General features: G+C 48.9%; 1 protein-coding gene and 1 non-coding gene across 5 annotated transcripts; both read right to left on the bottom strand.

The window, feature by feature from the left end:
• Positions 1–12636: 12636 nt before the first annotated feature.
• Axin2 (axin 2) lies at positions 12637–42224 on the bottom strand. 4 transcript variants are annotated; one of them, XM_074045291.1, is made up of 11 exons: positions 42081–42224; positions 38507–39436; positions 30773–30913; positions 23263–23365; positions 20956–21096; positions 20339–20838; positions 19896–20090; positions 19390–19608; positions 18726–18821; positions 17388–17555; positions 12637–14135 (listed from the first exon to the last, which is right to left on the bottom strand). In XM_074045291.1, exons 2-11 carry the CDS (start codon positions 39319–39321, stop codon positions 14009–14011), a joined length of 2505 nt encoding a protein of 834 aa, XP_073901392.1. In that variant the 5' UTR covers positions 39322–39436; positions 42081–42224; the 3' UTR covers positions 12637–14008. The 4 variants fall into 4 exon arrangements, with proteins under 4 accessions (XP_073901392.1, XP_073901393.1, XP_073901391.1 ...); XM_074045292.1 differs by lacking the exon at positions 42081–42224 and adding an exon at positions 41961–42071; XM_074045290.1 differs by lacking the exon at positions 42081–42224 and adding an exon at positions 41443–41868.
• Positions 42225–51143: 8919 nt separating this feature from the next.
• On the bottom strand, positions 51144–51217 carry Trnaa-agc (transfer RNA alanine (anticodon AGC)). Its single transcript has one exon. It is a non-coding gene; the product is annotated as a tRNA-Ala (tRNA).
• Between the last annotated feature and the right edge of the window lie 19622 nt (positions 51218–70839).

Raw genomic sequence — 70839 nt, forward strand, 5'->3', positions numbered from 1 at the left:
ATCAAGACAGTGTGATGTTGGCAGAAATACAGACAAATAGCCACACATGATATGGCAAGTAATCCCAGCACTCCAGAGGCTGTCAAGAGAATCAAGAGTTCAAGGCCAGCCTGAGCTACATAGCAAGACCAAGATAAATATATAAATGGAACAGACTTGAGAGTTCAGAAATAGATGCACACAGATAGAGTCAATTGATTTTTAATGAAAATGCTGAAATAATTCGACAGAGAAAGGATAACCTTTTCAGAAATGGTGCTGGAAAAATTGGATAGCCATACGGGAAAAAAATGAACCTTGAATTTTACCTCCCACCATAGACCAAAATAAATACAAAGTATTACACTGACCTTTGTAAAAGCTAAAACACACACACACACACAAATTTTGGAAGAAAAATAATAAAAAAATCTTTCCTACTTTGGTTTAGGCATATTTTATAAAAGACACAGAAGCACTATCAAAAAAGAAAAATGGATTAAGCTGGACTTCATAAAAATAAATATGCATGCTCTTGAAAACCACCATTAAGCAACTGAAAAAGAAAGCCACAAGTCTGTAGAAAACATCTGAAACATCAACATCTGACAAAGACTTGTAACCAGAATATATGAAGCGCTCTTAGAACTCAAAAATAAGGAAACAAATGACCCAACATCAAAAATGCCAAAAGATGTGGTCAGGTACTTCCCCAAAAAGAAGATATATTCATGACCAAAGATACATTCATGACACAAAAAGGTGATGCCATTAACCATCAGAAGAGTGCAAGGAGACACACCACTCAGGCACTGGAATGTTTTAAAGACTAAGCATGTCAAATGTTGGGGAGGGTTGACCGAGTTCAGTGGCAGAATGCTTGCCTAGCATGCTTGAGGCTCTGGGTTCAAGTCTCACAAAAAAATTTTAAAAGCTGTTAGAGAAGACATGGATCAGCTGAAACTCTTAAACATCTTCATACGTTGTAGTGAAAATATCAAATGATGCAACCACTTTGGAAACAGTTCGGCAGTTTCTGACAGTTTTAAGCATATACTTTACATACAAACCAGTGATTTCTTAAGTGGCTCACAGAAGCCAGTATCTCAATGGTTGAATAAGTCTGGATAGAAAGCAGGTTTGCTTGTGATACCCCAAATTGGAAACAGTTCGAATGTCTATCAGTAGGTGAGTGGTAGACAAATTGTGGTATATCCATACAATGGACTCAGCAATAAAAAGGAATAAACTATTCATATACACAACAACAGGGATAACGCCAAAAACCTATGTTAAGTAAAATAAGACAGACCCAAAACAGTATGTGCTATATGATTCATTTGTAGGAAATTCTATAATTCTCAACAGTGGATGACTTTGTCCCCCCAGGGAGAATATTTGGAAATATCTGGAAACATTTTTGGTTGACACAAATTGGGATGTGTTACTGGCATCTGCTGAGTAGAGGCCACCATGGATGTGCAGATCTACAGCAAAGAATTATTTGACCCAAAATATCAGCCGTGATGAGATTGAGAAATCCCGGGCTAAATTAATCTATAGGGACAGAATACAGATTGGTGATTACCTCTGGCTGGGGGTGGGAAGGTGAGGGTTGATTGCAACAGAGCACAAAAATGGAAGAAATGTTTTATGTCTCAACTGTGGCTAAAAGAAGCATTTTATTTCATGCGAATTACAGAGCCTCAATAAAATTGATTTTTAGAAAAACAGCTCTGAATGTTACCTCAAAATACATTTTTGTCATTCTCATTCAGCAGGTAACTAAAAGGTCATGGTTGTAACTATAAATTACACTGAGCAGAACTCTCAGTAGTAAAGACAGTTTTTGCACTGGGTGAGGCCTTAGGTGTAGCAAAGCTGCTCACAGCCCACAAAATTGCCTAATTAGAATTTGAGGAGGGTGGAACCAGAAAAGAAGCAAGAACCAAAAAGCCCCTGATCAACCAATAGTGTTATCGTATTCTGTTATTGGATACACACCCATCTGTGTATATGGACACCTAGAGCCCTGCGTACGATGCCTGATGCAAAGAAAGTATATGTGTTAATAACCGTTGCCTGAACCCTGTTCTTTATGCTTTTATCTCTACCTTCATTGGTGTTTTTGTTGTTTCTTTGTTTGTTTGTTTGTTTGGCAGTACTGGGATTTGAATTCAGGGCCTTACTAGGTAGGCCATTTGAGACACATTCCCACCCTTTTCGACTTGGTTAATTTTGAGATGGGGTCTTGTATTTATGCCTTGGCTGGACTGGACTGCAATCCTCCTATTTATGCTTTCCTGAGTAGCTGAGATGACAGGCGCACAATAGCCAGCTTATATTATTTAGATGAGATCTCAGAAAATTTTTGCCCCAGCTGAGCTTCAACTGCGATCCTCCTAATCTCCTCCTGTGGAGCAGCTAAGATTACAGCCAAGCCGTTGCACAGGGCCTCAGTAGTGTTTTAATAAAGCCCAGAGACTCTTCACCCTTGTGGCCAAATGTGCAGTCATCTATAACAGAAGTACTGTACAGAAAAAGCAGTTCTCAGAAACAACAGTTTTGGAGTCCTATTCAGATGAGTGCTTGAACAAGCTCCCCACGGCTGGAGAGAGCTGCTGTGAGCATCTCTTTCAAGTTTGAAAGTGACAGTGGTGGCAGCATTTACACCATGGAAATGGGCAGATGCTTCAGATCAGGGCTTGGTCCTCTGGAGAGCCGGTTGTTCAGTGTTTGCCAGCACATCACTGCCCTGACTCAGGAAGAAATGAAATTCCAAAGAGAACGCACAAGTGTGTGGTCTGGAATTTATAATTTTTTCCTCTTATGTCATAAAGGCAGTTTCAATTGCCCTGAAAGTCCATCTTCCTATTAAAAAAAAAAAAAAAAGGCAGGGGAGGGGGCTGGCTATGTTCCATACAGTGATTTAAAAGAAAATATCAATTGAAACATGGGGGCTTCTGGTTAAACAAAACAAAATGTTTAGTTTAAAAACCTGTTCTCTATATAGGAATAAAACCAAGAGGAAGTATAGAATTGGGTGAGCACTTAAGTCATGTTGGACGAGATCTTTAATTCATGTCCTAACTTAAAGAAAGCCCAGCAGCCCAGGGGAAAACAATCACAAGACCCCATCTCAACAGAAAAGGCTGGGTATGATGGTGTACACCTGTCATCACAGCTACTATAGGATCAAGGTCCAGGCCAGCCTGGACAATAAATGAGTGTATCTCCAAAGTAACCAGAGCAAAAAGGACTGAAGTATGGCTCAAGTGGTAGCACAGCTGCATCACAAGCATAAAGCCCTGAGTTCAAATTCCAGTACCACCAAAATAAATAAAGAGAGTCTTGTCACAGCCTCTGTGTAGTATATTTTCAGATAGCTTCCAACCCTGTCACAAGTCAAGAAGTCAGAGGCGTTTTGCTCAACAGTCCACAGTGAACCCAGGTAAGCCTGATCCTGGCTTCTTGGTCACCAGGCCAAGGCCAGGGCAGATGGAAGAAGTCCTTCCCCAGGGACCAATTGCCTATCTGTGGTACTATTAATTTTGAACGATTACTCATAAACAATCATGTTCTTGTTTATAGCACACATGTACTACCAAATTAAGTATATCTCAAATTTATGACAGGATATAAAACAGCACTGTATAAATAGAAAATGGGTTTGTGATGGACTTAGATACTATATTGGTATGTCACACAATACTTTTTAATTTATTATTCAGCTGGACATTTAAAAAGTCTATCATTAATGGATGGAATTGGAGAACATCATTCTGAGTGAGGTTAGCCTGGCCCAAAAGACCAAAAATCGTATGTTCTCCCTCATATGAGGACATTAGATCAAGGGCAAACACAACAAGGGGATTGGACTTTGAGCACATGATAAAAGCTTTAGCACATAAGGGAGGGGTGAGGATAGGTAAGACACCTAAAAAATTAGCTAGCATTTGTTGCCCTTAATGCAGAGAAACTAAAGCAGATACCTTAAAAGCAACTGAAGCCAATAGGAAAAGGGGACCAGGAACTAGAGAAAAGGTTAGATCAAAAAGAATTAACCTAGAAGGTAACACCCACGCACAATGTGAGTCAACTCCCTGTATAGCTATCCTTATCTCAACCAGCAAAAACCCTTGTTCCTTTCTATTATGGCTTATACTCTCTCTACAACAAAATTAGAAATAAGGGCAAAATAGTTTCTGCTGGGTATTGAGAGGGTGGGGGGGAGAGGGAGGGGGCGGAGTGGGTGGTAAGGGAGGGGGTGGGGCAGGGGGGAGAAATGACCCAAGCCTTGTATGCACATATGAATAATAAAAGAAAAAAAAAGTCTATCATTGAGTTATAGAGAAATTGGATAAGGAAATGAAGTACTGGCTCTGTCCCGAGCTGTCTCCTGCTTCCTGAGGACCAGCTTAGCCTGTAAGATAAAGTTCACTTCTTCCTGACCTGGGAACAATGAGATTGACCAGATATCACAAATGGCTTGGTCATTATCAGCAAAACGAGGCCTTCAAGGTCTAGAGCATTCCATGGCTTAAGGGCTCTCCTAGAATTATTTAACTCCTCTTTAAAATGTGGTCCTTTTTTTAATTCTCTCTCTCATCAAAGCATTGTTGGGCAACTACAGGAGACTGGCCTATGTCCCTAGGTTTGGAAAGCAGGCATGGAAGACCTTTTCTGAGTCCTACCTGAGAGCAGATATGGTGACAGGTCCTGGAAAGGAAGAGGAGCAGAGAAAGGGGGAAAACCCCCTTTGAGCCCTCTGAGCAAGCCAGAGCAGGACCTGGAATCCAGAACTCAGGCCTTAGCCCTCCCCTCCGAAAGAACTCGGTCCCCTAGGGCTCCCATGGGACCTGGAGATGGGAGCACCATCAAACCCCAGCTCCCCCCGCCCTGCCCCCCAGAAGATGGGGCAGGTGGCCTGCCCTGTAGTACAGATAGAGGAAGATCTCTCTCTCTCTCTGTCTCTCTGTCTCTCTCTCTCTCTCTCTCTCTCTCTCTGCTGCCAGCTCCCTCTGATAGTGGGATTTTAAAAACCTGATCCAAGAAAAAAATAAATAAATATGAAAAGAAAGAGAGAAGACACAAAAGAACAGGCGAGGCGAACCCTAGGTAGAAATCAATGAAGCTTTTAAATCTTCCACGCTGAAAAAGTCTGCATTTCTCTGTTGTCTTTAGGAACCCGCTGAATGGCTGGGAAACTGTTTTCAATAAACAAGAGTTCAAACGCTGAGTCTCCCGTAGCCAACAGTCACGCCTTAAACTCTAAACTTTACATGAAAACTCTCCCAGTCCCTTTGAACTCTCCTTCCCTCTCCGGCAAGCATTCCAGTGTTTATGCATTTTTCGAGATTGCTGGCAGGATCTCAGGCGCTCTGAATACTTTCCCCCTCTTTTGCAGCCTCCTCCTTCAGAACCTATTAATGCCCCACTCAGCAACATCAAGGTATTGCTTTGAAGTCCCTTCTGGCTACAGGCCTCTCACACTCTTTGGTTACTGTGCAATCAAATAATTAAATGGATTCTCAGGGAAGAAAAAAAAATCATTCTTTTCCTTGGTAATTAAACACTCCGGGTTGGACAGGAGCACAGGGTTGCCAAGGGAGTGAGAATCTATAAAGACTCCAAGCCCAGAAGTCTTTGCCTGTGGCCCCCAGGGGAGAAAAATAATAACAAGAAAGTCAGCTCCGTCCTCACTTCCCTTCTTGCCAGGCGGCTTCCCTGCACCCTTCTTTAGTCTCAGGACCTCCTTCCTAGAGCTGGTTGTGGGAGAATCCCTGCCAGGAGGGCCCTTTTTTGGGGGGCGAGGGGGGATGACTGGGGCTTTGGGGTGGAGCATCTCTTGGCCCAAATAAGCTTGTTGGGATGATGGCTGCTGAATGGCAGGAGCCAGGCTCCACCAGCTCCCAGTGTATTGGTCTCTAGAAAGGAGAGGGAGAAAAGCAGGAAGAGGACAGGAGGGGGAAGAAGGGGAGGGGAGAGGAGTAGGAGGCAGGATTAAAAAAGGGAAAGAGGAGGAAAAGACTGAGAATAAAGGAGGTGGGAAAGCAGAATTAAGGAGAGAAAGAAGAAGGAAAGGGAGAAGAAGGAGGGGAAAGAGTGGGAGAATGGGTAAAAGAGAGGTGGGGGTGAAGGGGGAACAGTAGAGGAGGAGGGGGAGAAATGGGGAGGGAGATAGTGAAATGGTGGAGGAAGAAAGAAGTGGGGAGGAAGGAAAAGATGGCGGAAGAAGAGGAGGAAGAGAAGTGGAAATGGGAAAGAAGGACTGTTTAGTAGCAGCTGCAGCTCTCTCACTTCCTCAGTCTCTCTCTCCTCCATCCTTCCAGGCCTTCAGGGCTCAGCTCCTCCAGAACAAAGCTGACTTCCCTTAGTGGAGTTCAGCCTGAAAGAGCTCAGGCTCGCTTACCCCCCTGCCCTACCTTTATAGCGACCCCTCTTCCCTACCTTCTTGTCTTCAGCCAGCTCTTCTGTCTCCTGGAATTATCTGTCCACACCTCTCCTAATGGTTCCTAGGACCTTAAAGTCTCAACTCAGAAGTACCTTTTATGAGGAGCCCAATTAGAAGGCCTCCCTGGGCTTAGGTCACAGGAATCCTTACATCAAAGCCATGGGTAGGCTAAGCTTTGGTTGCCAGAATCTGAGCATGGCATCCTCTGTGACTTGAACTTGAGGCATCTCTGTATCACTCTCATCTTGTGTTTTTAAAGTGGCCAGTTTCCCCTCTTCATTGTCTCTTCTTTGGCCATGTGATGTGCATACCTGAGCTCTCCCACCCCTAGGAACTTGGGTACTGTGACATCCAAATTGGCCCTGAGAATAGATTTTCCACCCCTCCCCCCGCCCCTGGGGGACTGGGACCATATTATATAGAATTACTTTGGTCAGGCCTAACAAAAATCTATCAAATTGACTTAGGGATAAATTGATGATGATAGGATTTATTAGCTCACAAGGCTGGGCTCTCAGTTGAATCTAAGGATCCAAGTGATGTCATTGGATCCTCTGTCCCCTATCTCCTCTGTCCCCACCCCACACTCTTGTGACTCTGATTTCTTCCTTGTTAGTTTCAACTCCAGGTGGGAGCTCTTCATAGCAAGACTCCTAGCAGCTCCAGCTTTTATTCTATCATTTTATAAGCCCCAGTAGAAAGAGACCACTTCATTCTCTGAATTCCTGACACAAATCCCAGGGCTGACTCTCATTGGACCAGCTTAAGTCACATGTCCAACACTGAATCAATCATGGTAGCCAAAGTGATGGAATATACTAATCGATCAGATCATTTGTTCATCTTTGTAGCTGAGAGGTATTCCCCAAAGGAGAACCATATTATCAGATTGAGAACATGGGATTTTGTGCAGCTGAGATTCCAGATGGCGTTGCAAGAGTGTCATTTATGGATTCTCAAAGGGAGATGGCTGAAAAGACAGTGAGTCAGATTGAAAGGGTAGAGATACTAGGACCAGAAACAAGACCTCATCAGATCTTGTACAAAGGTGGAAGGCATGGAGCAATGGAACCAGGCAAGTAGCAGACAAATCAGTCCAGAGTCTTATTACACAGTTCCTGGGAAGTCCAGAACCCACTCTGGGCTTAGCCCACCTTCTGCTGCCAAGTAAGAGAGGCTGTGCTCTGCCTCTTGCTAGAAAAGGAAGAGGAATCCAACAGTTCTGAACCATGGTGAAGGTTGTCTACAGAAATGGCCACAACATCCAGTTGAAACAATGAAAATCTTCACACAGACAGATTCTTCCTGAAAAATTATGAGATACTAAGAACACTTTCTGGAGCAATAGAGCACATCATATATTGGAAAGAAATACAAAAAATCAGTATCTCAGAGATTTCTTTTTTTTATAATTCTGTGTGGTTTCTTTCCTTTTTTTTTGGATTTTGAACTCAAGTCCTCACACTTGCCAGCTGCCTAGTTCTCCACCACTTGAGCCATGTCACCAGTCCTATAATTCTGTGTGTTTTTCAAATTTTCTACCATGGCTATTTATTTTTAAGGCCGGGAAAAGTAAAACTTAAGGGGAAAATTCCCTTAAGTTCCTGTCAGCTTAGGTCAAACTTTCACTCTCACAATCCAGTTTTCTGTTTATTCAGTTTCTCACCATTTCTCTGTCCCTCAGCCTGGACAATGGTCTCTGGCTGACTGGAAGCAGGTGGCTAAATCTGTCCTGCCCCCTAAAGAGAGATTGGGAGGGGCTGAGGCTGGGTCTGGCAGCCCAGGCCTCCCATCCCACCAAGCCTGGCCTATGCCCAGGAATAGGGCTCAGATGTGCAGCAGCTGTGACCCTCCCCCAGCGTGGTTTCCCTCCCTCCATCGCCTCCTGGGCTTCTTCAGGCTGGATGAATGAACAAAGGCCTTGTGGCCATCTTAGCCATGCCAAGAACTGGGTGTCATCTGGTGGATGTGTCAGCCAAAATCTTTCATGTTGACAAACCATGTTGATCAGAAGACTAATTGCTTCTTGCTGTCCTCTTCCCCCCGCCCAAATGCTCAACAACAATTCACAAATCATTTCTGAAACCGACTATCACAAGTGACTTTACCCTGGTGGAAATAGATACCACACAAGCCATTGCCTGTTGGGGATGGAAGCTGAGACTTCATTGACAACTGAAGTTCCCAACCAGCACAGAAATCTTCCCCAAAAGTCAGAAAGACTCTCCCTCCCAAAACACACACACACACACACACACACACACACACACACACACACACACCCCACAATCAGGTAGCTAATCCCTTCCCTTGAAAGAATCTGGTGGAGTTATACTCCCAGAGTGCACCAAACTCAGAATCCTAAAAGGAAGAAACATGGGTGCCCAGCAGGGAAGAATGGCCCCTGAACCAGGAGAGGAATAAAGGCAAGGAAAGCTTGTCATGTTCTGTTCTCTACCTGGAAATCTTCAGCAACCAAGATTCCATAATTTCTTCCAGTGACCTATTTCAGGGTTTTCTATCCTGGTCACTGAGATGGTTTGTGGAGGGGCAGTTGTGTCCCCTGCTTTTCATCCTGTCTTGCCTCCCATGGACAATAAGAGAAAGGGTCCAATTCTAGTTTCATCTTCAGTTGGCAAAGACTTAGTTCACTTGGATTTTCCAGTTGGACCCAGGCTGGATAGAAATGAAGAGAGGAGCTAGCTGAGTGTAGTGATCAGGAGAGAATGCACCTGACCCAAAGCTGGCTTTGTGGGCTTAGGTGGGTAAAGGAGGACTGAAAGGATGGGCTGGGAAGGAAGTCTTGCATGCAGCAATACTAAGTTTCTCCCAGAGGTGATACTTAAAGGTTTTATGAAAGATTTGTGATTTTCTTTTTCTGTGAGGACAAAAATGTACTTGTGACAATTTTATCAGAGGACAAACACACTCTAGAATATGGGCAACAGTAAAATTGTATCTTCCCAAAGAGACAGAGTGAAGTCTTAACTCCCACTCTTCAGAATGTGGACTTATTTGGAAATAGGGTCATGGTGACATAGGTTAAGATGAAGTCATTAGAGGGCTTAGTGGTAGAGAAAGCACGTACCTAGCATGCATGAGGCCCTGGGTTTGATCCCAGGGGTAGAAATTCCACCCTCGCACCCTTCTTGCTGCACACTGTGGTCTGGCTCCTGGTCCTCCTTCCCCTGGCCCAGAACCAAGAAGGCAGTGGGCAAATGGCTTTGCACACTCCTTAATTTGGAAACAGACTTGGGGCTGGAGCCAACCTTGGGTCTCAAAGCTGGATATGGTATTTTACTCCTGTAATCCCTGCACTCAGGAGGCTGAGACAGGAAGATCCAGAGTTTATGGCCAGCTGAGCTACATAGTGAGTTTCTACTCCAAGTGCAAATGATAACAGTGGTGAGGCCCTGCATGGGATTCCCACCCACACCAGCACCACACACCTCTGGAAAGATGACACATTTATTGTACTCACTGAACACATGAGAAAACTGTGTCTGCCCAGCATGACACAACTAACTCCAAGTGAATTCCAGCTCTGGTTAGCCCGACCCAGTCTGCTCTTGATACGACTAGGTAGAACCATCGGAATACCAAGAAAGCAAAGACAAAAGTACATGAACCTGCACTGGAGCTGGAGGAGGCAGAGAGGGCAAGGGCAAGGTAACCCTATTGTGCACATGAATCACCTGCGGAAGAACACAGACACCCGCCATCTGGTGAGCTGGGAGGTGGGTATCTGCATCTCTCACGAGCTCACACATGACTCAGATGTTGTGACTGAAGGAGGGATGGAAAGGTTTTTTTAAGTGATTTGGGGCCAGAAGAGACTGACAGCCCAAGCCATGGGTTGTTTGGTGTTTTCTTTCGAGGCATGGATCCCTTTAAGAATCTGTTGAGCTCGCTGTAGAGAAAGGCATGCACAGGTGGTTTTGCAAGCAAGTTCAAGGTCTCAAAACCCTGGAAGCACATCCTCAGAGTTAAGAGCCCGATTGTTACATTTTTTTTTGTTTTGTTTTGGTGGTGTTGGGGCTTGAATTCAGGGCGTCACACTTGGTAGGCAGGCACTCTACACCTGAGCCATTCCATCAGCAAGAGCTCCTGATTGTGAAAATGAGAAAGCAGAGAAATCAGGCCCCTCTAAGAACTAGAAGTACACAGTTCAAGAATATATTAGGAACTTCTCCAACTCTGTAGCAAAACAAATTTAACCCAATTCACAAATGGGCTAAAAGCTTCTTTCTCCAAAGACATAAATGATCTACAGGTATATGAAAATATGGTCGACATCACCAAACACCAGGGAAATAAAAATTAAAACTACAATAAGCTATCATTTCATGCCTGCTAGGATGGCTGCTACAAAAACAAGTGTTGGTGAGGATGTGAAGTTGGAATGCTTGTGTCAGTTCATGGGAATGCAAAATGGTGCAACTGCCTTAGAAAACTCTGCAGGGATTCCTCAGAAAGTTAAAAATAGGATCAGCGTATGACCCAGCAATCCCACTCTGGGTGTTAATTAAAACAAATTGACATCAGAATCTTGCCAAATTATCTGTACTGCCATATTCATTTTAGCACCATTCACAATCACCAAGAAGTGGAAACAACCTCAATGTCCCTTATTGGGTGGATAGCTAAAGAAAATGTGGTCTATACATACAACAGAATACCATTCCGCCTTTAAAAAGGAAATCCTACAATGTGACATGGATAAACCCTAAAGAACACCATGCTAAATGAGCCACAGCACAAATAGTGCCGGATTCAAGGTATTTAAAATAGTCACTCAGAGAACCAGAGTAAAATGGTGGTCATCAGGGTCAAGGGGGAGGGGGTAATGATTTGCCAATCAATCAGCATGAAGTCTCAATTATGCATAATGAGTAAGTTCAATATTTCTACACACATAATACTGTATTGTATTCTTAAATGTGTTAAGGGTGTATCATATTAAGTGTTCTTAGCATCATAAAAAACTTAAGAAGTAGGAGCATGAATGGTCATTAGTCCAATGATGTCACAAATACAGCTAACATACCAAGCACTAGCCCATAGTCCCCCAGAGAGCAGTAGTGCTGGGAACTGAGCCCAGGTTTGTAAAAGCCCCAAGCCCTCACCTCATTATTCTCCTCCTTGGATGAGTCAAGAAGCCCAAAGACAACAATAAACCCCGTCCGCACCATGCACAACAGAACAACTCACTTAGCTATACCCAGCCTAGACTCAGATCACTGCTGTGCTGCCAAGACTGCTCAAAGCAAGTCCCTCTGCCTGAATGTGGCCAGGGCCCTGGTTTTATCCTGTCAGCCTGATATCAGTTGGTAGCAGTAACAAAAACCAAACCAGATTCACTGCAAACCCCAACTTCATGAAAACCCAGCACACAAGAAGTCTAAGTATACCATCACATCTTTTTCAGTGCTAGGGATCAAACCCACGGTCTCCCGCATGTTAAGCAAGTGCTCTACCAACTGGACTACATACAGACCCTGCCCACCATCACCGAATGCTTAAAAAAGGCTTCACTGTGGAACCCCTTAGGCAGAGTTGCTCTCCAAACCCTAGCCTGGCTGTCCCGTGCATGGGGAAGGACACATGCTTGGGAACGGCTCACCAACTTCCATGAAATGGAACAGAAACTCCATCTGCTGCCTCCTAGACTATCTGATCTTTGCTCCCGACCGGCCCAGAACCCAGATGAAGGCTGGAAATAAAGCCATTTGATGTGGTCAGTAGTCATCTGATCATTCAGGTCAGATCCCAGAACAGGCAGGGTAGTTGGACAGCATTGACCTCAAAGCCCACTGGTGTCACCTGCCATTCCAGGGCCACAAATCTATTTTCAGAAGGGCTTTCTGCACTTCAGACATGAAATGAAATGTAAGTCCCTTGGGAGGCCGACTCAGCCCCTATCACCTGCACCTACCTGGCTAGATGGGAGACATACACCTGGGGGGAAGCAGCTGAATGTAGAGGTAGAGAGAAAGATGCTATAGCTCCTTCATGGCAAGAAGCCTCAGCCAGGAACCAGGTGATTTGAGGAAAGAGTTTTACCAAACTTCAGGGAAGACTCAGGCCAGCTAAGTCCATTACAGCCCAGGTCATGCAAGGTGAGAAACCAAGCACTGACTCTCACATACAAAATAGTCCCTTGGTCCTGCTCCCACCCTGGAGACTCAAAGACGAGGCCAGTGTTTTGAAAAATATAAAATTTTAATAAAGGCTACATCTCTTAATTACAATAATTATTGTACCAAGTAATTTTCCTTAAATGAACTCTTTATAATGCATAATTTACAGTATAAGTAGAACAAAATGCCATGACAAAAGTCATTGACTACAAGACTTGTAATAAAAAGGCATAAAATATATTTATACATAAACCCCTTTCAAAAAACAAGGGAAAGCTTGAGCCCTCAATATAGGGCGACGCACGGAGCGACACCCCGTGCCGGTACAGGTACTGTACTGATTCAAAGTCAAGCACTAGAGATAGTGGATTAATACTCTTTGCCGTACACTATATACAGACGTATAGTACAGGTAAGAATGGCAAACAGAAGGTACAGATTCACTTGACACAACCCGAACATCCAGGTGAAGGGGTCAGAAGGAGAGGTGCTGCTAGGTCTCCCCACATCCTTGCAGGGGGACCAGGGGTGGCTGGACAGTGGGGAGTTTCCTGAATGGCGGTGGTCCAAAGACTGATAAAAAAAAAAAAAGAGAACAAAAACAAGGAACTTTTCACTTCACTAAAAGCGCAAACTTGAACCACAAGGCCGGCTCAGCCCCTGGACCTTGGGACTGGGTGAGGCGGCTACAGATGTACAGCCTCAGTTACAGGGTGAAGGCTCCCCCTCTCCACGATGGACCACCCCACCCAATATGACACCACCAAAGTAGCGATGATGTTGCAACGCAGCCAACCCTCAAGAGTTTTTTGACAAACAGAGCAGCACGGGGGGGGGGGGGGGATGCACCAATTTCTGCAAGTGTCAATAGTAGCACGCCATTTTTTTTTTAAAAGTCTGTCTTCACTTGGAGAAAAAGTACAAAGCCTATTCCTCTGTTAACGAAGGAATCGTGAATGCACTGCTAGCTCAGCTCCTAAGTTCAGACAGAACAAATTTCCTCCCTCCCCCTTCTGTGTTTAAAGCAGCATATCCATAAACTGGGGACAGGGGAATCAATTGTTCAATAAATATCAGTAAGGACTCTGTTCAGGTAAGCTATACACAGTTTCTCTTAGTTTATGGATTTCAGATCCCTAGGAAGTCATATATTATGTATGGCAGTCTCTCAAACACAGTCAGCATCCTCAATAGCCAAGAGTGGTCATGTTTTTAATAAATAGTTCAGGCTTTTCTTGTCTCAGTACCCAGCTCATGAATAATGAAAACAACCTCCCCCACCCTCCCCAAGGCCCAATGGCCAACGCTTCCCTAGACTTTGTCTTTCTTCATTGGTTTAATTTTCCTTCAGAATGGTTTGTGGCTGTCGCTTAGGTCCAAGACAGGTCTGGTGAGCTTCAGGCTCCACAGTGCACCAAAGCCAGACCCCCAGGGCTCAATCGATCCTCTCCACTTTGCCCAGAATCCGGCCTTCATACATCGGCAGCTCTGTCTCATCGTCCCAGATCTCCTCAAAAACCGCGCCGCAGGCAAACTCGTCACTAGCTTTTTTGAAGTAATACCTTAAAAGGCAAAAGGGCAAAAGCTGTTGAAATGGCGTCATCTTACACTGTTTTAAAGAAGGCCTGCCAACATGGAGAACAAGGTGACAGCAGGTGCGTCAGTGAACTGCTGTCCACTTGAGCCGGGGCTCACGGGGAGGAAGGTCAGGCAGCAGCCAGCGCCCAGAACTGCTGCTGCCGGATACACGCACAACACAAAAGGCGTGTTGGAGGCGGGAGGTGGGGGAGCAGAGGCCTGGGGTTCATTTGCTGCAGCAATTGGTAGAAGATGGAGGAGTCCTTCAAAGAGACCCAGGACTCAGCTCCAGGTTTGGCCAGCCTAACTTGCAGAGCCCGAGTCTGCAAAACCGTACAGAAGCATCAGTTTGGAGGCCACCTGTCCTTCCCACTCTCCTGGGCCCAAGGGCCAACACTTCCTCATGGTCCCCAGTCAGCCTCAGGCTCACTCCAGCATTGAGCAGACAGCACTGGCCCCATGACACCCAGCTTTCTTGCCCCTGCATCCCTGCCTTCTCTCCAGTGTCAAACACTGAAAGCCCTCCTCCTGTGTCTTTGATTAAAGCTTTCTCTTATCCCTCCCCAGTATTCTCTCTTCTAAGGTTGTTTAACTGTACAGACCAATGGCCCCTCTCAGGACAGTCACATTTGGAACAACCGCTGTCTTTGGCCAGGTCCAACCAGGAGAAAACTAAGCAAGGCCTTTTCCCACCAAAGGAGACCCCTCTCAAAGGGATTAAACTCAACCCTGCCAACTGTCACTTCCAGCCTATAAAGGCCACTCATAGAGGGAAGGTCACAGTCCCCTGGGATCAGGGGATCCTCTAAAACAGTTCATTGTATCTCAGGATTAGAGTTACATTTTGTTTTTATTCTCTTAGAAAAAGAAAATTCCCCTGTTAAGAACTAAATTTTTTCCTCTTTAATGAAGGTGAATCACAGCTGCTTGAAATGAGGAACAGTTTGGGTCTGGGTCTCATCAGAGCCTTTGTCTTCAGTGTTTTGGGTTGGGCTGGGCTAGGCTGAAGGGGGCAGGGAGGGGAAGCTTCACACCTGGGGGTGGGGGTGGGGTCAAAATTCTTAGGGGCGCGTGAGAGAAGACAGTGAGAAAAACAGAGGGGGCCCCAGTGCCCAGGGGTTCTGGGACAGTGGAAAAAAGTAATTTTTCCAAGTAAGAGACTTGAAGCCCAATGCGCCACCCTGTCACCCCTCAAGCCCCAGCTTCCACTCCTATGGTCTTTCAGAGCAAACACAAAATGACCTTTTACATAATCGCAACCCCTTCCAGCCAGGGGAGAGGCAACATTCCCGTGGTCCCACCCCCAGGACTTCAAACACACCGCCTTGCCCTCTTTTTCTCCACTGCAACATGCTTTCTTTATGTGGCAAACTCTGCTTTCTTCTGACATCTGGCACCAATAGCGTCTGGCATGTCTGGAGGGACTGTTTGCTTTTTGAACCCCTGCCACGCTAAGATTACTCAACACAGCCCAGGTCCCCACTCCAAAGCCCCAACCTCACTCAGCTTTTTTATTGGGGTGGGGGCCAGGGGTGCAAACTGAGATGTTAGGTCTCGAGCCCTGCTGGAGGGGGCAAGGCATGGCACTCTGTGTCCCCACCACTACCCCCAGCAGGATACTGAGTCCTGCAGGCCCCGCACAGATAAGGTGGCTGGGAGGACCTTCCCACAGCCTGATCCAATCAGCAAAGAATTTGAAAGTGGACCATTTGTGCGAGTCTTTATGCATTAAAGGGGAAGCCAGGGCTTCAAAGCCAGGCTTATTAAATGTGCCTTAGGAAAAAAAATCAGAGCCAGATGTGGCCGAAGTGGCTAAGTGAGGCACCTTCCCCCCAAGCCTCTGCTTGTCACTCTGTGGCTCTTCTCCCCTGAAGGTCACCTGTAGTTCCCCTCACAGTCCAGCCAAGTCAAAGCCAAGATCAAAATGAATCCCTGGAAAGGCACACTAGTGTAATTAGTTTCACCTGTGTCTTTTCAAGATTAAAAGCAGCAGCAGCAGCCAAGCCTGTCCCTAGTCCCTTTGATAACTTTTCAGAACTGTCTCTTCCCAGGTATATAAGGGAAAAACCCAGGCCCAGTTACATGCCCTGCTGGTCAGTCACCTGCAGGGTCTGGGCCCAGTCATCAGTTCTCCTCCCATGCAAGGTAGCACTGCTGGTCCTGCCCAGCCCAACTGACCTCCTGCCAGGGTCACCGATGAAGCCACACAGGGCTCTGCAGGTGGGCTTAACTGTACCCATGAGCCAGCCGCCCACCTGGCAGGTGAGGCCCCTTAGGTTTTCCCCTCACATCCCCTGGCTCTGGAGACAGAAATACCCACTGGCCATGGGCTATAACCCCGAACAGGGCCCAGGGCACTTCGATGAGGAGCAGGCACTTCCTGGGTGCAGGAGCTGAGTAGTAGACACCGCCTCAGGGTGTCCTTGACGTCCTGCTCTTCTCATTTTTGCCCCAGCTGTGCTCTGCACCCAAGGCAGAACCCATATAATATTCCCTTGGGACAAACACCACAGAGAAGGGGAAGGTAGAGCTTTGGATAAACTGAGGTAGTCATCGCCTGTCCCTCACTAGGAGGGAAGTGACCAAGAAATGGTTCAGGGTTGACCCTCACCCTCCTCGGCTCTCAGCATCCTCTCAATGACCTGCCAAGGTCAGCGTGGGCCTCCTCAAGGGCACCTCTACTCTGCAGATGAGGAAAGTAGGCTGGAGGTTATGTTCCCTCCCTAAGGCCCCAGCAGGGAAAAAAAAGGCAGTGAGACCCAATCCCAGGCAGAAGAGTGGCCAGCCCTATTCACCCTGAGCCCTCCCCCAGGTTCAGCCTCTTCTTTGTTGTGGACAAAAAAAACATCTCTACTTCAGATGACCCATCAAACCCAGGGAGGAAATTCTCAGGCAGAAGGGCTGGGAAAGGAACACGATGGTGATTTTTCCTAGCCATGGTCTATGCCCATATCTGAGCCTCCAAGATGAAAGTATTCCCTTGATCCAAGTCAGTAGGAAAGTGGTGCTTTCACTTTCTCCCTCTTCATCAGTCTGCCTTCTCCCTGCTGCACGCCCCCGCCCACCCTAAGTCCCTTAATTTCAGGCAGTCTCCGTGACACAGCCAAGCCCAACAGTCCAATTGGACAACCTCACCGTATACTTCGTAAGTCCCTTCCCCCAAGGCCTGCTCAGGACAGGAGGCTCTGGCTCCTGAGCAAACAAACTAGAGCTGAAAAAAGCCCCAAGACTCTTACCTGTAATTTCCCTTTTTGCTGAGCTGCTCTTTAAAGTGGCCCAGGGTCAAGCTCTGGGCCTTCAGCATCCTCCTGTATGGAATTTCTTCTCCACAGAAAAAGTAAGTGACAACCAACTCACTAGCCTGGAGTGCATGGACCCCTGCCAGTTTCTTTGGCTCTTTGTGACTGAAAATAAGACAGAATACACAAGTTCAGCATCTTAAAGCAGACATACATTTAAATGTGTGCGCGCACGCGCACACACACACATACACGCGCGCGCGCATTCGAGGCATGGTCTCCTAACGCTGAGCCTGAGCTGGGAATTTAAGGGAGGCTTGGGGCAGGAAGGGCCCTTATTTTACTAAGTTGGCCACTGGTGGGCACACAGTCCCGTCCCACATGATCTGCACAGAGCATGCAGGAAGGGATGATTTCCTTTGGTTATATAAATTGACATCGTTTTCTTCATTGTCACCAAACAAGGTGCTCATCAATGAAGAGGGAGAGGACAAAGTCTAGGACCCTCAGAGGCTCCCCTAATCAGGGACGCTGTAGAGGCAAATGCAGAGCAGGGTACACCTTCCTGGATGGCATGAACTCAAAATGCTTGAAAGCCCACCCAACAGAACGAACCCAACTAAAAGAGGGTGGCCCACAGTCATTTCAAGTGTTCTGTTTATTGAGTTTCTGTGGAGTGGTTTTAAAAAATGTCTAATGCAGATAGCTGGTAGACTTAAGGTCAATCAGTTAAAACACGGAATGGGCCTAGAAGGGTGGCTTAATCAATCTTCAAATATGGCTTACTGAGCAGGATGAAAAAGCTAAGAAAGAAAACTTTATTTAGACTATTTTACATTTCTGTAACAGGCTTCTAATCGCCATACTGTAAATAAACTGTTGCCGGGCTTTTCAGTCCCTTTTCCAAATGTAAACTTACGAAAAGAACCATGGCCCAATTTGGGGAAAGATACTCTGTTTTCCCTAAGCAAGACACAATGATGGTCTTCTCAATCAGTGGAGATCACCTTCCCGCTCAGGGGTGACACAAACATTTCCAGTACCACTAACTTGCAAGTTCAAGGAGGGAAAATTTCCCACCCAGATACAGAGTCCTTTTTACCCATCTGCTAATGGTTTCAGGTACCAGAAATGCTGGGTTAGGATGTTTTATTTCTCAGTAGACAGGTTTCCCATGATCAATGCAACATCTAACTTACTGTTGCCCATCATTGGTGTTAAAATCAAGGTCACTTCATGTACTAAAGAGTTTCACAAAACCCAATGCCAGATAATGAATGACGTGAAATGTAAACCACTCAGTGCATCCCAGTAACGGCATGCAAGGACACTCACTCTTCTGGAGCCAGGCTTGAGTTGGAGAAAGGCAGGGTTCCCACCTGACCAGTGGCCAAGTGGTTCCTATCCCTCTGCTGACTGGCCATGCAACACCTGAGGACACAACCAAGGCAAAGGACTTAGCGATGTACTGTTGACCCCAAGACAACTGGGGAGCAAACAGAAAACTACTCTCTTTGGCCCTCTGAAGAGACATGGACCCAACTTCTATCCCTGTGGAGACCCAACCAAGGCCTTGTGTTAACAGATGTCTTAGAGCAGTCATCCTGACCCCACAGGAGCCCAGGACAGAACACCCCTAGTCCTGGCAAAGGGTACAAGGTTCTTGATTCTTTGACAGTTAAGACTGCTCACTTCCTCATCAAACCAGTCTTCGATGATGAAGGAATGGGATTTGTAAAGAATGACTAAAATTCACCCTCTTGCTTCTAGGCATGATTTGCCTAACAGACCCTGGTTGAACTCTGGCAGAAATGAGCCTAACTAAAGAGACCAATTTCCACAGGCTGCAAAGGAGACTCTTACTTGGCCAAAAGCAATTCCTCCTCTCTGAGGAGGGTCTGACACCCAGGGAGAAAAAAAAACCCCTCCCGGGAGGCTCAGTATCCACCTCCAAACCCAACCTCTGCTTTAGCCTCTGTGGGCCCCCCCTTCTACTCACCGCTGCTTTGGGGGTTTCGATACCTCCGCCAGCCTGCGGCAGGCCTCCTCCAGCTGCGCCAGAGTATTGGGTGGGGTCAGAGGAGGCATTGCAGGGTCCTGGGTAAATGGATGGGTGCGGGGGTGCCCACTGCCCCCCCACAGGTGGTGCCGGCTGACTCGTTCACCTGAGGACACACGGGCAGACTCCAAAGGGTAAGCCTTTTTAGTGCTTTGGGCACTGAACAAGGAATGAGGAGAGAGAAAGCAGAAAGAAAAGAAAATGGGTTAGAAAAACTGGAAAATGTGACTTCAATAGAAACTTGTCTATTCTGCTCTGAGAGAGAGAAGAAAATAACTCTACTATAACATGAATAGGGGTCACTGCCAAAACATGACATTTTTGTGGTCTGCTCAGTCCAACATCCAATATTAAGATGGAAGGAGCAAACAGTCACATTTGTGTCAGCCGACTACAGAAATAGCCATCCCACAGTGTCTCTGTGCTGAGGCCCGGGTGGTGTTTACCTGTGGGGCTTGGGCTTGCTCTGCCGCTCGCTCTCCATCATCCACTGCCAGACATCCTGCGACCGGTCTCCTTCCTCTCCAGGAAGCTGCAGGGCTCCAGTTCCACCAGGGGCCCCTCCTTCCCTGGCGGGCAGGGCCAGGCCAGCCTCGGTGCCTTTCCCATTTCGTTTGGGCAAGGTACTGCCTCTGGGTGCACTGTAGAACAAAGAAAACCACCCAACCCAGACACCCTATTAATTTTCCAGGACTCCTTCAATGGGACAACCTGAGAGGGGGTCATGCCAAAAGACCCATGCACCTGCTACTCCTCACCCTGCATGCAGCAGTCTCTGCACCCCCTCCTGGAAGCTAAATGCCCATGACTTCCACCCGTCTCACACCTGCCCAGAGCTTGCACTGGGAGAAACGCTCCACCCCGTACACCACATTTCCCCAACACTCACCTGAACTGATCCCCTGCCGTGCCTTCTGGAACCTTGGGATGGCTCTTGCATTTTGAGTAGCTGTAATACTCAGTGACCCCAGGGCAGAAGCAGCGTACCCTCTGCGTGGCTTCAGCCTCGATCTCCTCCTTGGTCTTGGGACCGGCATGGTGGTGGATGTAGTGGTGGTGGACGTGCTTCGTCATCTGCTTGGTCACGAAGCCCTTGCCCCCAAGGAACGGGCAGGCAGCGGCGGGAGGCAGCTTGCCTCCGGGTGGGAGAAGGGAGTGGTACTGCTGATGGTGGTGGTAGTGGTGGTCGGGAGAGCGGGAGCGTGGGCTGTAGTGGCCCACACCAGGCGACTGGCAGCCAGGGGTCTTGAGGACTCTAGACAAGTGGTCGTCCAAGATGGTCTGTGGGTCCTCCTCATAGCTGCCAGAGGGCAGGAGGGACAGGGGTTGCTGGGTCGGCATCCCTTCTCGTGAGCTCAAAGCCTGCTCTGACCCTTCTTTCTCTTCATCCTGGAAGTGGAAGCAGCAGAGGGAAAGTGACCCAGGAAGCGGAGAGGACCCGATGCCCAGGATTTGTGCACATGCATGCATGCACGCAGGGTGGCAGCAGGGATGGGGCAGCACTACCTCGCGGATCTGCTGCAGTCGCTCCTCCAGGCTGTGGCGACTCTCCAGCTCCAGCTTCAGCTTCTCCAGCCTTGAGATGAGCTCGGCCGCAAAGGCGGCAGGCTCCACGGGGGTCATCTCCTTGGGCAGGCGGTGGGTTCTCTAGGGACACAGGAGGAAAGGGATGAGGCACAGTCAGCAGGTTGGGCGGGCACTGGCGGTCGCAGCTTGGCCAGAGCTCCCAGGGCCCAGCAACGCGTGTCTCGTCCCCATGTTTGTAGCGGATGGCAAGGCGGCCTAGACTGCTCAGGATTTTTATGTGCCAGCGCCACGGCCTCATGGAGAGCCATGGTCCCCACCAGCGTTTGCCTTGGGCAGGAGCAGTTGGTCGCACTCCGAGAGGCCCTGCTTGTTCTCTCTGTAGTACAACCAGCCCATCAGTAGCTACTCTGAAGTAGAAAATCTTCAAAGACTGTTGTCAAACATCAAAAAAAAAAAGCCAGCTCTCTGAGGTAGGGAGGGGAAAGAAACCAACTCAAGGAATAAAAAGTAGAGTCTAAACAGAAAGGGAGTTGAAAATTTTTAAAAAATAAGATTGGAAAGGAGGCAGGGGGGAGGGAGAGGAAAAAAAGAGTCAACCGGCCCAGGATCAGAGAAGAAGTGGTAATTTATTTCCTGGCCGCACACTGCGCACCTTTGAGGTGGTGTTGTCTCAACACTGTCCTCCATCTCCCTCGTTTTCTCCTCCCCTCCTCCCTCTCTCTTTGTACAGAAAATGAGGAAAGCTGCTGCAGGCCAGTAGCAGAACACTGCTGAGCGTGGCTGCCTGAAGCCGATCTATCAAGGGAAAAGGGAACATCTCCAAATCAAGTGCAGAATATAAAAAGGCACCAAGAACGCCTGCCAAAAGCAGCAAACAGAACCCCCACAGCCCAGCTTTCTGTACTGCTTCTGTCATCTCGCTTCCCCTACCCCACCCCCCTACTTGTTCCCCTCCTTCTTCCACATCTCCCTCTTGTTTTGCCCTTTTCTTTGCAGGGAGGGAGAGTAGCAGAAAGCCAACTCGTGATGGCCAGCATCTCCCCCCACCAAAGAGCCGGCCTCGCCACAGCAACCACTTAGCTACAGGAACGTGAGAGAGGAAGAGAAGGGCCACTGTGTAGATGGCATTTGCCCACAGGCTTGCTTGGTGCACCCTCCCCCTGCTCCACTCCCCCAGCACTGCCAATAGAGAAAGTCCATTTGCATACCCAGACAGTACCACCTCTCTATTAACACACATAATCATCCCCACCATGTTATATGAGGGGAGGAGGGCTCAAGAGATTCCCCCAAAAAGCAATATGCAGATTTTAAGACAAGCTTGAGTCTGCCATTGTCTTTCAGAGAAGAGCTACAATCTGCACTAATGCTACGTGGGATTAGCAGGCAGAGATTGGACCCTCAGGACCTGACAGGAAGGACTCCTCAACAGGGACCTGCTAAAAGCTGGGTGCTCCCTACTCCCTGAGGAGGCATGGCCTGGCACCCCACATCTCAAACAGTTGTAAGAAGCATAGCCCTCAAATGGGAGTGGTGACAGGGTGGCCCACATGCTGGCTGCTTTCAGGGACATTATAAATAAAAGGGAAGGTCCCAGAGAAGCCCTTCACCCACCAGCTCCATCCTAAGATTCTCATGGGATCCTTGCTTCCAAACACTATTCATTCAGCATTTGTTAGGCATGTGCTAAGCCAAGTTCTGGGGTTTGAAAAAGAGTGAGCAGCTACCCTTCAGGGCTTTCAGAAGTTACTAGAAATGGCCAAAAAAACAGATCAATGGAAAACTGAAATGACTGAGCCATGCAGAAAGTCCCTGGAATGTGACTTTCTCTCCAAAGGGGGAAGAGAGTCCTCTAACTTCATATATTCGCTCAAGAGTTTAATGAGCATCTATTGTGTGCCAGGAACTGGTTTTAGTCTGGATACAAAAGCTAACAGACAAAACTCCCTCCCCTTCAGGAGCTTCCATTCTAGTGGGAGTGCAGTGAGCCCATCATGGGAGCCTCTCCTAGCATTGCTTGGTTTCTGGAAAGGATTTAGTTGGGTGTCTTTCACTCTTCAATTCAGAAAATGTAAAGATTCAAAAAATATCTCACTTCGAGCCTTATAACTACATCACTCTGCTCCACATCACATTTCAAAGGACAACATAATGTTCTCATTCAGTTCTTCCTTTCTCTCCCCTTCCCCTAGGGGACCCCTACCTCCCCATCCCACCTCCCATCTCTTTTCTTCAGCACGCAACCCTTCAGAAAACAGATGATTCCCCTATCCAATCTATACTCACCGGGAAATGAGGTAGAGACACTTGGCCATTGGCCTTCACACTGCGATGCATTTCTCTCTGGAGCTGTTTCTTACTCCCCACACGGTAAGGAGGGATCCCATCTCTAAGAGAGAGAAAAAGACAAAACCCGCAGGCTCACAAGCATGCTTTCAGCATGTGACTGGCTCAAACATGCCATCCTGAGATTATGCCAGTGACCAGGACCACACGCTTCAATGGGAATGAGCTATACATCTCCAAGAGGCAGTTACTGTCCCCGTGGGGAAGGATCCATCCAAGATCAAACTGCCAAATCGACTTCCAATCCTGACCATCCATCAGAGTCACCTCTGGAAAGAAACTTGGTTCCCTCCTGGAGAAAGGAGCATCAATTTGGAAAGAGCATGTAAGCTCATCTCTCTGGCTATTGTCTGAGAACTGGACTGCACTCCAGAGTCCAATGCAGAGTCAACTGTCCCATTTTCAAGTATCCAAGCAAAAGAGTCTTTGACCCCTTCAGTCCTCCCAGCAGTCTGTTATCACTGCAATGTACTACTACAAGTCAGGAAAACAGTACCAGGCAAAAGGCTGTGTGGACAGGGTAGGAACCAAACCCACAGGCTAGCCCAAACATCAGCAAAGTTCATCTCCAATACCTAACCTCTCAGTCATATGAAGATTTCGCTAGGCTCCAAATCCCACCACCTCCAATCAATGAATTCTCTAAAATCAGAGGACCAAGGCAAGCGGAAGAGAAAAGCCTGTCCTGTGTGTCATTTTGTGCAATTCATGAAAATGTCTGAGTGCCTGTTACATGTCAGGCCTTATTCTAGACTCTGGGCAAGAGAGGACAAAAGGGATGAGAAATTCAACCGTTCCTAGGGAGGATGGCACAGGCAATGAGCAAAAATGAAGCAGCAAAAAATGCCAAGAGGTGGAAAAGTACTCTGATTAAATACACAGCAGGAATGAAGGAGGAGTTACTGGAGAGGGGAGTCGTAATCTTAAATTGGCATGGGGGTATGTCAATGAAGTCCTTGAGAGATGACCTTCGGAAAAAGATGGAAAGGAAGTATAGCCCACATGTCCTTCATCATTCTATTTCAAAAGACAAAGCAAAAGCAAAATATTAACAAGTAGAAGAGTTTTAAAAAAAGAAAGCCTCACTCCTGCTAGCAGTCACTAACACCACAACCTGGAATTACTACATGTATGTATATATATATATATATATATATATATATATATATATATACACACACACACACTTTTTTTTTTTTTTTTAAAGAACTTCATTCATGAAAGGAATAGAATGGTCAAGGTGTGGCTCTCCCAGTGATGTCACTTCCAGAAGTCACTACTTACAAAGCCTCAGGGCTCACAGATTTCCATAATGAATCATACTTTGAGCCTATAAATATTAATATAGGTATTCTGTTCATCATAGGACGACAGGAAGACCACCTCTGGCTCATCAGCAGTGGGTAACAATCAACAAGGGAACAGCCAGGAGTAACTGGTTGACCTGGGACTCCTTATCTAGGATGCCCCAGAAACCTAACTAGCTGAAATTTCTAGAAGTTTGCTGATCTAGGCCACAAAACAAGGTTACTGAGGGGGACAATGAAGATTCCACTAGAGCAACAAACCAATCTATGTAAGTCGAACCTTGACTACAGGGTGCAGGAAGAATAATCACCTTGAAGGGTAAGAGGAGTGGGGAGAAGAGAGATCAGTGTCCACAACAAGAACCTTCAGTGTGAGCCCCTTCCCAGAGTTGAGAAGGGAGTAGAACCAATACCATAGGAAGGGCAAAGCTGGATGATCAGTAAGAAATAAAGTCTCCCAGTCAGCCTCACTGAGGCCTGCACTTGACTGGGCCTTTGAAGGTGGTTCTAAGTGACCTAAAGCTGATTTTATCAAGACTCAGTGTTGTCATCTTGGGAAAGTTTTCTGGGCAGAGGAGAAAACTGGGCTCTCCTGAGCACACCTGGCTTGCCCAGCAACCAAACCCCATGCAAGGCAACTGATTCCAATCTGAAGCCACAGCTCCCACACAAACTGAGTTTCTACTGCAGGTCAGATGCCTGCTGGCTTATCTCCGACATGTCATCAACTTCACTCTCCCATGAATCACATTTTACAGAAACACCATGCCTAGAGTCACAGGCAGTAGTAATTAGATCCAGGATTCCAATCCAAGGCACTGCCGGACTCCAGAATATGTGTCCTGAACTCAGCAACCTACCCTCAAGGTCCTCATTTCCATCAGCCCCAACTGCTGGGCTGAGCTTCCTGATGGTCTAAACACAGGGTGGCATGTGCTACGCACCAGGGAGCCACCTGACATTCTGGAAGGACAAATGGGAAATTTGGAGACTGTTCTGGAAATCATCCTCCACCACTTGGTACTCACTGGCTATGGGAATGCCTAGTGGGGAATCCCACAGAATGGGTCTCATGCCAACCTAATCAACTTCTGCTGCCCCAGGGCTGGACAAACGCCCACACCCATCTCTTGACCAGCCCCTCTCCCAGGGACAGAAGAATGGAGGTCTGTGTTCAGTTCTCTTCCTGAGGATGGAGTTGGGGGTGGCACAAGAGTCAAGCAGCCCTGGCACAAGAGTTCCAGGAGCCGCTCTCCCCACTCCCTAATCCATCCCTTTCAGGATACTGCCCTTCAATTTCCACTCTGTTCTCCTTTCTTTCCTCTTGGATGGCTTTTATAGCTTGTCTGCTCTCTCCATATAAGGTAGAAAAAAAGAAAAGAGAACAGGAGTCAGGGTGGAGGGGGTGGGGAAGCAGGTGCCATTCAGATCGAAGGCAGGAGAAACAAAAGATTTCCAACCCCCATGACCCCCAGGGCAGGTGTAGGACCCATCTGCAGGAAAGCAACTTGTGACCAGAGTAAAAACAGGAGATTTTAGCTTGGAGAGGCTCAAAGAGGCTTACAGAGCCTTCCAGGAAATGTGGCTTTAATTCCCTCCAGCCAAGAATCTTCTTCCAAAATAGCCCCTTATTCCAAAAGGGGCCTCTCTTCTTTCTTTTATCCCGGCTCTAGAAGTCTATGATCAGTTTCCTGGCTGCTCAAAACCGTAGGCTGAGGAGCGCCAGTTCTGGTCCCTCTACAGTCTCCTTTAATTATAAACATTTTAGCTAACGAGCCCTCTGCCAGACCCAGCTGTTTCTGGGGAGCACTGATTTTGAAGTGTGGACTCCACTTAGCTGCCATTTTAGCTGAGCCAATTAGCTTAGCCTTTTGACTCCGCTGTGCCCCACCTAACCCGAATGTCGCTTTCAGGCAGCTCTGAAAGTACAGGCTCCTGCGCATGTCACCCATGCACATCTGCATTTGGCAGCCACTCTGAAGCAATCTCAGATCACAGCCAGCATCAAAAGCCTGGTTTGTAAGATAAGGTAATATTTGAAGTTCACTTGGATGCATTCCCTGATGTCCAGAGCAAACCTCTATCAATAACATATAAGAAAATAAAAAGAAGTAACTCGTGCCACTTCCTGCATGGAACGGCAAGAAATCACCTTGCACTGATTTGGAGACACTCAGAGCAAAAGTAAGGTACAAATGTAGCCAGTCCTGAACACAGGAGCAGCTCCCTGCAAACACAAGGCCTCATCCCTTCAACTAGACTTTCCTGAACTTGGGCAGTGGCCTTGTGTTCCATCCTTCAGCCTGATGCCCTGGAATGGCCCCACACTCCTCCTGCCCCCAACACTCCAAGGAATGGGGTTTAGAATCTTGCTGCAAGTCTGGCAGCTAACTTAAAAAAAAAAAAAAAAAAGCCTAAAAAGCCATTTCAAGAATGCAGGTTTCAGAGTAACGGACTCATAAAACAGCCTTCTCTGAGGCCTATAATGGAGACGCAAATCCCCAGTCATCTTTAACAGGCTCTTTACTTAGCAGGGAAAACAGAAGCCAGCAGCCGGCTCTGGGAGAAGGCAAAGGTTCTTTAAAGCCCCAGCCTGCTCTGCACAGCAAGGCCCTGGCGGGAGGCTCCCTGCAAAACCCAAGTAACAGGCCAGCCCTGCCCCACCTTCTACCCAGGCCTCTTGCAAAGGCCCCCGGGACTTAATTGGTTCTGTCGCAAATGAGACGATGGCTTCCCTGGACTTGTGTCTAATGAACTCCAACCTTCTGGAGTCTATTGAAGACTGCCCGTGACCCCCTCTCCTCCCTCGCCAGCCTTGTCCCCTCCCACCTCACAGCAGGGCAGCCAGTCCCACTCCCCAGCCCCTCGCAGCCCACAGCCCATGCTGGCCATTGTGACTGTGACGAGGAGAAACAGCCAGGGCGCTTTTCATGCTTTATGGGGCGCTCCTATTCACTTGTTCACGGAAATTTCAAAGGGGCCCTGCTACCCTCTCATCCCCTCTAAGCTTCCCGATGAACAATGGGCTGAAAGCGATTCAGCCCAGCTTTCCATCCCCCACACACTTTATTTCTCTCTTGGCGCGCTCATCTGCACGAGGCCCACAATTGGCAGAGCTCTGAAGAGGGGTCTAATCCCAGCCCTGGGAATCCCAGGTGACTGCCCAACACAGAGCAGATCACACACACCCAGACCCAGGGCCAGTGGCCAGAAAGAGCCTCATATCGCCCCAAGCTTTCAGTACCTGCCAAGTCTGTTCTGTTCCGCAGAGAGTGGGGAGGCCCCCAAGGAGCCCCATGTCTGGCAGTGGATGGCCACTGGAGATCCACAGGAGCCTCTAAGTGTGAGCAAGCCATCATCCAGGGGCCTCTTGGTTCTGGAGACCCTTGTCCCCCACCACAAGCAGCATGAGACAAACATCTCCCAAGAGCAGGTAATCTGCCACTGAGACCAACTGCACCTCCAGTTGGTCTAAATACACCCAGGTAAGTACAGCTGTGACAGTGAAGCTGACAGCCTGCCCACTTTGTTGCAAGGGCTCTAAGTCATCCAATGCTGCCAGGAAGATCAGAGCTGACACCACAGCCCCCAGGTTTCTGAGCCTCCCAGCTACTTTCTCTTGGCTTCCTGGTCTACTCTTTATCGATCCATGGCAGCTACGCCATGGTACAACAACCAGAAGTTCCATCACCAGGGATGCGGTGGTATCTGCTGTGCGCCAGAAAGTTGCTATGGGAGGGACTTGCCCTTTTCCGTCTCTGTATCTAAGTGCCCCTTACTGGCCTTACTAACCATCCCAGGATCGTGTCTGAGCCTGAAAGTGGCCTCCTCACACGTGAAGTCCACAAAGTGCTTTAGCTAAAGGGGGAAGGGAGTGAGAGCTTTAAAGTCACTTGTAAAGGAAACTTAAAATGTTTTCTGGGAAGAGGTAAGAGGGTAAAAGTAGTAGGAACACACAGGGACAATGCATCTACTCCTCCCTGAAAGGGTAAAAAAGGAACGCATTCTGGTCACTAATAAATAAAAAGAAAAGACACCCAAAGTGGCTCACAGGTCTCATGAGCAACTGATCCCATCAACAGGCCTTCTGGTGAACACGTTTGTGCTGGAAGAGGACATGCCAAGGACAGCGGCCCACATGTGGCCTGAATCTGAGCTGTGCCTTTGCAGTGAATGGCACGGACACACGAGGCTTTCATTTCAGGCCTGTCAGAGTCACCAGCAACTGCCTACCTTTCTGATTGGTCCTGTGAAGATCAAACAGAAGCAAGTTTGGGACCACACCCAAGTTATCTCATCATGAACCCCAGAATAACACCTCAGTGATGGGGACTGAAATACAGCCAAGGACCAGGATGAAAGCCAAAAACAGTCTCTAAGAAATCTAAACAGAAGCCTCACAGTCTTAAGCAAACGACATTGAACTTGGGAGAGTCTCTCAATGCTTTCATTCAACTTCAACTTACTCTTACTTTATACATCGTACTAAGACTCCCACACAAGCCACGACTTTAACAAGATGTTGAAATGATGCTTGCTAGAAGCAGGAACAGAGACCGCAGCAAAAATGACAGCAGGTAGAATGACAAAGAGAAAAAAGAAAAACTATGTAAAGGAGAGGGTGATAGATACAGAAGCAGAAAGCCCTGCACAAGCTCATAGCCTGAGATAATACAACAACACAGTATGAGAACAGATCTTGACATTAATTTTTTGAATGATCAAGAAATAAACTCACTTTAAAAAAGGAAAAACTATGCCTGGCCTAATACCATTCACTAAAGACAGAGCAAAATATATTTTAAGAATATATCACAATATGTCCAAATTTTCCAGTATGGATCTCTAAAGAGCTCAGTTAATATGGAAAACCCACTTCTCTAAGACCTTTCATTCCTCCATAAAAGACATGTACCCTTGCTCTACTTCCATTAATGCCAAAATGCTTTTGTTTCATTAAAATGGAACTTTTTTTGCCTTAAGGATCTCTTGCCTTTTGCTAACAAGGGAATTTGAAGTAACACAATAAAAGCCACCAGGAAAATCAATAGAATCCCAAACTAACTTCATCAACTGTCCTTCCAACTGGTCCCATGCCACAGGTCCAGCAACAGGGCAGTGGCCAATAGAAACCAGATAGTTGCAAACAAACGGGAAGAATGGACGGTCCAATTTTAGGAAGCTCAAAGGGACAAAGTCTAAGTAAGTGTGTCAGAACTTACACCACTCAATGGGTTTGCCTTTCAATATTTTCCCTTAGCAAGCACAATCCTGACTCCGAAGCATTTGTTGAAAAGTCTTCAAAGGCCGCTTCTGGAACAGTGATTCTAAACTGGGTGCTGGATGAGAAACCTTTGGGGAATTTCACCCAAACTCTACCCTGGGCCCCCTGAATCAAAACCCCAAAGGACAGCTATTCATGTCCACACCCCCGCACATACTCCTATGAGGCTCATGCAGAGTTGCTCTCTATCAAGATCACCACAACTTAATTTCAAATGACCTACAACTCAAGCATGGCCTCGCCTGATGGTCTGGTGACCTCATCAGACCCCTTCAATGACTTGGATTCCTTTCAAAAATCAAAGTCATCCACCTGCAAAAGATCCAAGATCAGGCACTACTTTGGAGAGCCCCTACTTAAGGTCTCCAGCATCTGACACAAAGTCGGCACTCCAACATCCACTGAACAATGCCCACTGAAACATTTCCATGTGAGCACAATGCACACAAAACAGTGAATTCACAAACCTATCTAATACCACCCTGTGTCCCCCTTGTTGGTTCTGCAGACATGACACCTGGGTTTCAAGACTAGCCAAGCAATTATTCCCATAATGACAACTAGAAGATGTCTTTTTAAACTCCAGGAATATATAGACCCTAAACTTACCCTTCTACAGTACATAGTTTTCTTCTGTTAAGGCACCCCTCTAGCTCTCCCTCCAAGGTCCTCAATTAACCCCACCCAGGCTACCATCCCACTCTCCTTGACCAGCACTTGACCATGGCCACTGTCATATTCTCCTTCTACCAAACTAATGTCCACACTCACACACACAGGACCTGCAAATCCAGGTGAGGCTAAGAGACCACATACCCTGGTGAGTCATACCCCCAGCCACATACACACAGATACTTACACACTACTGTCCGTCATGGACATGGAATCATCAGTCAGTGCGTCGCTGGATATCTCACTGTCATTGGCGCTAGTGGCTGGCGCAAAGACGTAGCCAGAACCTACATGATATGGGTTCACAGGATCGCTCCTCTTGAATGATCTATGGAAAAAGTACAATAAAAATGTGGTCACTGATCCTCCCCAGAAACCCAGGTCATAGGTGACCCCAGGCCAACTGAGCCCATGATCCTGATCCCAGGCCAACTTGTTGCCTAGGTTAAGCTGCAAGCCTGGGCAGAAAGCAGGGACCTGCTAGCCACTAACTAGCCCTGGGGAGAAGGAAGAGGGAACTGCAAGGGCAAAGTATTTCACAGGCAGTCCAGGAAATCCTACTGAGGTCTAAATTCATGCTTACAGAGAGGAAGGAATAGACTCTGCTCTAGGAGAGAAGACTATGGATAAGAGAGGGATGTCAGTGGAGCCACGGGTCTTTCTCCTCCCAGCATCCATATCCAAAAGAATCCAATTTTGGGGCCCCAAAACATCCTACACATCCTAGCGAACACATTGGGTCTGTTAGCCTAGTTCAGAGAAGCAAACAAATGGAGGCCTGGTGTGCCATTCCTACTTTGACCGAGGTTCCCAGTGAGCCGGACAGATGGAAAAGACAAGCTCAAGACAATGTTTGGGCTCCCATCCCAGCCATGCACTGGGCCTCTGCCATGCCCCTTCTCCCAGCACAGCCTCCCTTCCCCCCAGGCTGGCCCAGGGCCCCAGGCCTGAAATGAGCAGCACAGCTGTGTCAAAGGAAGGCCCAGGCCCCTCCTCCAGGGGTCTCCATCCCTTTTGTCTCAGTGGCCTCTGGGTCCCCATTTTGCTCTCTTGATCTCCTCCCAGAACAACCAGTGTGCTTGTCTCCTGCTGGGCTGCATTCCTCTGTGTCACCAGCCAGGGACTTTAGTAGGGGGAGGGGAGACAGGTTGGCAGGCTGCAGGAAAGAAACCCTTTTGGGGTTGTTCAGCCTGAAGTTACAAAGCCCCTGGCCTATTCCACTGGGCCCACCACAGCTAAGCCAGCAGCCCAGCCATCACCTAGAAGAGAATGGAAAGGCTTAGAACAGGAAAACTTACTCTGACAGGAACCTACGAAACATCATGGTCAGCTGCCTGGACATGCTCGATGATCTCCTGCTCCCTCAGTGTATACAGCACTATGCTGGGCTCTGGGTATTTACGGCCCCAGGCTCCAGTCTCCTGGCATCGGGGCCTGTTAGAGGCATGTCGCCATATGTGGGATAGGAGTGTCATAAGGGAGGTACTTAGGACCCTAGGGTGGGCTCCTAGAAGGAGTGTTGTGCTGTGCCCATTTTACAGATGAGACCCTTGGAAGACCCAGGTATACAGAAGCTTGCCCTGGTAGTAGAATGGTAGTGGAACCATAATCATAGCACTAATTCACCTGGCTCTCATGCAACCTCTCTTCCTGCCTCCTAACACACAAGGCTTCTATCAGGGATAGGTGGGGACAGCTCTCTGGGACAGATGGGGACAAGGTGCATCACAATGGCTGAACAGGTATTTGAGGCTAGTAAACCCAGGACTAGGCAGGCAGGAAAAGCAGTGAAAAGCTCTCCCCAGCCTAGGAAGAGTGGGGGTCTAACTAACTGAGATAAGACTAGGTAGACTATTAAGACTGGAGCAGGAGAGAAGGAAGTAGGGCTGTAGTGCAAGGCCAGAGTCTGTCAATGGGACAAGGAGGGCATGGAAGGCTGGGGAACAGCAGGAGTGGGAGATGGAGAATGAGTTCACAGTAGCCCATGGGGCCTAAGGGTGTTACCAGGTTGGACTGGAGGAAGGGGTGAGTGCAAGCAGGAATTCCAGTGGGACACTGCTTGACCCCATTTGCTGTGAAGAGCTCAAGAGAAGACAGTGAAAGTGGAAGGGACAACCCCATGTGTAAGGAGCCTGTGTTCTAGCTGGAGTCCCAGAGCCAACCTTAGAAATATCTAACTCAATTTCCACCCCCCCCAATACTTAGAGATTGTTAATACAAATCAAACCCACTGATTCCAAGTCCCAAGTGTGCCAAATGCCTTGTCAAGACCACCTGACTGGAGACTTGGCCATTGCATCTGAACATAGCTGCGATCTTCATTCTATTCTACTGCATTAGGCTAAAGCAGAAAGCCAGGCCTTAGAATGTTATATCAACACAGAGTTTTCCAGAAGGTGCAAACCAGAAGTGTTGCACTTGAAACCGCTGTATACTTTTGCCCAAGTGACTCTGAGCTGTCCTTAGGACACTGGCCCTATCCTCCTATCTTGCCATGTCCTAGGAGTTTTTGTGAAAATTCAATGAGAATGGTAAAATCTTCCATGCTTACTAAATGCAGCTCTGTATCCTCAATGTGGGGTTCTCAGACACCAGGATGGAGGGAAGGAAAGAAGGCTGAGGGATGATCTGGAAAAAAGCCTTCTAGTCAATGGGGTACCCAAAAGGAATGACTGCTCACCAGCACTACTGGAGGCAGAACAAGTAAACCGGCCTCAAGTCAGAAAGACAGGACTTCTAAGTGGTCAAGGGAGATCATGGAGTGGCAGGAGATGGGCACAGGCCAAGGAACTACCCAAGTCTTTACTCAACTTAAAACAGCCCTAGCCGGGTGCCAATGACTCACACCTGTTATCCTAGCTACTCAGGAGGCAGAGATCAGGAAGATTATGGTTCAAAGCCAGTCTCAATGAATAGTTCTCCAGACCCTATCTAGAAAAGGCCCATCACAAAAAAACAGCTGGTGGAGTGGCTCAAGGTGTAGGCCCTGAGTTCAAACCCTAGTATCACAAAAAGAAAAAACAAAACAAAAAACCTAAGTACCCAGCTCTAGGGCTTGGATGGAGCTATTGTCTCAAAGCAGGTGGACATTTCCATGGTCCCCAACTATGGTCAGAAGTCAGTGATGACTTGATTCCATACACTCTGGGCAAGGACCACAAGTCAGAAGCCAACTGCTGGTGGTGGCTTGGCTGCCAAGCCTTGCTGGGTGCGCAACACCCACCTGAAGTTAGTAAGCATTTCAAACATGGCCACCGCTCTGTTTTCACACCCTCTGAAGCGCCAGGAAGGGCACTGTAATTGGGGGAATCACAGTCATACTCCAAAGTCCCCACCACCAAAAAAAGTGGAGAGCTCCATTTTCTCGAATATGCTGCCAAAATTCTGCAGTATTTATCATGATTTATCCTGCTGAATGCCTGTCCTGAGCCCCAGGCTGTATGGGGGCTCAGCCCTGATTACACACATGTATACATCTCCCAATACCAAAAGTAATAGGTGGCACATGGCAGAAGCTCAAAACCTGGTTGAACTTTCTTCAAAGACCTAGATCCATCAAATGGGTTGCTGAAAAGTCTTAAAAGAAGCATAGTGCAAGATCAAAAAGAGCCAAAGCAGCCTTAAATAGCATTCAAACACTCTTTCCATCCCCTCAGCCTTGCTATCTTGGTGGTATTAACACATCAACAATGTCTCAGATGTAAGACTTATACTCAGCCTCTTCAGGGAGAAAATGACTCAATAGAAATTCCTTCCTCCCCAGCAAAAAAAGACTCCTAATTCAGACCCCATGTGTGCCCAGCCTCACACTCCTTCTTTCACACTGGATCCAAAAATAAACTCGTCTCCCTGTACTTCCAAAATAGTGGGCTACTGTGTGACCAGTAATTAAAAATGGAATATACTTCTCTTAACTCCGTTGACTGCAATAAAGTACTTGGATTTTCCTACAATCATAACAGGACAAGCAAAGGAAGGAGGAAGGGCTGTGGAGAGATAGAAACTCAATTTTTAAGCACCCAGAAGTTTCTCCAAAGCGCCACATAATTTTAAGAAAGCAGATTAGAGCTGTTTTCTTGTGATTACTTAAGGGGGATAAAAATGGAAAGAAACTGGAGCATGCTGCAGTAATTGTACCCAGATGCTTTGAAGATTTCTTCAGGACTGTGCTGCTCCCAGTTGCTGCAAGAATTTTGCATTCCTGCAGGGCACAGGCCTGTGGCCCACACTCTGCATCTGCATCCACAGGTCAACTCTGCCACTTAGAGAGCTATCAGCGGCAGGTAGCAGAGGCTACTGTGAAGGAGGTGTCTGCAGCCATCACTGCCCCTCCCCAGATCCCAGAAGCAAAGACCTCCCTATATTGATCCAAAGGGAACCCACCAGAAGACCTCCTTCTGAGGCCTATCCCATAGAAGTACAATATAAAAAGGACTTCCTTCTAACCCTGGGCTCAGGGCTTTCTAAGAGCTTCTGACAATTTCCTCACAAGGTCACTGGCCAAAAGGCAACACCCTCTTCCACAAGCATTTTCAAAGGCAAGATCAAGGGGTGTACAGCAAGGGGTCAGTGCCTTTTGGAACCAGGCAAGTTTGCCAAGTGTAACTTAGCCAGCTGCCTCCATCGGAGCCTCGTCCTCTAATTGCCGACTACTGCTTCCAGCATATCTTTCCTCTGGCATCATTTTCTTTGATAATTGAAGCCAAGCTTGAATCCAATGGCTTCACACAAAAACGGGCCTCATCAGCGAGTTCTTTCAGAGAACAGGAAGCCCTTGGAGCCAGAAGAGGGCCATCTGCTGGGCCCATGGGATTTTAAGGGAGGCCAGAGCAAAGGACCCAATGGGAGACAGATGAGCCCTGTCCAGGGCCAGGGCTGAAAGGAAGGACACAGGGAGCTCTCTGTGCACCCAACACTGTATTCTCCTTCCCAAAATAAGTGCTGGGCTGAATGCCTGGGCCCACAGGCCCCCCTGAGAACACACCTCAACACTGTGGATGTGTTTGTGTGCTGGGGTTTTTACACGTGCTCCCACCAACAGGTCATTTTTGCCCTTTGGTTATTTATAGAGACCATCAAAAGCCCAGGCATCCCACTCAGCCACTCGCCAACCAGAGCCCTTCCCTCCAAGGATAATTCCTGCTCTTCTGTCCCAACTATTTATATTAAACCTGACACCAAATCAGTAAGGACACAAACAAGTCGTTAAAAATGAGGCTTCTTTGAGTGCCCAAGGTAAACACAGGGCTGGGAAGAGGAAGCCAGCCAGGGCCGTTGGCATCCAGCTGCCAAGGTGACTGTCAACAGCTAAGGAAGACAGACCCTCAGCAAGCTGTTTCCTGTTTCATTCATTTTTTTTCTAACGTAACTTATTACACTACATGCATCCTGTCTGCCAGGTACTCTACACAAGGAGTGAGTGGAGAGGGACAGAAGGGGTGGACTTAAGAGTTAGATGGGAACTGGCCAGAAAGGCAGACCTGAGTAAGTTCAAGAGCAGAGATTGCTGAGACCTGGGAAAGTGGGTACTCCAAAAACTTTACAATAAAACATGAGCTAACCCCCAAGAATGGTTCTTTAAAAGTGACATGCTAACCTGGTTGCCCTTTTCACACACTCCATTATTACCATTAATTATACTAATTATGACACTTTACATCTTTTCAAAACATTTCCCTTTACAAAAGGCTCTCGTGTTCATTATTTTGATCCTAAGGACAACCCTGCAAGAAAAACAGAAGGGATGGTATGATAGCCACCCATTTTCCAAAGGGTACCTAGTGTTCAAGAAAGACTTCAACCCAGGTAGTAAGGTGAACCAGGGTGGAACCCAGGCCTTTCAGTAACTCGGATACCTTTCAGATACACTGTACGGCCGAATGCCTTGCAAGTTAAAATGAAATTCTATCATTTGGGTATGTCTTAAATTCTCTTTGAAGATACCCAGTTAATGCCCCTACATATGGGCTATGGACACCCAAGATCTAGTACAGAAACCCAAGAGGTCAATGAAAAGCTGTCATCCACCCATCAATGAAGTCCACTGTTTCCAGCGAAGGTGGCCCTGGAAAACAGGATCTTCTGCCGCTGGCTCCAGTATCTCAAATGCTTCACAAGTTTAATGCTGGTAAAATCCCAGATAAAGACTTTGGGATGGGAAGGAGACAAGCCAAGGCCGGGGCTCCACTGCCCACCCACAAGGAGAGGAGTCACAGTTGAGTTCTGCCCAGGGAGAACTTTCTTACTTTCAGCATCCAAAACCACACACGGTGCTATTTACAAAGGTGACACTCTGGAGCTAACACTGGAGACACAGAAGCCCCACTGTCAGAAGGCCTCTGGAAAAGCAGCCTTACCACAGGCCTTAAGGAGTCTCAGCTTGGCTGCCAAGCTGAAAGGCAAGGAGGCCAGCCAGCACTGAGGTTTACCCAAATATCCTCACAGTGCAGCAGAACAGGGGCAGGTGCCCAGACTGCCCCGCAGCAGAGGCTAGCCCCAGAAGCTTTCTACAAAACAGCCTGACTTCATAAGCTTAAAGGCACTGAAACAACTCCCTCATGTGATCCTACACTTCCTTGCAAAAGCCAAGCCAGTTCCATTTAGGTGTAGACCAGATGTCTGAGCATTGGGAAACTGGTTCCCAAGGTTGTAATAGTGCCCCCTGGTGGCTGGAGAACACCACCTTCTTCCTACTACCAATGGAGCTCTTGGTCACCCCTAAATAAAAAGTAGCCTGCTCAGACCTAGCTATTCCAACCTGAGTCTACGGATCAGCTATCCAGGGCCTATCCTCCTGCTGCCAGACACTGGAGGCCACGCCCTGCAAAGCGGGTGAGATCTCCAGATCCATTCAGAGTCCCTCACACAGAGAAATCCAGAGATGGAAAGATTAGCCTCGAAGATAGCAAGGCCAGCATGCCCCCTCCCCCCCGCATGTCCCAAGCAACCACCTAGAATTAAGCAGCGCATTCTCTTTTCAGATATTTGGAAGTAGGGAGGGGCAAAGAAACAGAAAAACTCTTAACAGGAGGTCTGAAGTTGCCTGAAAAGGCCACGAAGCTTAAGACTTGGCCATTCTGTAAAAGGCTGTTTGTCTTTGAAGCCTCAAAAAAAGAGAAAGTACTCCAGGACCCAGCCTTTCCTGAGCCAAGAGCTCTCTCTTCTTCATCAGTACTAAGCAACAAAATAATCAACTGAGGTCTGACCCTCGGGCTTCCAGGCACTTAAAAGCTAGATTAATAGCTCAGCAGACTCTAAGGCTAAGGCTCCTTCATTCAGGAAAGTCACAAGGTCTTCCCCCCAAGTCAGAAGCGTTTCTTGTTGGGTAACTATCTAATTTGACAAAGGGAACCACAAACTCAGCTGTTAGGCCAATTGCTGGCTCTTATCTTAACATAAAAGTTCAAAAGATCCCACTTACCACCCCCCCATGGATGCATTATTTCCTGTGCCTCCACCACAACCCAGCTGCCTCCCCAGCCACATTAATTCCACTTTGCTGATTAGTGGTGAAATGACCCCTTCCTAAACCGGTGCTTAATGGGACTGGTGACTCAGAGGCATCAAAAGCTGTTCTCTTTCTCTCTCTTCCCCAATCTCCCCGCCCCCCGCCGCCCCCACTCAGACTCTTGCCCGGGATAATAAGTAACCCACATTAATGAATGCTGCTTGCCACTGTTTGAAGTTAGCACTGGAAGACTACAGGTATTCAGCTGTGTGCATCACTTCTACCACCACCCCCTTAAACAACAAAAAGCAAGATCAAAGGGTTCCTGGCCAGCAGTCCTAGCTCTCAACAGACTTTTTGTCAGCCTCTACAGCACATCCTTCCATCCCTCCCCATCCTACTTAACTCAAAACATCTGTAAAGTGCAGCGCATCCTCCAAGCCCCACCCCCACTGGCCTCTGCCGAAGTCTTACCTGTATCCGTTTTCAACAGTCTCTGTGGACCTCACACTTGCTGTGGCTCTCAGAGTTTTGCTGGACAAGCCAACCACAGTGGGCGAAAGTTTGCACTTGAAGTCAGCACAAGTCCACTCCTCTTCTTCATTCAAGGTGGGGAGGTAGCCACACAAGACTTTTAGACTCCCCAGTCCCCCGTTACTCATGTAAGCTGTGTTTTCTCCCCCACTCCTCACATATTCGAGGTATATATCAGAAGTCAAAAACATCTGGTAGGCATTTTCCTCCATCACTGCCTGGATCTCAGTTTGCGCCTGGTCAAACATGATGGAGTCAATCTGCTGCTTCTTGATGCCATCTCTTATGTAGGTCTTGGTGGCAGGTTTTAGCTGCTTGGAGACAATGCTGTTGTTCTCAATGTACCTCTTGTAGATCGCTTTGGCTACTCGCAAAGTTTTGGTATCCTTCAGGTTCATCTGCCTGAATCCATTGCAGGCAAACCAGAAGTCCAGCGTATCCACACATTTCTCCCTCTCCAGGAAAGTCCGGAAGAGGTATGCACCGTCTTGGTCGCCCAACAAGGAGTGCAAGGACTTAGTCCACCTGGTCATAGGGGAATCAGGGGATGCCCGGCCCTCAGGCTCCCCCAGCCCATCTTCATTTCTCCTGGCATTGGTGGAGACAGGCATGGGTTTGGCGGTCTGGCCCTTGCCCACCCCTGACTGGCACGTTGGGGTCTCCCCTTCTTCCCCTGGAACAGGAGGCCGAGGGGCATCCTCGTGGAAGCTGCTGCTGGGATCCGGGAGACGAGTCACCAACACAGCGCTACTCATGGTGAAGGGGTGCTTCCGAGTTTGGAGGCTGTTTGTTTTTTTCCCTCTTCTTCCAGTTCTTCTCAGCAATCGCTGGGTCTCTCTCAAGTCAGCAGGGGCTCATCTGAGCCCCTCTCTGGAAAGAAAAGGAAGGAGGGGAGGGGGGGAGAGAAAAAAGGGTATTGATCTAATCAAAACCAGATCTACCCAACATCAAAGCAAGAAAGTAAACAGGCTTTTCAACTCCTCAAATTCAAATCAAGCAACCCAGCTATCCACGAGGTGCTCATCTAAAGTATCCAACGCTGCTTTTTCAAAGGCGAAATCTGAGCTGCCCGCACACTTTTCGGGGGCGGAGGGGTGGGGAAAGGGAGGGGAAGGTGAGATGGAAGCAAAAGCCGGGCGGCGGAGACGGACGTGGAGGTGTTAAGACACAGCCTCCCAAAAACTGGCTGGGCCCGGGGACACGCAGGGCAGCCCAGTCCATCCCCTCCTTCCGCGACAGCATCAACTCTAAAGCGCACCCCAGCCGCCCGGCAGTGTGCAGGTGAAACCAATTTCGGTAAATTTCCCCACTCCGCTCGGCACAGATAACTCGATCTCTAAACGTGCCCTTCCCAGGCATCTGGTTCCCATTCCCCCCCCAACACACCCGCCCCCTCCCTTCCCACTTCTTAAAAATCTAGAAGACCCTTCCCCGAAAGAAGCCCGCCCAACATGAGCGGAACGGGCTCTCGGACTCTCAGATTCAACATGCACCCACCACGTCCCACATGAAAATGCTACTCATACACCCTCCCCACCTAGACTCCCGCTCGGTCTCCACCTCTGCCGTCCCCGCTCCCCCAAACTAGAAACCCACTCACTCACTCAAGACTTTGATCTTCAAACTTTGCGAGACAGCACCAGAAGGCTCGCGACCCGCCGCCCCCTTGGCCCCCAACCCACCTCCGCAAGCCGCAAACCCTACAAAACCGGATCAAAAGGAGTCTCACGCTACTACTGCCTGTGCCAAGAATCCCAAACTCCACTGATGTCGAGCTTGTCTTTTTCCAAAAGAAAAAAAGTCCCATCTAACCAATAAACTAGCCGCTTTCCCAAGCACGGGAAGGATCAAACTAAGGACGATAGGGGCGGCTCGGGTGCAATACTAGGCGAGGGGCTAGGGATCCAAGGCCTGGGGTGCGTGCTCGCCGCCCCTGCCAGAGACTTCAGGCCGCCAGGCTGGGCAACACGGCCCGCCAAGTGGCAGGGCCCACCGCAGTGCCGCGCATCCAGGCGGAGGGGAGGTGGGGCGGCCCCGTTACCTGGACGATGAAGGCCGCCAAGGCCGGGCTCTCATCTCCTCTGAGCCCGTCCGGCCCGGTCCCCCGACCCAAATCCAACCGAACGCCTCCAGAGCCCCGGCGAGCGGACCACCCAGCACCGGGCCGGAGAACCGGGGCGCGAGAGCAGCTCCCGGAGCTCAGTCGGGGGTCGACCACCGGCGCCGGGGCTCGAAGCGGCTCCCGCAGAAAAGGCACTGAAAGCAGCCGCCTATTCCAGAAATGGCGACGCACGGAGTCTGCCTCTCCGCAAAAAAGGGCCGGAGCCGCAAGGAGGGACGCGGGCGCCGCGAACTCGGGCCGGTCCTGCGCGCAGACTGAGCCTCAGTCAGCGCTCTGGGCCCCTTAGCGCGGACCCACGGCTGGGAGGAGGGAAGGAGGGAAGAAGTGGGAGGGGAACATGGGGCGGGGGAGAGGCGGGGGAGAAGGCGGAGAGGAGGGCAAGTGGGGGGCGCCGCCACCCTTTCATCCCACCTTCCAGAGGCACTCCCGCGCACTCACACCCGGACTCACATCCATAACGACAGCGACGCGACCCCCGAGGGGGATCTGCCCCTTCTGCGCCCCCGCCGCCACTTGCAGAAGTCTCCCTGCCCGGCCCCCCCCTCCACCCCGGCCCCCGCACTGGGGAAGGGGATCCAAAGCAGGGCGCGCGGGGGTGCCTGATCAAGCCCCCAGAGCGCTGGGCGCCGAGCCCGCACCTCCCCTCCGCGCCTGCCCGGAGCGCGCCCCGAAATAGCCGGCCTGCCAACTTCAAAGGGCCGCCCCGCACATCAAAGCGCGCGGGCCGCTGGCCCGCCGCGGCCTGGGCACTCACCATTGATCCGCGCGCGCGCTCCGCGCCGAGACCTCGCAGGCGCCCCGGGCAAGGCCCCGGCCCCGGCCCCTGGCTTGGTTCGTTGCGGCAGCCCCAGGCCCCTCCGGGCCGGCCCGGACATCGGGGAACATGGGGAGTCGCGCGGCGGGAGAGGGAGTACCGGGAAACAACGATCCGTGGATTACGGCGAGCTCTCGGCCGGGGAGGGAGCGCGTGCCCCGCCGCCCCTTTTATGCAAAAGATCCGAGTGGGCCTCCGCCCCCGCCGCGGCCGCCCCGGCCCCCGCCCGGCCGGCTTTCAACACAGGTCCTGTTTCCAGCAGTCACTCGGCGCACCAAATGTCCTCCGGGCGCTTCCAACAAAAACTGCGCTGTGGATTTAACTGTGCACTTCAAAGGCGCGAGCCGAGCGCACGGTCCTGAAAGGGAGGTACGCGCCCGCCGCGCCCGGGTCGCCCCCCGCCCCCCCCACCGCCCCTCCGCGGGGCTGTCCGGCCCGCACCCCTCTACAAGCCCGACCTGGGCCGGCTGGGCCCCCTCCCGGGGCTCGCACCCGCGACACGGGTCGGCTCGCCCGCGGCTCGGGGCCGAGGGGTTTTCTTTGAAGCGGCTCCGCTGGGGCCGAGCCTCCACCCCCACCTTTTACAGCAGGGCTCTCGGCGGGGGAGGCGGGCGCCTGGGCCGCCCCGCGGCCCCGAAATCCATCGAGATGAGGGGTTATTTTTATTTCCCGGCTCTCGGGCTGTTACTGAGTTGCCAGGACCTTATCAAAGCGCAGCCGGCTCCAGCCGACTCCCCCGGGCCGGGCTTCGGGAGCCAGTGATCCCGCCGCACCAATCACAGAGGCGCTCGGCCGGCCCGCGCCTCCCGCCTTAAAGGGACAGCGCCCGCGCCCGCGCCCGCCCCGCCCCGGCCCGCCCCGGCCCGCCCCAGCCGCACGCTCCGCTCCCGCGTTAACCCTTCCGCGGCCCTTCTCCGCCCCCCAGCCAGCCTCCTGCGGCCCTTGGGCGTTGTCGGCCCGAGTTCTGAATTTGCCTTTGAAGTTCTCAGGCCTTTGCTCTTGCTTCCTCCCCCTGCCTGCCCTCGCCCTCTCCAGCTCTGGAATGCAACAGTTTCTTGTAGCATTCTGGCCATCATAAGAATTGCAAGCAAGCTTATTTTTCCGTCATCAAACACTTTCCAATCTGTATTCAGGGTTCCCAGGGAATTTGGTCTTGGAGAACCTTGTAAAGGGAGTTCTAGCCCTGGGATTGACTGACCCAAGTGTCATAGGGCGTACCCAGGCGGGGCTCGGAAGGCTGGCACGTGTGTGCGCGCTTGCGCTCGTGTATCTGAGTTTGGGTAAATAGAGAACCATAGTTTGAGGATGGTTTGCGTTTGTGGGTGTGTGGAAATGAGGTGTGAATTTGCCAGCGCAGGCCTGCGTGGTGGAGACTCTCCCTGACACTGTTTGGGAGCAGGTCTCAATCCCCAACCTCCCAATCTTGCCTGGCCCTCGGAGCCCTAATGCGCACCCATCAACCATCTCCGCTGCCGCTGCCGCAACAATTGCATACCTGTCACGCTTCCAAAAGGACGCCCCCCCCTCACCCATAATCCACATAATAAACAGTCATAGGATGCCTTTTTCCCTCCACAGGCGGTCTTTTTTTTTTTTCCAAGAACCTAGACAGAACTTTTTTTTTTTTCCACAGGCGGTCTTAATTATAAAAATTCACCCCTTTTCACCTTTGGATTCCTCCCCAATCTTCCACTCAACAATGTTCATAAGGTACAACATTTTCTTCTTCCTTAAAATAAGAAAATAAGCTATAAACCCAGAGCATTATTCATTTATTGCTATAGAATGATCTCTCCTGTAATAAACTTTTCTTCCCTTAAAAAACAGAAAAGTGTGAACCAAAGAGATCCAAAAAAGCCCTAACCCCACAGTGCTGGGCAAGGATTTGGCTCTTTTCCATTTCTTCTCACTTGGTCTTTAGTTACTTTCTTGCTGAACTTAATGGATGGCAAGCTTTAGAAACATAAAGACTTATCATTAGGCCTTTGGAACTTTCAGACAGGCAAGAAATGTGACTCTTGAGTTTTCAAAGAAAAAGAGAAGGAATAAACACTACCTGTGATCTACTGGAAAAGAACAAGCAGCTGGGACTGTGCCATCCTCTCTGCCTATAGGTCTGTGACAAGAGACAAACTCTGGAGCTCTTGGTCACCATGGCAGGTGGCATTCCCCCTTTCCCCAAGGCCCACCTGTGTCATGGTCAGCCCCACCAGGCTTGCCACTCCAGGAAGCCACACTGCCTAAAGCCAGTGGTCCAGGCTGTGAAATACGCTCCCTTCAAAAAAGACCAGAGAGTGTGTTCCCATGATGCATCTTTGCCTTGAGATAACTATGGGGTGTGAGGAAACTGATTGGCTCTGGGAGCCCAGCCTCCCAGAATCCTAGAGTGTGAGTGGCCCAGTACAACTCTCAGCTTCTAACTCTGAGCTGGTATGTGGGCCCCTGGACCAAGCATACACCCAATGCCTTTATCAACCCCAGGAGTGCCAAGAGCAAAACTGTCCCTGTGATTCCTAGGAGTCCTAGGCCACAGAGAGTGTTATTACTGAAACAAAGGTGTAGACAGGAGGATGAATCCCCATAGAAACATCTATATGTAAACAACAGCAGAGGTGCTCAGGCACACACACTCACGATGTGGGGGAGGGGAGACAGAAAAATCAAAACATCCCAAATCAAAATAAACAATGTTCACAAAGAGTTGGCTTTCTAAAGGGAAGTGGAAATTTGGTCTTCATGGGTGGCTTTCCTCCCTTCCCAGTGGTCCCCACTGACCCTTCGCTGCCCCCCAACCAGCAGCAGTCATCACAGACAGGGCTGTAACCAAAGGACTCTCCTGTTCCCTTATCATCCCAGAGCTGCAGCAGTGGAAGTGAGGGCCTGGGAGCCCCTTGTGGTTTGTATCTTCTTAGTTGTGATTCCTCTGGGAGCTGGGTTTCCAGCACAGGTGCTGGGGTCACCTTAGGTCAAGGACTCCCCTACCATCACTGCCAACTCATTTCTGCCCTGTCCCCTTCCCCCCAACTTTGTATGTGGGGAGATAGTTTTCATCCAGCAGGAAGCCTAGCCAAGTACTGAGAAGCCAGAAGCCCTGTCTAGCCTCTGGGTCTTTGACTACTTGTTGATAGTATTTCTGGAGGAGAATCTAAAGTTCTTTGCTTAGTCCCAGCCCCTTTCTCAACATAGCAGTGTTTCATTTGCCTCTTCTCCCTGGCAGCAGCGCTATCATGTGACTTCTTGTAATCCTGCATGGTTGCCTGGAAACTGGAAAGCAAGGTGATGAATTTCTGCACGTGCTCACATACTTCCCTCCCCCCTTCTCTTTAAAGAAAAACCCTACCAAGGATAAACAGCCCATTTTGCTTAAGTGTAGACAAGTTTAATAAAGCAGAGAGCGATCCTTTTCTAGAATTATGTACTGGGCTGAAATCCTAGAATCCCAGAAAACAAGGCTCAAAGCACCCTGGGAGGCATATCTGGACAGATCTCTGACCCTTAGTCAGCCTCACAAACAAGCACTGTGGAGGGGATGTCACACCAGCTGGGACTTCACAGTGGCCAAGACCCAGGACATGGCTCTAAGGTTCAGGAATTCCATCTTTGATTTCTTAGGAAAAGAGCTTCCTTAAACAATGTACCTTTGTTTAAAGAGTGAAAAAGAGGAGACACAGGTAGCCTTTTCTAAAACTGTTCGTGACCAAACTACTCTGAGTACCACGTGTTCACCTGCAGATGAGATGGAGGAAACCTCCCCTCACACAGCTATTGTGGTCCTGGGCAACAGGCAAAGGCTCAGTGCATAGCACGCATGCAAGACATCATGGTAGCCGGCGCCTATGGCTCATACCTGTAATCCTGGCTACTTGGGAGGATGAGATCAGGAGGATCAAGTACAATGCCAGCCCAGGCAAGGAAGTTCTTCAGAACCCCGTGCCAATGAAAAAAAAACTGGGAGTGGTGGTGTGCACCTGTCATCCCAGCTATGGTGGGAAGTATAAAATCCTAGCAGGATTGCTGTCTAGACTAGTCTGGGCAAAAAGCAAGACCCTATCTCTAAAATAACCAGAGCAAAAGGGCTGGAGGTGTGGCTCAAGCAAGCACAAAGCCCTGAGTTCAAATCCCAATACCGCCAAAATTTAAAAAAAAGAAAGAAAAAGAAAACCATAATGGTTATTTCAGCATGACCACCCTGTTCCCTCAATAGCCTGTTACCTATTCTGGAAAGAAAGTCTCCAATCTCCAAGTAAAGGTACCCTCCAGTTAGGAGTCAATAGTAACCCTACGACCCTGACCACAGAGGTTCAGTAGAAGAGTCAAAGGAAGCTTTTGCCTTTCGGCCATCTTTCAAAGGCTGTCCTATCCAGAAGAAATTACAGAATGTTCCAGCCCAGGTGGCCTTACATCTAATCCAATTCATCACTTAAGAGCTAAGGAAAATTATACAAGGAGAAGGTGACGGGACTCCCCAGGATCATGGTGCCCACTACAGAGCTGCACTACAGCTTCCTAGGACTCTTGATGCCTGACCTGGATCATCCTCTTTTTCCTCCACACCATGGGGGGAGGAGACCTAGGCAGAGCTGGCTAAGAGGACTGAGCATCTGGAGGCCTTGACTTCTACAGCAAGACTCGGGATACAGTTTGGGATGCTTTCCTAAAAGAGTCACAATGGGGCTATCTACAGACCCTTGACCTCTGGAACTTGGCTCCCTCAGCCTAAGCCTGGATGGTTCCACCATCTTTCATAGGGGCAAGCCATTTCCACGGGCATCTTGGTGGGCTTGGTCTACCTAAGAGAGAACTGGGTCTTACTGAGCCTCAGAGGAGAAAGGAGTAAAATTTGGCCTCAACTTCCTGCCGCTGGCGCCCCTTGTTTCTTCTCCCCTTGGCACAAGAGGGAATATAAAGCCAGGGTGCAGACTTTGAAGCTAAAAAGGAAAAATGAGGCTTCCCTAAGAAATTCTAATCATAGAAGTGTTAGGGGGAACTTCTCAAGAAAATTATTATTGTCAGTATGTTTAAATTTAAGTTTAAAGCACACTAAATAATAATTTAAAACTTCCTAATTTGGTTTTCACATAGCCTTTAATATGTATTACACGTTCTCTCTCTTTATTTTATTTAATTTTGGCAGTACTGGGGCTGGAACTCAGGACTTCACACTTGCTAGGTTTGTTAGGCCAGCGCTCTATCACCTGAGCCACTCCATCTGCCCAAATGTGTATTATAAATGGAGCTATGTACACTTGAATTGTTTTGTATCTCACCTTGCATCCTTTTGGAGTTAGGCTTTTTAGGAGTAGACCTAACCTTGTAACCAGAAGTGATCATCAATGTAAACAACAACTTAGCCAGGCGCCAGTGGCTCACACCTGTAATCCAACCTAGTTGGGAGGCTTAGATTGGGAGGATTGTAGTTTTGAGGCCAGCCCAGGTAAATAGTTCAAGAGATCCCCCCATCTCCAAAAATAACCATAGTAAAAAAGGACTGGTGCTGTGGCTCAAGTGGTAATGTGCCTGCTTTGCAATTGCAAAGCCCTGAGTTCAAACCCCGGTACTGCAAAAAACCAACAGGAAGAGTTATTTTTGTTTTTTAATTGTCCCTCTGCAGTGTCACACACCAAACAAAACAGATCCCCAAAAAGGTCATATTCAGAAAAGGCACTGAGAAATAGGAGAAGAGTCTGTAAAGCTATCACTCTAACCAAGGGCACATGAGACTTTGCTAAGCAGTTCTGTGTGTCTCAGCCATCCACGCACATTTCTCCTGCTCCTGATGTTTCCTTCTGTTCAGTTTAAACAAGTTCTCGAAAGTCAAGTTTAGCTGAGCTTGAAATAAGTTTCTTTACTCCTTCATGGTTTCTCGTTTCTTGATTTGCTTTCAGCGTGGCCACATGTGAGCTGATTGCTTTCCCTGGGGCTCTGAAGGATGTGCCAGGAGGGGCAGGCGCTCCTCCCCCAGGAGCTCAGCCTGTCCCACAACCTTTGGATTTGCTCTGTGTTGAAGAACCTTCTCTACGGAAAATCTCCAGTGCTCTTTTTCTTTTACTTTTCTCAACCTGGATAAGTTTATCGTCCCTCACCCAAAGGACCAAAGCACAGTTCAGTCCATGCCAAAATCCAGGCTCTGCCAGAAATCTGGATATGCCAGAAACTAGCACCTGCCCCCAGCCTTAGACACCCAGTCCTTCCTATCCCAGATACCTGGTCACCTCCATGCAGGTGGTCATCTGAGCATCGCCCATAACTCAGGGCCCTGCATGCTGGCACTGCAGCTGGACCAGCTTTCTCCTCTCCTTGAGCCCCTGTCACAGTCCCCTGGAGGAGCAGGGACAGCCCCCACTCCAGGTCCTCAATCCATTAAGCCAGGTAGACCCTCCAAAGCTCCAGCACCCAGGCCTGTGCAATTTTCAGGGTCCAGGCAGCTCTCCATCTGGACCGCCCACCAAGCCTTGAGAGACCACAGGCCCAAGTGCTGACGGCCTATAGCCTCACAGGAGGCCCCCAGCAGGAGGCACCCAGCAAAGTCACACACAGATGATGATCCTAATTTGGGTACAGGAATGGCAAACACAGGTCTGTGGATAAGATTTTTGCCCTGTCAGCTAATATCACTAATGTTAGAACCGAGTTGTATGACGTGCGGGTTACATGACCCCTTTCTGTACCTTCTCAGGATAACAGCGCACTGGTGAGGAATGACGACAAGCATAACCTGGCAACAATTAGAACGAGTTTGAGACTCTTCAAAGGTTACTGGAAGTTTTTATGAAACACATCACAATTCTCCAAATGGATTATGAAAGGAAAGCCAAATCGTTTTGAGATTTTCCTGAGTTACAGGATAGGAACATTTGACATTTGCTTTGCTTCCACCTTCTGAGTTGCGTGGGGTTTTTTTGTTTTGGCAGTACTGGGGTTTGAACCCAGGGCCTCACACTTGCTAGGCAGGTGTTCTACCACGTGAGCCACTCCACGATGAGCCCTCCTGGGCCAGTACTACTGCACCGTGAGCTGGAACATCTTCGACTTTGTGGTTGTCATCCTGTCCATCGTGGGTGAGCGGCAGGGCAGCGCCGGGACGGGTCCTTTAGTCCTTAGGAAGGCCTTCCTCCTGCACACACACCTGCGCGTGCACCTGGCACACTCACCTACACAAACGGGTGCCTGCCATTCACTTTTTTTTTTCTGTACTGAGAATTGAACACAGGGCCTCACACTTACCAGGCAAGTGCTTTTAGTTTGCTTTTTGGGTCGGGTCTCTTGTTCTTCCCTAGGATGGCCTCAGACCTCAATCCTCCTACCTCCTAGGTGGCTGGGATTACAGGTATGCATCACCATACCTGACTTGTTTTTGAGATTGAGTCTTGCTGGCTTTTTGCCTAGGCTGGGCTCAAACCATGATCCTCTTTTCTCTGCCTCCTGAGTAGCTCGGATTGCAGATGTGTGCTACCAAGCCTGTTGCCCTTCATTCTTTTTCTTGGCAGTACTGGGGTTTGAACCCACTGCTTTGCACTTGCCAGGCAGGTGCTCTACCACTTGATCCAGGCCTCCAGGCCTTTTTGCTCTTATTTTGGAGATGGGGTCTCACTTTTGCCCAGGCTGTCCTGGACTGTGATCCTTCTATTTATGCTTCCCACTGTGGCTGGGATGACATGCTGTCTGCACTCAGCTTTTTCTCTGTTGAGATGGTGTCTTGTGAACTTTTTTGCCCAGGAACTGCAGTCCTCCTGATCTCATGCTCCCAGGAATCTTAGGATGACAGGCGTGCACCACCACACCCCGCTATTGGCAGAGATGGGGTCTTACAAACATTTTTCCCTGGCTGGCTTTGAACCACAATCTTCCTGATCTCAGTCTCTCAAGTAGCAAGGATTACATGTGTGAGGCACTGGTGCCCGCCTCTGTCTGTCATTCCTAACGCACAAAGGTGTGCGTGGTTACAGCCAGCCAGCCATCTCTGCACACATAAATACACCTGAAGAAACACACTGACCTGACCAGTACCTCATGCTCAGTGCCCGTGTACTGAGTCCAACGCATAAGAGACGGCCCCAGCGCCTGTACTTACTGACGCGCACCGCCACGCGTGCGACCGTGACGGTGACTAACCTGTGTTTATTAAGCATCCTCTCTGTGCTGGCACTGTGCCGTGCGCTTTACAGGCAGCATCTCACTCGCTGTCCATGGTCATGCCTCGAGGTGAGCACGGTTACTACCCCACTTTACAGATGAGGAAACCGAGGCAGACAAGGGGCATGCCCACAGCTGTTCTCGCTACCTCCCCCCCTCTCCCCTATGCCGTCTGCAAGCAGCCTTAGGAATGGGCCTCCCTGTGGCCCATACTCTACAAAGCCAACCTGGGCCAGTCAGCCCCACCTTGCCTCTCTCCCTGGCACTCCATTTCTATGGGTTCTGGAAAAGATAGCACCTCCTCAAGTCTGGGGCCTTTGCAGGACCTGTTCTCAGCCACCTATAGCCCCTATTCAGTTCCCTCCTAGCCCCACTCTACCTCTCCTGCCAGGCCCCTGGCACACAAAATGTCAAAAGGCCACTGAGTTCTTGGTGTCATCCTCCCCACCCTTGCCCAGATGGCAGGCTGCTGAGGCCAGGGTTCTGCCCTCTGTTCCCTCACTTTCCTCCCAGCCCCCATGCTCCCTGGGAAAAGGCCAGGCCCATCTTCTCTAACAGACCTGCTTTCCCAAGGACAAGCAGGACCTTCCCTTGCCTTGTAGTGTTTAAGGTTGACACCTTTTCAGAGGAGCATTCAGAGCAGGCGACCCCCTGGGGACGGCTGGAGAGGGGCCGGAAACTGGCCTCGGAAGGGGTAAGAAAGGTCAAAGTTCACAGGGTGGCGGGTGGGGAAGGTCAGGTCAGTTAAAGATGAGCCAAGTTCCACCAAGCAGCTGTATGACCTACACCGACCTATACCAAGTGGGTGGCCTCCTGAGAGAGCGGAAATGAGCAAGAAGCCTCCACCATCCCACCCCACCCGCCCACCTGCACTCTCTTCCTGGGTGGTGGGGCTCAGCTCTCCAATGTCTTGCTTAGTCTTAACCTCTGGAAGCTGTCCGGCAGATGGTGGTGTCCCCAGGGTGCCCTCCAAGCATCCACCACAAGGACACTGGCCTATCCCTCCCCCACCTCCAAGACCTGCAGCCCTGACTGGCACCTGCACATCTCACCTCTCCCCCTGCTCTCTGCCAAGTCATTCAAGGTCTTGACCAACCTTGGAATAGAGTAGGGGACTTGGAATAGACTAAGGAAGCTCCTTATTTGCCACATTCCTCTCTTGGAGGCTTTATTTTCTGGCTGCAAAGTCAGGCCAGCAGGGTCTTGGTCATTTTCTGATTTGTGTATTAAATGGATTCACGTGACAAGTTTTACAGACAGAGGCAGATTTAACATATCGAACAACTGATCCTCTTGGGGAAATGCAATTCTGCAAAAAGAGTTCAGGAAAAGGGGAAACAATAGTATCACCTGCTCTACCTGTTTCTGAAGTTGGGGGTCCCTGCCTGAAAAGCTAGGCTAGCTCACCACTTGTTTATTCCACTCAGTTTTTTTCTAACATCCCTTTAAGTGGTTGGGTGATTCGTGGAGTTCTGTGGAGTTTATCAAGATGGATTTTTTTTTTTTTTTGGTGGTACTGAGGTTTGAACTCAGGGCCTCATGCTTGCTAGGCAGGCACTCTTACCACCTGAGTCACTCCACCAATGATGGCCTTTTTGGAGATGGGGTCTCATGAACTCTTGCCCCGTCTGGCTTCGAACTGCAATCCTCCTGATCTCTGCCTCCTGAGTAGCTAGGATTACAGGTGTGAGCCACCATTGTCCAGCTGGAGCTGGATTTTAGTAATTAGTATATCTTCTTCTATGCCTGCCCCTCTCCCGCCAGCCCTGCCGTGAAAGTATTTTAGAGAGCATGAGATGAGTCCCGGAGGTGAGGCCCAATTCACACTTTTGATTTCATTTGTGTTGCTAGTATTTTGCTAAGAAAACCTTTGTTTTAGCAGGGTGTTGGTGGCTCACACCTGTAATCCTAGCTACTCAGGAAGCAGAGATCAGGAGGATCGAGGTTCAAAGCCAGCCCAGGCAAATAGTTCACAAGATCCTATCTCGAAAAAACCCATCACAAAAAAGGGCTGGTAGGTCCTGAGTTCAAACCCCAGTACCGCAAAAAAAAAAAAGTGTGTTCAACTATACTGATCTTGGGACTATTTCTCCTTGTCTGTTCTGAGGACATAGTCCCAGGGAACCTTGTCATCTAAAAAGTTACCAAATAACAAAGACTTCCAAAGTCTTCCTGGGTCCCTCTGAGCCCTCACTGTGTACCCACTGACCATCTCCTCAGCGACAACAACATACCCCCCACTCCCTTCCAAAAGGCTGCCCATTCAGGAATTGCACCCCTCCTCTCACCCCAGGACTCTGAGATTTACTTTCCGAAAGTCATCATTCCAAGCATTAGCCCCACCCGGTTTTGAATTCTGCATTTAAATCGCAAAGATTCTGCCACTAGCATCTTCAGTCCAGATTCACTATCATGCCAAAGGGAAGATCAATTTCCCTTTGAAATTCGAAAGCCATAGCTAACAAATAATAATAGTCACCTTCTAGACAGGTACATTCTGTCTCTCCACTTAGAACAAAAATCATAACTCGGGCCGGGCGTCAGTGGCTCACGCCTGTAATCCTAGCTACTCAGAAAGCAGGGATGGACCCTGCTCGTCTGTTTCCACTATCATGGTGACCTGTGGAGGCAGATGAGGATCGTGATGGTGATGTCGAACACCTGCTTGGGTGTAGAATGGGTCCTGGAGGGTTTTGGCAAGGATTAAATGAGGGGGGAAGCACAGTGCCCAGGGTTGGACACCTTAGGGAAAAACTAAGGAAGACATCTGGATTGGCCCCTGCTAGGGATGTCATCTGTACTCTTTAAGACCTACTTCCCAGCTAAATATAGTTTCTGAAAGATGTAAATACTCAGCTCCATGGCATAAATGTCTTCCCAAGGCCAGCAAAGATCTTGTCATCCATTTAATCTTTTTGTGGCTCACTGCCAGTCTTCAACTAGGGGTAGTGGCGGTGGCCACCTGACCTCACTGTGAGCCTCCCTGAGAAGCCACTTGCTCCCACCCCAAGCCTTGCTGGGACTTTTAGTACAGTCTTCACCCTCAATATCCCCAAGTTCCCTATGGGTGAATTTGTCCAATTTCAGATTAAAAATCCTCGGAAAAAAAATTGCATCTATACTGAACATGTATAGACTTTTTCTTGTCATTATTCTCTAAACAACACAGAATAACATATTTACATACAAGAGGAAACAAAAAAGAAAAAAGCCATTTACGTAGCTTTTACATTGCATTATGTGCTATAAATAATCTAGAGAGGAGGAGCATAGATTCATGCAAATACTACACCATCTGCTTTTTTTTTTGGCAGTGCTAAGGTTTGAACTCAGGGCCTCACACTTGTTAGGCAGGTGCTCTACCTCTTGAGCCACTCCACCAGCCTTTTTTTGTGTTGGTATATTTGAGATAGGGTCTCAAGAACTATTTGCCCAAGCTGGCTTTGAACCTCTCTTCTCCTGATTTGTGCCTCCCAAGTAGCTAGGATTACAGGTACGAGCAACAGAGGCCGAGCTTTATTTTTAAGATATTTATTTATCTGTCTACTTATTTTGCAGTGTTGGAGATCAAACCCAGGACCTCACCCATGTTATGCAAGTACTCCACCACTGAGCTACAACCCAGCTCTATAGAGTTTTATACAAAAAAACTTAAGCATCCTCAGATATTGATGTAGAAAGGAGGGGATCCTGGAACCCATCCTATGGACACTGAGTGATGACTGTTTGCAAATGATTCACTGTTTTTGAATTTAGGACCCCACACCCTATACAGCCCTTCAGCCTTGCTTGTTCGCCTCATCTCTACTACCTCCCACCAGCCAGGCTGCCTGCCCTTTTACCCAGAAACCTTCCAGGACTCCTTTACCCATCTCCCACAAAGCTTGGCATACCTGGCAACTGACACCTGAGCCAGCATGTTGGATCTCTTTTGTTCTGGCAATTGTGTGATAATAGGGTATGTCCACCAAGCTCATGAGGCCTTCCTCCTGCATCTTTGTTGCTTTTTGTAAATTGTTCAAGATGCTGTGTTTTGTCAAGTCCTTTCCAGATAGATCCCATCCCTAATTCAAATTCTGCATTAGAAAAGACTTATTCAAAGAACACCCTGGGGCGCTCAGTCTTCCTGCCAGGTACACTTTCTGTTACTGACCTTGGGTTCCTAGGGTGTGTGAGGATCTGGGTGTGTTCCTGGAGCTCAGGGGTATCTCACCTTCACCCACAAACAAGTCCTTGTACATCTGGGAGGTATGGTTGACTGTAATGTCTTGGTATTGTGGTGACACTGGCAACCTCTCCACCCTCACCACCACCATGGGAGGAATTTGTTGTTTGTTTTGGTGGGACTAATGTTTGAATTCAGGACTTCCTGCTTGCAAAGCAGGCACTCACCACCCCTCCAGTCCATTTTGCTCTGATTATTTTGGAGATGGGGGTCTCACAGCCCAGCCTGGCTTTGAACCTCCATCCTCCTGATCTTAGCCTCCCAAGTAGTTAGGATTACAGGCAGAAGTCATTGGCACCTAGCATGGATTGGAGGTTGAAAAGAAGACCATGGGAGCCTAAGTCTGGTACCAAGCCCTTCCCAGCCCTCTGCACACTGGACTGTTGGTAACTCAGTTATTTGTCAGGACCCTGTTCACACTCCATCTACTGTGTCCTCGGCCCCTGCTTGGGCAATCTGTCCTGCAGCAAGTGCCTGGCATGGGTTCTACAACCCAGAGACTCCTCGTCCTCAGCTCCCACAGTCCTTCTAGGAGAGCCTCACCAAAGGACCCTGAAAGTATATGTAACCTACTTGTGTCTCCCTTGGTCTTTGAACCAGCACCATACCCAGCATGGCAGGTACTCACTGCTGAAAGAAGGAAGGGAGGCAGAGAGGGAGAAGTCAGCTCTTTTGTTAGGGACTTATTTGTCTTTGACAAGTGACTGCCAGTCATCCAGTTTCAGACACTAGTGCCTCCTCAGCATTGGCTATGGTGGCTGGGGGAACAGACAGCCTGTTGCAGTGCAGTGGACCCTCTTCAGGGTTTGCAGCTCTGTCTTCCTGATGCTGGAGGAATGCTGAGGCACAGAGGAGGGTCCAGCTGGGCCCAGCAGGCTCAGCCTTCCTTGGCTCAGTAAAGTCAGCAAGATCTCCCAGAGTCTGGGGCAGAGTTCCATGGACCCGGCTCTTCTCTGACTGCATCTTCCTACCCCCTCCTGGGCACAGGCCTGCTCCATCTCTTGCTGCTCAGCCTGAGGGGAAGGGATGCCCATCTCTTTGGGGTAGGCCTACAGAGCAGCCCCCCTCTCCACAACTCCAAACTCTAAACTCCCTAGGGTAGGCTCTACTGGGCAGATGCAAATCTGTCTCTCTGTACCAGGGTCAGCTAATTAGCATGCCTACTTTGGGATCCAGTTCTTGTTTATTTGTTTTTGTGATACTGGGGCTTGAACTCAGGGCCTACATTTTGAGCCACTCCACCAGCCCTTTTCTAAGGTCTGGTGAACTATTTGCCTGGGCTGGCTTCGAACCGCAATCCTCCTGATCTCTGCTTCCTGAGTAGCTAGGATTACTCAGGCAGAATCCAGAGATCCAGTTTTAAGAAGCTAATCGTTGCTGTTTATTGCCATGTACTTTCCAATCAGGAGTGAACTTGACATTTCATCTCCATCTGCCTGACTGTATGAGCCTCTGATACCCTTCTAAGTCTACTTCCAATGTTCTCTACGTTTGACAGAAAAAGGGGGTGCTATTTATCAACACCCCAGTTTAGAAGGTGTTTCTTCTATAAATTTAGTTTTTGAGCTGGGCCTTATCCTGGGGCACCTAAACCTGAGTCCCAAGGGAAGTGAGGGACAGTCAGAGGTAGAAATTTATGGTCAACCCATCCCAGAGATATTTTCTGCCACACTTCTGCAAATAGCCTGTGCTGGGCTGTGTTGTATCTAGAAGGTGCTAGATTTTTCCAGGGACACTTGTCTAGACAACCTGACCAACATGGAGCCATCAAAGTTGTCAGGACCAAGCCTTCTACTTCCTTTGTGCCCAACACAACATGATGAAGGGACCAGCAGAAGAATTAACGACGAAGAAGCAATGCCATGCTTTGAACTTTGGAGTCAGAAAGACAAGTTATGCTCCAGATTCTGACTATACAACAGAATGACTGTGGCCTTGAATAAATTGTAAATCTCTTAAGCCTTCATGTCTTCATCCATAAAATGGCACTAAGGATAAATAACCGCCTTGTGAGGGTTGCCTATCTTTTTAAAAATATTTCCTATATAACTGTTCTAGACACCAAAGAGTGTCCCAGGGTGCTGTGGCTATGAAGATAACACAGTATGCAAAGTGCTCACCTCAACTGTTGGAAGAGCGGAATGACCAGCATCTTGGTTACTATTATCTTTTTCCAAGGTAGATCATCACATCTGGGAAGTTGCCTGGAGCCCTGGGGAGAATAATCAAACATGGTCCTACAACTGTGGCTTCTAGACTGCTCCACCCCAGGGGCAGGAAACCTAAAAGCTCCTCCTCAGCGGGAAGGTGGGTCTGAGGCTCAAGAGCCACGTGCACCAGCTGTAGCTCCTTGGGGCCGTTTTCCCTCGCAAAGAGCAGGACTGTCTGAACCCTCAGGGCCAAGGGAGCAGTAAAAGGGCCATAAAGGGAGTGGGGATAGGGGCCATAAAGCAGAGACAGAATTGTTAGCAGTTCCCTTCTGATAAGGCTTCAAGGGCTCCAACAGATGGGTGGGGTTTCAAGTCTTGGTGCTTGCTGGAAGATATTTGAATCCCTGGTTCAGAGTTCACAGAGAGAAGAAGATCAAGGAGGAAAAGAGGGGTGGGGGTGGGGGACAGGAAAGAATAGGAAAGACCAAGAGCAAGAGGCAGGCTGCCCAGGGTTTGGGTAATTCCATATAAGGATCCTGAGGTGAAGAGGCACTTCCTGTGGGCCGGCCTAAAGATCATCTCACTCACCTCCCCACCCAGCCACTCCTGGAGGTAGACATTACTGTTATGGACCTATTTTTCAAGGAACTCTGGTCTGGAGGCAGGACATGCTACTTAATTTACAGGGTACAATAGAATATGCAAATGTGGGTCACCTTGTTTAACATTTATTTGGAAATTCAAGATGGCAGCAGCAGAGCATTAAACCTGGCATAGGGTCCACTGAGTAGTTAGTGACTGTCGATCTTAAGCCATGAAGCTGGCCCTGTCTAGAGAGGTCCAGCTGTTTAATTACGGTCACTCGGTAGTAAGTAGAGGTGGGGCCAGGAAAGGACGACTCTGCTTGGGTCTTTGGATTCCTCTCAGCACTTCAAGATGGACACCAGCCACAGGCTCAGGGAGAGTAAGCAAACAACTTGCTATGTGCCGTTTGAAGTGTTCAGGCCGGTGTGGAGGGTCCTGGCCTGCACAGGTCAGAGGACTGACTCATGAGGCAGCTGAATGATGATTCAAAGCCGGTGTATAAAGTAGGATTTATTAGAGAGAAAGGAAAGGCTACAGCTAAGGTACTGCAGCGGAGCCCGGAAGCCGGTGGCTCGCTGCACAGGTGAAGGCTGGGGTCTTTATGGACGTTTTAACTCTGGGTTGGGGGGTTTTTCTCATTGGCCATGGGTTTGAGGCTTTCTCAGGTGAACTGGTTTGGTTTGCACCTTTATTGGGGGAGGGGAAACAATCTTGAGAGCATTTTGCTCATCAGCCCTGTGGCAGATCTATGAGACCCTGTATCTTTCTTTAGGGTGCAGAAATGCAGTTTACAACTCCCTGAATATACAGTCAGGGGTGCAGGAATGCTATGGCTCTCCAGAGGGGGATGAGATGCCCATTCATCTGCCTTAGGTCTCCAGACCCAACACACTCAAGGTGCCCAACTCCCTGACAGGTATGTCCTACCATAAGGCAGAAAATCCAAGATGGACCAGTGCTATACTTCTAGGGCAGGAGAAGTGTTCAGGGCTAGAAGGACAGATTGCATAAATGTCCCTTCAGGATGGACATGTGGGCTCTACTACCAGGATCTCACCTGCCTCAAACCCCAGGGCTTAGGCCTACCCATCTTGTGCCCTCTTTCACGAACAGGAGAGTCATAAAAACTCTGGTATTTTATGTATTAGCATTCTTCTTTGAGTGCCAGTGCTCACAGGCCTAAATCTCTGAGCTGCCATTTTGAAGGACCAGGGCCACCAAACTAAACTGGCATTTTATTCATTTTTTCCAGCTAGCTACATGTTCTTACCATCTGAATATACAGTCAGGAGGGCTGGTAGGGACTGTTCAGCTGTCTCTGCTCTCAGGCTGCCCAGGACTGCCCGGAGGAAGGACGTAACATCTACACAAGGAACGACTTGAACATCAGTGTCTGCCTCTGTGACTCTTGCACTAGTGACTCCTCTGTCCTACTATCCCTCTACACTGCAGATCTCCAGATCTGCCCCACTGGAGGCAGCCCAGCCTCACCCTGAGGTGGCCAGACTCATTGGTTAAGAGAAGCAGGGACTGCAGAGACAGCAGGCTGCCACCCACGTACTCCTTACCCTCTGCCTCTCTTGAGACAGACCAGGAGGGGAAAGGTGGTGCTCTGTGGCCTTGGGTCTATCCCTCACGTCCAGCAATCCAAAATGACAGTGCAGATAGAGAAGAGTGTGGAGGCTGAAAGCAACTGCCTTATCCCCTCTACACTTATGGCTCTTCCAAATAACCATCTTACTGCTGTCTATGAAAAAAAAACCAGGTTTCCCAAACACTTACAGAGTTCACAATGAGTGTAAGGTGTCATCTTGCACATTCCTGAAAATATTCCAAGCACTCGGGATTCTGCAGATCACAGCAATTTGGAAAAGATATTCATCTCTATGGGGACTGATTAAATAAATGAATCCCAGGCATGCATAGGAACATTACTTAGTCATTGAAAAGGTAATAGAGTAGTAATGACATCGGGAATGCTTTGATATTAACTCCAAAAGCAAGATGCAAAATTGTACAGGGTATGTACTCAACCAGGTGAAATACATGGAAATGAAGACATCATAAGTAGACAGCTCACTTTTTTTTTTTCTCTTGCTTTTTATACTTGTGTTATGGGTGTGTGTTGACGGCCACTCCAGTCTTTCATGGATGGCCACAGTTTGCACTGTGGCTCCACCCCCTTCTCGGGCACAGTTGACTAGACTACTCTTGGCCATGTCACTCATGTGACTTGAGCAATGTAGGCCTAGAAAGACGAGCAAGTTGTTCAGCTTTCCTTTGGGGGTGAGAAATTTGAATTGAGAAGCAAATAAAAAAAATGTGAGTCAAGTGCCAGTGGCTCACGCCTGTAATCCTAGCTACTCAGAGGCAGAGATCAGGAGGATCAGGGTTTGAAGCCAGCCCGTGCAAGGAGTTTGCAAGACCCTCGCTCAAAAAAACCATCACAAAAAAGGGCTGGTGGGGTGGCTCATGTGGTAGAGTGCCTGCCTAGCAAGCGTGAGGCCCTGAGTTCAAACCCAAATGCTGCTTGTATTCCAAGGCTGCCTTAGGAGAGGGGCTTGCTGAAGTTAGTGAGGGAACAGGGGCCAAAGGGGAGCAGAGAAAGGAGATCAGCAGAGGGAGATCCATGCCCCCAGGGATAGAGAAAGTGCTGCTGGCCTTGGCCTTTGTGGGCTTCCCCCTCTTCAATCAACCTATAACACGCCCTCACTTTCCCTCAAGGTCGATTGAGTCTCTGCAACAAAACAATATTATCTTGCACTTCCCAAAATCTGTACAACTTTGTATTATTTTTAATAAAATAAAGGATCACCGAAGAGGGGATTCCATAGCATCCTCAGGCAAACATACCATTTTAGGGTGCTTTCTTATGCCCAGTCATATTCAGAAGCTCCCCAACTTAAAACGGAGTTATACTTATCACAATGAACTCATCCTCAATTGAAACTATTGTAAGTCAAGTATGCTTTCAATACAAATAGGTAAAGAAACTGTCAAAATATCCCTATTTGCAGACGACATGGTCCTATACCTTAAAGACCCAAAAAACTCTACTCAGAAGCTTCTAGACACCATCAATAGCTACAGTAAGGTAGCAGGATATAAAATCAACATAGAAAAATCATTAGCATTTCTATACACTAATAATGAACCAACTAAGAAAGTCTAGGATTATCTGTATTTTAAGTCACCTTGGTCTCACATCTTTTTACCAGGGCTGCAGAAGAGCTACATTTTAAGGCCATCTGGATGCTATGCGGACCAAGATCTCTATTCAGGGTTTTGGCATCAGACTCCCAGCCAGGGCCTGCCAGAGATAACCTGACAGGCTGGTCTGGCCTTGTCCCTCTCAGGAATGTCTTCTTTGAGAGACAGCATGGCCTTACACTGGCCAAATTCTTATACCATGGTAGGTAGACCTGCATTTACTCATGGGCCTCTGCACAGACATAGACACACACACACACACACACACACACACACACACACACACCAGGACACAAGTATCCTGGAAATACCAGATCAGAAAATGGAAGAAACTATATGACGAGCCTTATAGAATTTGAAGTCCCTTTCCTCAGCAAGGGTACTTTTGTTAGCATGTCCAAGCAGATAAGAGCAGTCTCTCCACTCTGTAATTCTTCAGTATTTCCATCTCCCTGGAAGGCTTCTCCCCTTGAAGTCTGTTCTCTGTACTTCCTGCTATCTCAGACTCTCGGCCAGATTTACAGATTTGAAAGAGGCAGAATGGCCTTGAATGTTCTTCCTCCTGGATGAAACACAGTCAACCATGCTTGCCTACCTATTAGCTTTCATGAACTCTTCCTACTTCTGCACATTGCTGAGCAGAAGAGGCCTAGAGCAGGCGAAGTAGGAGAGGGGGCTGGGGATGGTGAGGGGAGGAGCACAGATTCTTCAGATCACCTAGGCAGTGTACCCCACAACCTCTCCCCAGTTCCCCACCCTGGGTTTCTGGGAAGAGGACAGTTTTTCTTCTGCAGCCAGTGAAAAACTGACATTGGGACCTTAAGCCCGGGTTTATATTCCAGTTTCACCACCTAAAATCTGGGTGAACTTGGACAGATGTTTTTCACTCTTCCTAAGCCTCAATATTCTCAACTGTTGAAATGGGAATAAACCATGGGAAGGATAAGATGAGATGGTAGACATAATGGTCCATGTATACAGTAAGCACCCTGTAATTGCTTGCCTCCCTTCATCTTAGGGAACCAGGTTATGGCAGGCCTCTGCAGCTGGCTCTAGCCAGCTGTTCATGGGAAAACACCTGGTCCTCTGGGGACTGGGTGAAAGCTGAGTAGTTTCCTCAGGTTGGGAGGGTAGCCATCTTTCAGGCTCTTCCACGAGCTCCTTCTTTTGTAGACTGTGTCAAAAGGCAGTGCTGTCCTGGCCCGGTGATGGCCTCAGCTCTGCAACCAGGTTTGGAAACACATGTCAAAACCAATTCCAAACAGAGGAGGCCGGCCTACTTCCAGTGGCTGATTTCCATCCATGGTCTGGCCAGGGGAGTCTTGCCCAGATCCTTTCCACGGCAGCCAGGCCTGTTTTTTCCCCAGAGTCCTTGGGCTCAGACGGATTAAGCTCACCTCTCTATTTGGGAGGCTCCATTCAGAAGGTCCAGCCATGAGTCACGGAGCCTGGCGCCACTAGAGATGGGTAGGAAGGGTGGGTGTGGGCTCAAGGGTACAGCAACATCCGGGATACCACACCTGCCCATCCGTGGTTAATCCAGGCGTCCTCTCCTTGGCAGGCAGGAGGAAGAGCTGGGCTGAGGGTAGTGCTGGGAGCTGCTTCTAGCCTAGCCACCGCAACTTAAGGTGGGCCTTTGGCCTTCTTCAGGACAGAACAGATAGCCTGATGCAGTTGGCCAGGGAGCCAGTGACTTCTTTGCTGAGTTAAAAATGGTGATTCAAAAAAAAAGAAAAAAAATACACCCTGCCACCACCTTAAAAAAAAAAAAAAAAAACCCACTAGAGAATGCAGCATACCAGCAAAGAGTCACAGAAGGAAAGGAAATCCAAATGTTTTGAGTTTAGCTATTAAGCATAGTTTCCAGAGAGTGTACTCATGTCTTGAAATGAAACAGATGAAAGCAACATGTGTCAATGGTTGTAGGAAGGCAATAATGTCATCAACAGGAAATAAAGGAATTGAACACTGAAGCTTCAGCCCAGAACTTAACTCTTCTCCTGCCCCATCGGCAAAGCCTTCTGGATGGAAGACTGAGGAAGTTTTCTACAAGACAGGGTCTTTGCTCCTCCAAACCTGCCCTAGAGCCCTCTGGGAGCCTCCTGCAAGAATCATAGGCACCTTGGAAGGGCTGGCTGTGTTTCTTAAGGAACAATGGCCTTGAGAGGAAGGGAGCCCCTGGGGCTCTCTGTGGGTCCAGCAGAGGAGGAAATACAGAGTCTCTCTCTCCATGAAGAGGCTACAAAGCCTTGGCTGTAGGACCATGGTTAAGAGCTCCTGGCAAGAACAGTGCCGGCTGCTGGCAGGGGCAACAAAGCCACAGCCAATGTGTTGGCGCTAAAAGGGTGGGTGGTGCCACCAGGGAATCCACAGGTCCCAGGAGGGGCTGATTAGTGCTCTGGGCCAAAACTGCAAATGGAGCAGCTGGAGGCTAGGAGATTCCCTCCTCACCCAATCTCCCACCCAGGGCCGAATAAAGAGAGTAAGCACCTGGGCAACCCCATGGAACTGCAGGAGGGATGGTGACCTTAGGCCTAAGCAAGTGAGGCTAAAGTTCCCATGCCTGGAGAGAGGGGCTCCATCAGGCTAGTCTTGCTGGCTTCATCTCTGATGAATTCACCATTCAGGTTTGGGGATGTCTGCCTCACTGCTGAACATGCTAACAGTGCATAAACTTTAAACATTGAGTAGGTAAAACAGATAATAAGGTAATGGACTGAGGGCATTCATCAGTCCAGGTTTATACCTGACCTTTGAACTCTCAGGTCCATCCAGTGGTGCCAGGCAGCACTGAGTGCTTGCTATCACCTGACCCTGTGTCCTTGGGGAGGTATCAATAAATCCAGGTTCCAGCTGGGCGACGGTGGCTCACACCTGTAATCCCAGCTGCTCAGGAGGCAGAGATCAAAAGGATCGAAGTTCGAAGCCAGCCTGGGCAAATAGTTCTTGAGACCCTATCTTGAAAAACCCTTTCACAAAAATATGGCTGGTGGAGTAGCTCAAGGTGAAGGTCCTGAGTTCAAGTCCCAGTACTGAAAAAGAAATCCAGGTTCCAGAGCTCTGCTTGGGAGACTCAGGGGGTCAGTGACTTAATCCTCTGGTGTTTAGACTAGCCTGGACCAAGATATCCTAAAATACAGACAAAATGAACGGACAGAGCTGGGTGTGGTAGAGCATGCCTGTAAGTCCAACTACTTAGAAGGCTGAGACAGGAAGATAGCAAGTTCAAAGCCAGGCTGGGCAACTCAGACCCGTTTCAAAATAAAGTAAAAATGGACTGTGATGTTAGCTCACTGATAGAGTCCGTTACATGTCTGCCTAGCAGGCAGGAGGCACTGGGTTCAATCCCCAGTTCTACAAAGTAAATAAATCAAAAATAAAATTAATAGAAATGCCTCAGTTCCTTCTCTCATGATAACAAAACAAAACAACAACAAAGACTTCTGGCAGGTCTTGATGCAGGTTTCCAGTAGAAATGTGTTGGTAGTCATGCAGAAGGGTACATGTGCACATATGTACATATTTGATTGTCAGCTTGGGATGCCACAGCAAAATGCCAAAGGTTGATTGGGTTAAAGAACAGGGATTTATTACTCATAGTTCTGGAGGGTGGAAGTGTAAGATCAAGGTGTTTGATAGCCAGGCTCCTGTGGCTCGCACCTGTAATCCTAGCTACTTAGGAGTGTGAGCTTGGGATGATCACAGTTTGAGGCCAGCCAGGCAAACAGCTTGTGAGACCTCATCTCTAAAATAACCAGAGCAAAATGGACTAGAGGTGTAGCTCAAGTGGTAGAGTGCCAGCTTTGCAAGCAAAGCTCTGAGTTCAAACCCAGTCCCACCAAAAGAAAAGGAAAGGTGTTGGCCAACTTGACTTGTAGTGAGGCTCTTTTCCTGGCCTACAGACAGCTGACTCCTGGCTGGGTCTTCACATGGTAGGGAGGGAGGGAAGTGGGGGGGGAGGGAGAGCAAAAGGGAGAGAGGGGTTGAGGGAGAGAGGGAGAGGGGGAGAGAGGGAGAGGGACAGAGTGGGAGGAGAGGGGGAGAGGGAGAGAGGGAGGAGGAAGCGGGGGGGGGGGGGGGGGGAGAGAGAGAGAGAGAGAGAGAGAGAGAGAACTAGCCCTCTGATGTGTCTTTTTTTTTTTTTTTTTTTTGCCTTTTCTTTTTTGGTGCTGGGATCGAACCCAGGGCCTCACGCATGCTAGGCAGGCGCTGTACCTCCGAGCTACATCCCAGCCCTGATGTGTTGTCTTATAAGAGCACCAATCCCATCCACATGGGCGCCAGCCCCATCTAAATCTAATCACTTCTAATATTGAGGGTTAGGAGTCAACATATGAATTTGGGAGGATACAACTCAGTCCATAGCACTGTGTCTCATGAACTCCTCCAGGAACATAACCAGGTGGCTTTTTGACCACCCACATTCATAAGTGTCTGCATGTGTTGTTGGCTTGTCTCAGCTCAAGGGCAGTGTCAGCGGAGGTCTTAAGTTGGCTTTGACCTCCTGGAACCCTTACTGAGCAAGAGATAAACACAGGAAACAACGTGACAATAGTAGTGTAAGGGCAGTGCAGAGATGCAGAAATGCACCCAGGGTACTGAGGGAGCCAAAGGGTGCCACCTTGACCACCATGGATGAAGAGACAAAGGGGCAGAAACAGCCAGAGGGAGCTAAGAGGGCACCCCAGAAGCGGAACAGTACACAGGCTGGGAGCCAGAATCAATCACATGGTGGGGAACAGCTCCTGCACAGGCACACCTTAGGTAGCAGCAGAGGCGGAGTCATTAAGGCCCAATACTCAGAGGGGAGAATGGACTTGACTTTACAGATGAATTACCTTAGACCGGGTAGTGGGGATTTACGTAATCTGAGTTGTGGTTTAGAAAACTCCCTATTGTGGGAGTTTTGAGGGTGGTGGGATTTAGGAAGGGGGACCCTGTGGGAGTTCATTATACTAATCTAAGAGATTGTATTTGTTTAGATATTTACATTTTATTTCAGCAACTGTCTCACACGAGCTTCCCAGAAACTGACCTTGGGATGGAAATTCACTTGAATGAAACAGTCTCAAAAAAACCCTGTGGAGAAGTGAGGAAGTGGAAGGGAACAAGACCTTGGGAGGGCCTAACACTCCACAGAGGGTTCATTTGCTTCAACCAGTCTGAGGACAGCACAGGCTGTCCCTCACCGTTGTCTTGGCCAGGCGAGAAAGCAGCCAGAGGATTTATATGCTAGCATCGGTGTGTCACTGGTTATAGATTTCGGGCAGGTGATGGGCAGACACTTAGTGCTCTTTAAGTTGCAAGTAAAGGTGGTTCTAGCAGCTTCTACCAGGATGCAGGAGGGAAAGTTGTGAGTGAAGCAAGAAGCCAATGCCCAGGGCAGGGTGAGAGGACCAGCAGAACCCTGAGGGCATTGCAGAGGTTACAAGACTGACCAAGGAAGGCTGGTGGAGCAGCTCAAGTGGTAGTAGAGTGCTTGCCTAGCAAGCATGAGTCCGGGAGTTCAAACTCCAGTACTGCCAAAACAAAACAACACGATAACAAAACACCAGAACTGGGCGCAGGTGGCTCTTGCCTATAATCCTAGCTACTCAGGAGGCAGAAATCAGGAGGATCACGGTTTGAATCCAACCCCGGCAAATAGTTCGTAAGACCCTATCTCAAAAAACCCTAAAAGGGCTGGTGGAGTGGCTCAAGGTGTAGGCCCTGAGTTCAAACCCCGTACCCCGCAAAACAAACAAACAAAAAAACAAAAGACACTGGCGAAGTCCTCCAAGTGCATCTCTCCAGCACTAATCTCAGCCAAACCGGGCCTAGGAACGGTGCTTGGGAAGAACTCGAATGGTTAAAGTCTAGAATGTCCAGGAACACCCAAACAGGACTGCTGTGCCTGCTTCACTTCCAGGACGAGTGATTCCTCCCAGCTGGGAAGGGGCAAGGCCCTCAGCAGAGAAGGGAAAGGCCCCAACACTGACATCGCGAGCCTGTGCAGCGGCCAGTGACTAGTGAAGCGAATACAGGGCAAGGTCAAGTTCCTTCCATGGGTGACTCAGTGTGCTTCTTCTCCACAAGCAGGATGACTCTGCCCAGCCTACTCATCTCTGTGACTGTTAGAAGGATAAAAGTGGGGTTCCAGCCCGGGCAAGTTCTCTAAGAATGGGCAAAGGGAAGGCATGTGTAAACCCACAGCATACCTACTTCCTATGTGGTGAGTAACGTCAGGCAGGGGCACGCAGGAAAGTGGCATTTACTGGACATCCCCTGCAACCTTCATGCAAATGGTGAGCAGGGGTGCAGGCTAGAACTTTGGCCCTAAAGGCCTGATACTGACAGAGACCTTGGTCTGTCCCTGCAGACATAGATATCTCTTAGGCATGTGATCTCCACCCAAAATGCAATTAATCACAGAGCATTTGAATTACTTCTTCAGACTGGAGGATAAACAGAGATCAAAGTCGGCGGGTCAAGGAAACTTTGACAGGTCTTTAGCCAGGCCCAGCGCCAGCTCCTGGCCACCCGCCCTCCTGGGCCAGCCAGATATACTCAGCTTGTCACACTCAGCATGTTCACTCTGAGTCCTGCCTCCAATCCTCCAGGGCCAGGCCAGACAGAACCATTGTGCCCTAAAGTTTACCTCGTCCCTGCTGCAATGATTACAGGATGCCACCATCTTTGTCCTGGAAAATCAGCTCTGCAGATGATATGGTTTGGGGAATCCCTTCTGCACCCCACCATCTTCTCATTTTCTGCCTGGTAGACCCACAAGCGCAATGCCTCCTTCTAAAACACTCAAACATGTACCCCAGGCCCATTTACAAAGCCTATTTGTCTCAGCCCTCAACACTGCAAGGAAAAAAAAAATCAAAATTCTGACTGTAACACCTGAACTGTCTGGGGTGTTGGCTTCACCTCTGGCAGCTTCTATGTTAGGTCTTGGGCCCCATCTCCCTGTGGGAACCTTAGCAAGGCGTCAGGGAGCTTGTGGCTTGCTCCAGGGTGGCCAAGCTCTCCCTGGACACCAGAATCTACATCAAAGTCCCCATCTCATTGGATGAAGGGACACTCTGCTCACAGCTTTAGTCTCCAAGAGCAAGATTCATTTGCCTCTATGTTTCCAGAACTCTACACTAGGCCAGCATCCAGCTCCTGGAGCCAAATTAATAACTGGCTACATTTCACACACCCCTGAAGCAACCATAGACTCCAAGGCTATGAGACTTGCCCAAGATGCACTGGTCAGTAAATGGCAGAGGCTGAACTTGAACACATGTCTTTCTGACTTCGAAGTTTGAGCTTCTCCTAGTATACTAGGAATGTCTCTGAACTAAGACATTCAGGTTAGGATACCATACAAACAGAAGTCTGGTGATACTTATGTGCCCAGCATGCAATTTCACACATGGACAAGTTCTGTCCCAGAGCCTTGGCCTCAGGCACATCTTTGCTGACAAGGGGTTCTGGGTAAGAGCACGCAGAAGGCGCAAGTGCAAGCTACTCACTAGAGGGAGGGCAGGTCAGGCTTAGCATGTTTCCGGTGACCTCTAAGTGCTCCCTTCTCACAGATTATGTAGTCCGCAGTGTGTAATATTTAAATTATCCGGTGAGGTTTTCAAAATTTGGCTTTGATTCCAGAATGAATCATACCATCTCCCCTACGGGGCTGTATCGAATACCCATCATTTTTTTTTTTCTTCCATGGTCCTAGGACTTGAACTCAGGGCCTTCACCTTGAGCCACTCCACTAGCCTTTTCTTGTGAAGGATTTTTTTCAAGATAGGGTCTCACAAACTATTTGCCCTGGCTTGTTTCAAACCACAATCCTCCTGATCTCTGCCTCCTTAGTAGCTAGGATTACAGGTGTGAGCCACCAGCACCAGACTCCATCATCATTTTTAAAGAACATACCAAACACCAGGTATGGGTTTGCACTCCAGGAGTTTGGAGGAGATGCTGTGGACCCTTCGCCAGGGTGGCACTCATTTACACTTTGTGAGAGGTTTGTGCAAGGAAAGGCAGCATGGAAGCAGGTGGATGGGGCTGTGATAAGGCAGGTGGTGACCCACACTCTTCAAGGGCTGGGCACAGTCCCTTGCACTCTGCAAGCAATGGGGGAGGATGTATGATATTTCACTGCATGTCACATGATGGGCCAGCCCCAGTGACCCAGGTGCTTTTCCTGGTCCTTAGGACTCAGTCGGCTCTCTGTAGAAGCCCAGGAGAAGGGTTGGGGGGGGGTGGAGCTGTGTTGTGAGGAAATCTAGGAACCTCTCCCAGTCCCCTCCTCCCCACCAACCAACCAACAGGCCAGGAATGTGGTCAGAGCTCTGCCCAGCAGTCTGCAGTGGGGGGCTATAGGGGCCTGGGCAGCTGTTCAAGTGTCATCCATTTCAAAGGCCTTTTGTTAAACTTCTAATGGCCAAAAGGACTGACCTAAGCCACACACTGGGAAGGCCTGGCAATTCCAGTGACCTGGAAGGCTATCAAGCTCCCTGCAGCCAGGAGAATGGACTCAAAGCTGGACAATCAGTGTCATAAATCAGGGCTGGGTCCCCAGGGGCCACAATGACCAAGAGGAGGCTCCCTCTCACCCTTGGGATTTACTGAAGGGCCACATGCAGGTGTGCAGAATAGGAAGGTGACAGTGAGGCCTTGCAAAGATGCTCATCAGGGATACTGCCATTTACAGACAAGTGTTGATCTCTCTGGGACAATTTTCTAGTTCATTGCGACTTTCCTTCTCCTCTTCCAGATCTTGTCTGCTCGTGGACGTCATGGCTCTGCCCAGGGTCCTGGTTCTGCTCCTACCAATTCTGGTGATTTTTCAGAGCAAGCCCTCTCACCTATTTGAGATGCTATCTTCTCATTTGCAAATTAAAGGTGCTGGCCTGGTCACCAGGCCTACTTCTCTCTCATGGTCACCAAAGGCTTCTCACAGAAGGAAGTCTCTCCTCCCACTATTTCTGACCCCCAACCAGCACAGGGTGGGTGGTAACTCAGTTCCCCTGTCACCTTTCTCTGAAGCCTGAAGCCTGCCCTAGGAGCACCCACAAAGCTCCAGGCCCGCTGGCACCAGTAAGGGTTTTCTTTCCCTTTTCTAAGTGTCTTCATTTGATTCAAATTCTTGATTGTCATCAGGAAGGGGTGGGGCTCCAGGGACCTTTGATCTTCTTGCCTCCCCTGAAGTTCTGGGGTCTGTGGCTTGGCAGAGAAGTTTGGGGTTTACAGAAGTCGCTCCATCCACAAGAGGGAGAGCACTCAGGCCCAGATTGCTGTCAGGTTTCCGGCCGGCCTGGGCCGGGCAGACCGAGTGTTACCTGCAGCTTTGAAGCTCCTAATGACTGCAGACCAGCTTCTCAAGTCAGCAGCTACAAATGTTAATAAAATTAAAGCCACCTGAGAGTTCAGCCTCTCGGTCCTTTGAAAGCAAGTCTGTGACGGGTTATTACCCTCAATTACCTACTTGTCCGCTCTCTTAGCTTGGGGTTGAACTCTTAACTCTTCCCTTTGAAGTCATTATCCTTTTATCTATGACTGGACCAAGGAATTTCAGGACAATAATCAATGGAAACTTCATAAGAATAGAAGAGCCGGGAGGTGAAAAGGTGTGAATATCCCTTTAACCGTCGGCCTATTCTCAGGGCAGATGGGGGATGGGGCAGAAAAGGGGCTGTATCCCCAAGTTGAAGAAGAAGGAAAAACAAGGAAGGATGTTGGGGGACCACCAATAACAACAACCCAGCAAGCAATTTTCAAATCCTCTGGAAAATAAAAGAGAAAGCAATAATTTGGGATCCGATCAGAGAGGAGCAGCCCTCATCAAAGGGGAAGAGAAAGTAATGAAGCAAAAAGACACAATTAAAGAATAGGTTTAATGAGGGCTTTGATGTCTGACACGGTACATGACACTTAAAGGGGGAAGGGGACTAAGTGCTCATGCGCCAGGAAATGGCTTGTTAAAATGATCTGTCCCTAGAAGAGGCTGTGGGAGAGAAGGTGAACCTTAATCCCGGCCTCTCCCACCAGAAAGACAAGTCAGGCCTTTGTGGATCTTCACTGTCAGGAAGAAAAAACATCACAGACCACCTCCCTCCAAAAAAAAAAATCCGAAACCCCAAACTCTAGGTTCTCTGTTGAGAGAGAGAGGGAGGAGAAGAGAGAAGAGAGGAAGAAAACATGGTTGTTGCATGTGCACTAACATTGGAAATGTGTGTTTCATTCCTCCTTTTCATTTAATCCCATTTGGAACGCTTGTCCACACAAAGAAGAGCCTGGCCCTGCAGTTCCCAGTGTGCTGGGCGGTGCAGGGAGCCATCTGGGCCATCAGGCAAGGCCACCCAGCCTAGATATGAAGGCTCCTTGCCTGTCAGGCCAACGCGCATGCCGGACACACACATGCACACGCACTGCCAACAGAGGATCTGAAAGGTGACATTTTGCCCTTGTTACAACTCTCCTACTCCTCACTAAAAAAAAAAAAAAGAAAGGGCGAAAGAAAGAAAGAATAAAATAAATAAAAACTCCCTTTATTGTGCACAACATCTGGAAAGCTCCCTTCTCCATCTGCTAGGCCCTGACATTGTTTCAACCACAAAGCCAATGTCTCCTGCTGTAGTGTGTTACTGAGCTGGGGGAGTTGGACTGCTGGCCAAGGAGGGTTGGGACAAACAGGGTCGCCTTCCGCTGCTGTCTGTGGAAGCCCTGAGCTCAGAGCTCTGAGCCTGGGTGCTGGCGTCTGGGCTTAGGTGTTCAGAGCTTGCGGGAAGTCCTCAGACATTGCAGACCGGATGCTATGGTGTCTCTGTTGTGGGAATATCTTAAGGCAGGTCCCGGGAGGACCTGCCAGCTCCGGGAGGGACAAACTGCTTTGAGACCCCGGGGTCTCTGTGTAGGAATCTAATGGAAGTCAGCCTGTTGGGTTTTTATGTCCAAATGTCTCAATCTTGTTTTTTTATTTCTTCTTATTTATCCACACACTCAGCTAGCACTCTGAAAGAGGGGGATCCAGGCGGGGAGGAGGTCTTGAAAAGTAGA

Source organism: Castor canadensis, chromosome 11 (genome assembly GCF_047511655.1).
Source record: "Castor canadensis chromosome 11, mCasCan1.hap1v2, whole genome shotgun sequence".
In the NCBI taxonomy this organism is placed as follows: Eukaryota; Metazoa; Chordata; class Mammalia; order Rodentia; family Castoridae; genus Castor; species Castor canadensis.

What these genes read in the sequence shown, in the direction of transcription:
- Axin2 (XM_074045291.1), bottom strand. Translation starts at nt 39,321, where the DNA reads ATGAGTAGCGCTGTGTTGGTGACTCGTCTCCCGGATCCCAGCAGCAGC. An exon ending in TCCATGACGGACAGTAGTGT is followed by an intron (nt 23,366 to 30,772) that starts GTAAGTATCTGT and finishes TCTCTCTCTTAG; the next exon opens with AGATGGGATCCCTCCTTACC. An exon ending in TGTCTCTACCTCATTTCCCG is followed by an intron (nt 21,097 to 23,262) that starts GTGAGTATAGAT and finishes CTGTGTCCCTAG; the next exon opens with AGAACCCACCGCCTGCCCAA.